General features: G+C 46.3%; 2 protein-coding genes and 1 pseudogene across 5 annotated transcripts; 2 read left to right on the plus strand and 1 right to left on the minus strand.

The window, feature by feature from the left end:
* Window positions 1-806: 806 nt before the first annotated feature.
* Window positions 807-22,997, plus strand: ZNF606 (zinc finger protein 606). 4 transcript variants are annotated; one of them, XM_043435874.1, is made up of 7 exons: window positions 807-876; window positions 2,269-2,378; window positions 3,128-3,184; window positions 3,671-3,759; window positions 14,148-14,274; window positions 14,517-14,615; window positions 19,024-22,997. In XM_043435874.1, exons 2-7 carry the CDS (start codon window positions 2,348-2,350, stop codon window positions 21,009-21,011), a joined length of 2,391 nt encoding a protein of 796 aa, XP_043291809.1. In that variant the 5' UTR covers window positions 807-876; window positions 2,269-2,347; the 3' UTR covers window positions 21,012-22,997. The 4 variants fall into 4 exon arrangements, with proteins under 4 accessions (XP_043291809.1, XP_043291808.1, XP_043291807.1 ...); XM_043435873.1 differs by having other exon boundaries at window positions 831-935; XM_043435872.1 differs by lacking the exon at window positions 807-876 and adding an exon at window positions 1,107-1,239.
* On the plus strand, window positions 15,989-39,700 carry C18H19orf18 (chromosome 18 C19orf18 homolog). Its single transcript, XM_043436094.1, has 8 exons — window positions 15,989-16,007; window positions 27,626-27,734; window positions 29,737-29,835; window positions 30,402-30,440; window positions 33,361-33,444; window positions 34,294-34,396; window positions 38,448-38,614; window positions 39,355-39,700. Exons 4-8 carry the CDS (start codon window positions 30,419-30,421, stop codon window positions 39,471-39,473), a joined length of 495 nt encoding a protein of 164 aa, XP_043292029.1. The 5' UTR covers window positions 15,989-16,007; window positions 27,626-27,734; window positions 29,737-29,835; window positions 30,402-30,418; the 3' UTR covers window positions 39,474-39,700.
* Window positions 39,701-44,406: 4,706 nt separating this feature from the next.
* LOC122420499 lies at window positions 44,407-45,856 on the minus strand (annotated as a pseudogene).
* Between the last annotated feature and the right edge of the window lie 24,802 nt (window positions 45,857-70,658).

Raw genomic sequence — 70,658 nt, forward strand, 5'->3', positions numbered from 1 at the left:
CCTAAAAATACTAACCGGTCCACAATCTGACCACTGATCCCCACCCACCTTGATTACTGCATTGGTTCAAAAGTCATCAAGGTCCTTCCCTCACCCTCTTGAGCCTATTCTCACAAAAGCCAGAGTGAGTGATCCTTTGATGCGGCCAGGGCCTATGGCTGCTCTGCTCAGACCCATGCCCTGGCTCACAGCAGAGCCATTCTGATGCCCCCAGGCTCTCTCCAGCCCGCCACTCACTCTGACCATCTTACTGTTGTTACAACTAAACAATATAAACGTGGGTAGACAAATTAACAGGTGAGGGGAATGAGGAGTAAAGAGTAGGGGCCAGGAAGGCCAGAATCCTCTGGGCAAGGGGCCCTCCCAACTCCTTTCCTGGGAAGGAGGCCTCGGTTCAGCAGCCTCAAATTCGATTGGTAACAAGGGGTAGGGCTTCATATATGAGGCGAAGCTCAAAATTAGGTTCCTCGTCCGAAAACGGTACATAACATCCCCTTCTTTACAACCCTTTAACTACTGAATGAAAAGGAAAGCACTTCAACAGACTTCAATAAAGTTCCTACAAAGTGCGGCTACCGTGAGCTGCCATTTTAGGGACAGGCAAACTGAGGCTCGCCGGGCGGCGACTTACCAAGCCCACCCCCTAGCCGGCGCGGTCCGCGTCTAGGACAGTATTGCCCACCTCGCCAAGGCCTCGGACACTGCTGTCCCTCTAAGTCCATAAGAGGCGGAACTAGGGACAAGTGCCGCTTGGGGAATTTGCCAAGGAGGCGCTTCCGGCACCGGAAGCGCGTCCCTAGAACTACCACTCCCAGTAGCCCGCGCGACGCGTCCCCGTCGACACCGGGGGAGAGGCCGCCATTGTCCGCGGCTGAGGTGAAGCGGTCGCCGGGGCGGTGGGATTATTACTGTTGCCGCTGCCGCTGGCCCGGAGGGTAGGGAGAACGGGCGGGGAGAGGTGGCGCCTACACCTGCGGCTGGCTCGCCGCCAGGGCAGGTCCCTTGGCCCACCTCTGCCTTCGCGGAGGCGCTGGGTCGGCTGGGCGGGCCCGGATGAGCCCGGCGCGTCGGGCCTTTGTCCCCCGGGCGGGAACCCCAAGCTCACGGCCGAGCCGGGCCGAATGTGAGCGCAACAAAAGCCGAACGCCCTCGGCGAAGCGAGCACGAGCTTGTCTAGCTGCCCGCGGAGAGCAGGGGTCACCGGCCAGCAGGGGTGGGAGGCCGGCGGCTGCGAACCAGGTGAGGTCCGCCGTTCCCAGGACGGGCTGTGAGCATCGCACCCGCGGCGGGAGTGCGGAGGAAGTCTGGGGTGAGAGGGCAGAAGGCAGGTGACGAGGACGCCTCCGAGGCTGTCCCTAGGAGTCCACCTTGTCTTTTCCGACGGGCGTTTCTCGTGAGAACCCGTTCTCATCTGTCACAGAGGAAAGTCAAAAGTGACCTGGGAACAACCCGGGGCTCCTTTAAAGGTGCAGTGACCGGATGACTTTGTCAAGTTGCAAACAAGCCTGCAGAATATTTAGTGTGCCAACTTGGAGTTTGGGCGCAGATCCCGGTGCTCCCGGTGCCCATTGGGCGTTCCAGTGCTTTATACACGTTCCCAGGAATCCGCAGAGCTCTGCCAGTTGGCGTTGGTGCCCTCCGAGAGGTCGCGGAACTTGCATAAAGTTCTAGAATTTAGGGTTGGTCTGGCCTCCAAATTTGGTTTTCTGTTGGTCCCTGCACCAAGAGACACATTTTTGTTTTCCTACATTAGTTTTACATAACTTAAAATTAACTATTTTAGCGTACAAGTCCGTGGTTTTCTTGTGCGTTCAGAGCGTTTTGCAGTTATCACCACTATATAATTCCAGAACATTTTCATCATCTCTCAACGCACCCCCCCCCCGCCCCCCAGAAAAAACCACCCTGAACCATTAAGCTGCCACTCGCCCGTTCTTCCCTCCCCTCAGCTCTAGGCAACTACTTACATACGAAGGTTGTAGGTAGATTTTACAACGATTTTTGTTAAATCATTAGAAAAGCTAACGTCGTCGTTATCAGTACCCGTCTCATGAGAACTGTTGACAAATTTCTCCCTCCTCATCCTGGACCATGCCCTTTTGACAGCTAACCTGAGTCACTCTTCATTTTTCTTCAGAAATTTGTGTTTGACTTGTAAATTGTTTTCTTACAGTGCTCTGTAGAAGTCTTTCATTGTTTCTGTGGATGTGTTCTTATTCCCACTGTCTTTGAGAAAAACCATTTGTCTTTTCCTACTTTTGTTACTAGGTGGGTTTTGCAGTTGGTTTTCAATAATCACCCAAGTCCACTGCTCCTGGGCAAGCTTCTGGTGGATTAATCCTGCGAGATGGCTGCCATCAACCCGTGGGGTTCATGGGGTGAGTTCAAATCCTGTTTCTTCTGGGCCTCCCTAGTGGTGACCTGCTGTAGCTAGGGGTCAGAGCTGTAGAGGGGCTAAGGGTTTTGGGGATTGGAGGGGGTTTCTTTATTTTGGTACAGAATTAGAACTAAGTGAGGTTGTTTTGTTTTTTAATTGGTTGTTTGTATAAAAGGTAATGTAATTTTCGTGCATTTTATAGTTCTCTCCTGAGAAGTCTCTTTAGTTCTAAGATATTTTTCTGGTGATTTGTGGAATTTCTTGGAAGACAGTCATCTACAACCAAAATTTCTCTACCATCCCCATGTTTTTTACTTGTATTATTTTCACTGTATAGCGTTGGTTTATAATTTAAGAACATCATTAAATGGTGTCAGTAGTGTGTTTTATGTTTAAGTGAAGTTTCATGTATCTGTCATTAAAGACATCAAAAGACTAGTAATGTTTCCTAAAAGTTAAATGATGTTCAGTTGTCAGATACTTCTCCAGCCACTTAAGGAGTTCTGTTCTTAATTGCTCAGTAGCTGTATCATATCAATAAATTTCCTGAAAGTGACCCACTTGTGCATTTTTGCTGTAAATCTAGCTTATGTTGTTTTTTTTTTCCCATATGTCCTTGGGCTCTATTTATGGAATTTTGTTGTGCACATTAGTGAGACAGGTCTCCTTTTCCATCTTGTTGCCTTTAGTCACTAGGATCAGTGTCACAGTCCTTTCCTTTACTTGTCCTAACCTGACCCTCTGGTGTAGGTATCTATATGGACCAGTCCTGGGGGATGACGACTGTTGACCCATGGGCCTCCTGGGGTGAGTCAAGACCCTGTTTCCTCATCAGACACATTGGTTACCATATTGTGGTCTCTCCCATCAGTAACCTACCATTGCTGGAAATCAGAGCTGGTGGGGAGAGAGGAGGGGGACTGGTCCAGATCTGTCTCTTAGCAGAGCTGGAACAGGGAAGGATCTGAACACATTACTGGGGGATCTAGTGATGAAATCTCCAGAACAGGATGCATGAGAATGCATGTGTGGCCATTTAGGGCTCAGACCCAGAAAGGCTGTGAACAGGCACTTTCTTTACGACAGTGCCTCAGGACAACAGGGGATGGGTCATGTGTTTAGATTTATTGTTTAACTTCTCTGGATCCCTTCATATAACTGCCTTCATCTGTAATGTGAGGAAGTGAATCTTTTCCCTTGCCCAAAAGGGAGGGACAGGGTCTGGAAGTAGTACTCAGGTGGGCCACTTCTGGCAGGGAGAGCTGCCTCTGTGACTTCATTTTCCTCCCCCAGCTCTGTGCCCTCAGGACTCTACCTGGCAAGTGGAGGAGACCGCCGAGGAGAGAAGGAGGGTCCCAGGGCTCCCAACAGCCCAGGCCCAGGTGAGATGGGGCTTCTGCTTTTATCTGATGGGTTGCCCTCTTCCTAAGGTGTTGAGGGTGTCCCTGACCATCCCAGTTGATATGGCTCCTCAGTTTACCACAGCCAAGGTTTGGATAGAGAAGGAATCAGCCAGAAGTTTATTGATTTCTGAGCATAGATAGGGAGAATTCAGTTTTCCATGACTTGGAACCTCACTGTCAACCAGCCTATTCAGAGTCCTTGAGCCCCAATGTGCTGTGGGCTGTTTGGTAGATAAGGGTCAGTCCCTTTTGGCAAGCAGTCCCCTCCCCTTTTTCCCTCCCATATATTCAGTGCCTGACTCACATTGGTCCTGTTTGCTGAGCTCTGTGCTTAGAGAGGGGAACAAGGTCAGTTGTGAGCCCCCATCCTTAGGAGCTCCCAGGCCCCTTTCCAGGGTGGTTTAGTCAGCTCCTGAGGCCTCACCATTTGCCTGGTGCTGTACATGTGATTCAGAACACAGGCCTGAGGTGCTCAGAAAGGCCCTGAGCCCTGGAGGAGCTGAGCACAACGGATGCCTTGGAGGTGGGACAGAATCTGCGTAGAGGCCATGTGCCGCAGCTGGGGTCCTTTTGCTGTGGAGAGGGAGGCTGCCTGGGAGATAGGATGCTCCTGAGCCAAGAGGTGAAAGGGACACATCAGCCGGATGGGCATAGCCTGGTGAGAGGAATCTGCCTTCTCTAGCACCATGGGGACACACTGCATGACCAGCATCTGGATGAAGGCTGAACGTAATTTGATTTTAGGCCAAGAAAGCCAGGAAAAACCCTGCTGCATCCTGAATGCCTGCCACAGAGTTGGGGCTCCATCCTGGTTGTAGTAAGGAGCCACAGGAGTGTTGGGAGCGAGAAGCACCAGGGTCTAAAATGTAGCTGGAAGGATGCTCCTGGCAGGGGAGCGAAAAGAAGGGGATTGGAAGGCAGGCTGGCGAATCAGGCTTCAGTCTGATTGGCACCTGGAAGCAAGATCTGATACGTGTAAGGGAGTTGAAGCAGGAGGACTTTGTGATTGTTTGGGCAGAAGATTGGCTCCCTAGAGAAACAGAGCAGCAGAGTTGATGATGTTGGAGAGGTGTCATCCCGCTCCTCCCCTCTTTTGCCAAGCCTCCTTACTGGAGGCAGCCACTTAAGAATTTTTTTTATAACTGTTTTATGAAAATATTATTCACATACCATAAAGGTCAACCTTTTAAAGTACGTAGTTCAGTGGATTTTTAGTATATTCACAGAACTGCAGCCATCACCAGTATCTAGAATTTTCTTCACTCCAAAAAGAAACCTTATACACATTAGTAGTTACTCCCTGTTTCCCCAACTCCCAGCTCCTGGTAACCACTAATTTACTTCTCTCTGTGTTTGCCCATCGTGGACATTTCATATAAAGGGACCCAAATAATATATGGCCTTTTGTGTCTGCTTCTGTCACTTAGCATGTTTTGACAGGTTATCGATGTGATATCATTTATCAGTTTTTTTCTTGTTTACGACACAGAAATAGCCATTTTTAACTTACTGTTTCAGTTTTTTAGAAGTGTGTTAGTTGCTCAGTTGTGTCTAACTCTTTGCAACCCCATGGACTGTAGCCTGCCAGGGTCCTCTGTCCCTGGAATTCTCCACGAAATAATACTGGAGTGGTTAGCCATTCCCTTCTCCAGAGGATTTTCCCAATCCAGGGATCAAACCCAGGTCTCTGGCACTGCAGAGACAAATTCTTTACTGTCTCAGCCATGAGAGAAGGGTTCCTTCTAAATGAGAGATTTTTATCCTAATTCGTTGAATTTAGGTGTATCCTAATGATTATCTGCTATGAAAGACAAAAATTGTTCCATTACTATATTTAGGTTTTTCATTTCTAAGTTACAATAATGAGTCAAGCAAATGGGAGATACTGTGATTTAAAAATGTTAATAGTATCTTTGCCTAGCTTTGTGTCTCCCACCAAGTTAAAAAAAATCAACAAAACCTCCCACAGTTTAAGAGCTGACTGGTGAAGCTTGTCGTAAGTGTGCTGTCCCCACATGGCAGCGCTGCTGTCTCTGGGAGGCAAGGCCTGAATCACGTGCAGGGTGGTGGTTGTCTGGCATCAAAAGTTGAGTGACTGATGTTTGCTGCTGTTACAGTGTGCAGTCATTTTTAGATTCTGTAACATAGTCAGTAGTGAACCTTGACTAGGTTGAAAGATGGGCCCTGATCAGTTGCTTGGGAATAGAAGTTAGCTGCAGTGAAATGCTATGAAGTTCTAATAATAACCATTGTGCTGCACTTAGCTGGCAATATTTGTGAGGGTTTCTGAGAATTATTAGAGTTAATACCAAGAAAATAAAATGGAGAATTCAAATAACACCACCGTCCAGTGTCTGAAGAGTCTGAAGAGTGTCTGAAGAGTATGAGCACATACTCCTGGCCCTCTCTCCACACTCACTTTGGATCTTTCCCTCTGGGAAACTCAAGCCTTGAATATGTGAGTTTTGTATTAAGTGAGGTTTTCAGAAACACAGACAAGAGCCCCTTATGCCTTTGTTGTTCCCTCCAAATTAATATTTATTGAAATAAAGCATTCACCTGGTGAAAACATCAAATGGCTGTCATCCCTTGTTATCGGTATAGTCTGATTTTAGAAACATGTTGATTAGTGAAGTTTCAGCTAGTGGGAGTCCATTGTTTTGATGAATAGGGAAAATAATAATATTCCAGCCCATTAAAAAATCCCAGCCAGCCACTCCAAATGTGGAAACTCTTAAACCCCTCCTTAACAATCCACGGAAGTTTTCTGCACAATAAATGTTCATATAAGACATCAGTTAATGGAATACTCTGCCCCATCCTTGATTGTCTCAAGGATGAACACATTCTAGTTACATTTTCGTTCTCTGCAAAGAGCTTGCCCTAAAATAGTAATAAATCATGAAGTTCTGAAGATGCCAAAGAGTCCATCTGAATTTTGCTAGGTTCCATGAAGGGGCCGGTGGTCAGAGAATTCAGGTAATGCAGGAGCAGTCAGATGAGATACTGTCAGGCAAACGGCTGAGACCCAGCTCATCACCCTCTGGGTCCTCCCATGGTTTATGTGTGGCTGGTGTATCAGATTTCATAAAGTGCCTTAGAATGTGTAGATAAATGCTTATATGTGTATGCAAAGCCATCTGTCCAAAAATGTTTACCAAAATTTGGGTGAAATATCTTTGCAGTTCATCATGGCAGATAATAATTTGGAAGATGAGAATTCAGGTAAGGGTTACCTGAGAATTGGAAGGGCTCACTCCTACCTAGAGGTGGGCCCTTCTCTGCCCTGCCGCCTTGCTCCTGAGCATTGGGTAACAGTGACACTCCTCTCCCAGCTCCACCTCTTCGCTCCACAGCTGGTGAGACTAGGTGCCTCTCTCCTGCCATCTCTTCCTTCTGTTTCATCACCAGCCTCAGTTTTGGGCCCTGATGTTGGGGCATGTTCTGCTCGGGGTCTTTTTTTGTTTCTATTTGGTAGATCATGGATCCTTCAATTTTGATGACATCTCTCAACTCTGGAAATATGTTTTATTTAGATTTTTATTTTGACAAATTCTATAACTGTAGAAAAATATAAAAAGTGATAAGCTAGACAGGGTGCCTCCCATCATTCCAAAAGAACAGTTGTTAATGTTTTGCTGTATTTGCTTTGCTTTCTTTTTTAGTCCCCAATTACATTCTTCTCCTACCCTTCCTGAGAACAGCCACTTAAAATACATATACAGTGAGTCCATTTTCATACTATATAGATAGTATGATACATGTAGATAATAAACTGTAGATATAAGGTAATAAATAATCTTACAGTTTTTAACAATGCTTTGTACATGCTTTCTTTGCACCTTTTAAGGTCAATTTTGAGGTCCCACCATGTGATAGTAAAGATCAGGTACATTTCTTTTTGCCCCATCAAAGACATGCGCTGTATATTCATCTTTTCTGTGAATAGGCTTATAAGTCCTCCCTCCCTCTACCTCCCATTTTTCCTATTTCAAACAAAGCTGTGTGGACATTACAGTTTTACTTGTGTGCACATGTAAGTTTATCTTGGCATACTCCTGGAAGCAGAATTTTGCTAAGTTTTAGGGTATATGTGTTGTCAGTATGACCAGTGCTGCCATGTGGCTCTGAAAGAGCAAAGCCCCTTCTCAGTCTCCCCACTCTGAGGGAAGGTGTCTATTTCCATATTTGCTGCCACTTGACAGTATTAATATTGGGTCTTTTAATTTTTGCTTACCTGGAGACCAAGAAAGTGTATTACTTTAATTTGCATGTCCTTGATTGCTTGTGGGGTTGAATATCTTTGCATGTAGTTATTGGTCATCTGTATTGCCTTCTCTCTGTCTCACTCCCATCTCTAGATTTCTGTAGACTCTGTTGATACATAAGCATTTCATGCTTTCTGGATCCTGAATCTTTGCTGTATACGGATTATCTTCTCCCAGTCTGTAGCTTGTCTTAACTTTCAGTTCAGTTCAGTCTCTCAGTCGTGTCCAACTCCTTGCGACCCCATGAACCTCAGCACACCAGGCCTCCCTGTCGATCACCAACTCCCTGAGTTTACCTAACTCATGTCCATAGAGTCAGTGATGCCATCTAACCATCTCATCCTCTGTCATCCCCTTCTCCTCCTGCCCTCAATCTTTCCCAGCGTCAGGGTCTTTTCAGATGAGTCAGCTCTTCACATCAGGTGGCCAAAGTATTGGAGTTTCAGCTTCAACATCAGTCCTTCCAATGAACACCCAGGACTGATCTCTTTTAGGATGGACTGGTTGGATCTCCTTGCAGTCCAAGGGACTCTCAAGAGTCTTCTCCAACACCACAGTTGAAAAGAATCAATCCTTCGGCGCTCAGCTTTGTTTATAGTCCAACTCTCACATCCATACATGACTACTGGAAAAACCATAGCCTTGACTAGACGGACCTTTGTTGGCAAAGTAATGTCTCTGCCTTTTAATGTGCTGTCTAGGTTGGTCATAACTTTCCTTCCAAGGAGTAACTGTCTTTTAGTTTCATGGCTGTAGTCACCATCTGCAGTGATTTTGGAGCCCGAAAAAATAAAGTCAAAGTCAGCCGCTGTTTCCACTGTTTCCCCATCTATTTGCCACGAAGTGATGGGACTGGATGCCATGATCTTAGTTTTCTGAATGTTGAGCTTTAAGCCAACTTTTTCCCTCTCCTCTTTAACTTTATGGTGTCTTTTGTCAGGGAAATGTTTTTTGGTATATTTTTGTCAAATGTATCTGTTTTTGCTTATGGCTAGCATTTTATGTAAAGAAGTCCTTTATTTTAAAACAAAATCCCTTCCTGTCCTTTTCCTTTATATTGTTTTTCTGAGGTTATTTATATGACCTTCTGACCTGATTGCTGTGTTTTCTGTCTCTTCGTATTCTGTTGGTTCTTGTACTCCAAGCCTCTTGTATCATCCTGTCCTGTTTTATACTGAAACTTTCCAGTCTGGGGATTACAATTTCAGATCATTGAAAGTTCTATGTGACTGCAGCCTGGGTTCTCTGTCCCCTTGGCTGCTAAGTTCAGTCTCCACCTGTGCAGGTGTTTCTCCTGTGTTCAGGGGCCCTCCTATCTGTCTGTGTTTACCAGAGAACTTTGTGGCTCTCTGCAGCTGAGCGGCTTTGGTTTCTGAGCTCACTCCCTCCTTGTCTCTTTTTCTGTCTCTCCTGACAAGTCTCATGCTAAACTGCATGGGCCTGGGTGGGCCATGATCACCAGATCAGTTCTGCTTGCAGTTTCCTGGGTATACAGCTGACTGTCAGGTCATCCACAGACCCGTCCTCTCTCCCTGTTTTGGGCTGAAGGGGGTCTCAACTTCAAGGCGGTCACTCACCTGGGCAACCTGAGAACCTCTTACACACTTTCCCATCAGGTAGAGTGGCTGGCAGGGAGGAGGGGCAAGTGGCAAAGGTGTCCTGAGTACAGGCCTTTAAGCCTGATTTTCACTCCTGACTTCAGTGGCATTTAAACCCAGAGCCCAGAGCCCCTCCTCGGGTGCTGCGTCCACTGCAGCCCCTTCCCACGTGCAGGGGGGGGTCTCTGGTGTTTCACTGTTCAGCCACACTTTCCTCTGCTCCCCATCTGACAGGAATGTGTGGACCACCACGTGCTGATGGCTTCTTTTCTTTAGCTGACTGGCTTTTCTTTAAAACTAGGTGGTTTTGGGGACTCTGGCTAGGTGGTCCAGTGGCTGAGACTGTGCTCCCAATGCCGGGGTCCCAGGTTCAATCCCTGGTCAGGGAACTAGATCCCACATGCTTCAACTGAGACCTGGCACAGTCAAATAAATAAAAATAAATATTAAAAAAAAGCCAGGTAATTTTTAAACCTATTAGTTTCCTGTGGTGCTATAGCGGATTACCAGAAACAGTGACTTAGAGCAACATGAATTTATTCTCTTGTTCTGGAGCTCCAGGTCTAGAATGGGACTACAGGGCTCTTATCTTCCTGGAGGCTCAGGGGAGAATTGGCTCCCTTGCTTTTACTCAGTTCTGGAGGCATCTGCATTTCTTGGCTCGTGGGCCTTTCCTCCAGTGTGCATCACTCTGAACTCTGCTTCCTTTGTCTCGTTTTCTCTGATGTGGACGCTCTTGCCTCCTTCACTTGTAAGCACCATTGTGATTACATTGAGCCCACCTGGATAATCCAAGATAAATCTCCCCATCTCAGCATCCTTAATGTAATCTCATTGCTGTAACTGTGACATCTTTTGTCATGTTGAGGGAACGGTCATTAGGATGTGGACGTCCTTGGCAGGACCATGATTCAGCTGACCACAGATATCCACGTTAATCAAACTTAGCAAACAAATGTCACCTTTCAGCTTTCTACCTTTGTGTCTATTTGGATACCTTAAAAAAAAAAAAAGCTAGATCCTATGATAGGCCATAATGGAAAAGAGTTTTTTTTAAATGTATATATATGTATAACCTGGAGAAGGAAACGGCAACCCACTCCAGTACTCTTGCCTGGAAAGTCCCATGGATGGAGGCGCCTGGTAGGCTGCAGTCCATGGGGTTGCAAAAGTCGGACATGACTGAGCAGCTTCACTTTATATGTATAACCGAATCAATTTGCTGTACAACTTATAAACAACATTGGAAATCAAGTATATGTCAATAAGTTTTTTTTAAAATTTATTTTTATTGACATATAGTTGATTTCCAATGGGGGATCAGGATGGGGAATACATGTAAATCCATGGCTGATTCATGTCAATGTATGGCAAAAACTACTACAATATTGTGAAGTGATTAGCCGCCAACTAATAAAAATAAATGGAAAAAATAAAGAAATAAATAAGTTTTTTTTTTAAAGTCAAATATTAGGGAAAAAAAGTATTTTATAGCAAAGCTCAGATATTACATTGTTTCATCATCCATATATGTATCTGAGGCATACACACCTTTTAGGAAATGAACACAATACCTTTATCACACCCAACAAAATTAACAGTAATTCTTTAGCATTACTTAGTACCAAGCCTGCATTTAGTTTTCCCCACTTGTCCCCAAGATATCTTTTGCAGTTGGTTTACTCAGATCAGGATCCAAGCGAGGATGGCACATTGCTTGTATTTCATATGCTGATGAAACCAGGTCGCCTCTCGTTGTTTGCCTAATTTTGCCCTTGTGATGTCCTTGGATGAGTTCCTTCATCCTGCTGTCTCCTGTAGGTGGGTAATTGAGCTAGAGGCTAGAGCAGTTAGAGGCTTTGTATTTTGGGCGAGAGTCCTTGATAGGTGGTGCTGAGTCCCTCCTGTGCTGCATGCATGGGCACAAGTTGTCTGTTGTCTCATTTCCAGATGATGTGATTGATTAGTGGGTGCAGGTATAGTCAGCCTGATCTCCATCATAAATTTCCCTGTCTGCTTTTCACCTGTAGTTTAGCAGTCATTGCTGATCATTGCAAGAGTGCCAGGGTCCACTGTTTTATTAGGGGTTGCAGATTCTTTCTAGTGATTTTTTTCGTTCTGTCTCTGTTAAAGGTGGTTGTTCCTTTTTAAGTATTTGTGTGGGGATCCGTTGGGCTCTTTGGAGGAGTGGGAGGTGAACTTGTGGCTTATTCCACCTGCTTGACTGCTGCCAGGGTGTGGGCTTGGATATTGTTAACTGTTGAACTTTGAAGCCATGTAAGTAGGTGCCACCTTCCAGGGAGATAGCATCCTAAGAGCACCCTGGGCAGGAAGCATGGCCTCCTGCCTGGGGTTTTGCCAAAAGCTTTCACTTTCGTATCAGGTTTAAAGGATTTGTTAACAAAATAAGCCACTCGCTATATACAAATAAATAATACAAATATTTGTCAGAGAATTATCTACCTTACTTTCAATATACTAGCATTAAAAGAGAAATAGAGCAGAGGATACATCACCAAATTGTGTTTTGACCAACATCCAGACTTAAACAGTGCTGGGAAGTCCCAAGTCACAGCACATCTGGAGTCTCAACTGGGAAAGGGTCCCAGACAGCGCATCCACTCTGTGGGTGAGACTTCAGAGATTGCAGTTCAGGTTCCTGCTCAGTTCCAGAATGGCGGCAGACTGATATCATCATCAATCTGTGACCAAACTGCAAGCCTGGTTTCATGTTAATGCTGTTTGTTTTGTCTTGTAAAACTTGGAATGTTGCTGGGGCCTGGGGTTTGGTTGGGGCTTGGTTGGCCCGGCCCCCTTCAGGGGCTCAAGGACCTCAAGATTCCTCCCTCATCTTATCTAAGGTGCTGCAAGTCCTAGACTCAGTACACAGTTACTCCCAGTCTGGGCACCATCCACACAGGTTAGAAGCAAGGTCAGAGGCCTGTTCTGCTTTGTCTCTGAAGCCTAAACAAGACTGTTTTTTTTAAAAATTTCCCTAACACCCCTGAGTGTATCACTCTGGAAGTACAGTGAGTTTATGCTTTGTGCACACTTAGGTTTTGTGCACTTCTCTACCTGAATGTCACATTTAAGTAAAAATGTTTATGTTACCCAAAAATGTAGAGGCAGCTACCATTAAGAAAACTGGCGCCTGGGCAGGTCTTCAAGAGGAAAACCCGTTGTCATTGAGGAGTCTGAGTTTTGGGAGGGTTTCACCATAGGAGGTTGTAATCAGCCGTTGTAAATGTTTTTTGGAGTAAGAGAATCACGGGAGCAGAAGCAATTCTGTGTTTCAAGCCAGTTGTGTGAAGGGGGTGAGGGGAGCAGTTCAGACCAGCAGAGAAATCTACTCTGAAGACCCAGCAGAGAAATCTACTCTGAGGACCCAGCTGGCCCTCATCAGAGGTGACAGGCTTGGTTTATGAGCCATGACCCACAGGGACGGAAGAAAGGTGGCCGTATGTGGTTGGAAGAGAAGTGTTTAACAGGCTTTGTAGAGGTTCACCAGATGCTATGAGGGGAAGCGCACTGCACACGTGTCCATTCAGTGGGTGTTTGTCCTGAGAGAGTTCTGTGCAGACCTGGAGGAGAGGACCATTGTGGATAGACAGGCCAAGAGAGAGGCCTCAAAAGGAGCAGGGGCTGTGGGGTTTGTAGCATACCTCCCACAACACACAGCTCACTCCCCACTGCCCTCATGAGGGAAGACATGCCCCTGCCCCACCCTAGAAGTGCCCAGATACCTGAAACTCACTTTGATGGCTTCAAAGGACTGTACAGGATGCATTTGTTGCAAAAATCAGACATCCCTTAATTTTTCTAGTGGGTATTCCTGGTTCATTTTCTTAAGAACGTCAGTTTGAACTTTTTAGAACTCAAAGTGCTTTGATAGCAACTGTAAGTGGTTCTCCTTGGCTTGGTCAGTTCTGCTCAGTCCTGGCCCACCCCACCTCCAGTCCTTGGGAGGCTGTCCTCAGAAATAATCTGGGAGTGGAAACTTCTCTCTGTGCCCAGGAAGGCAGCCTCTGAATGTTTAGAGAACCGTTGCAGGTCCTGGATCCACTTATAGAGCAGATGTCAGCCCCAGGTTCTCTGCTCTGTGGATCAGGGTTCATGTTCTGTGTCCATCTTGGTCCTGGTCCTGGTATTGGTCTCATTAAGTGTCTGCAGCTCTGGAGAAGCAGGAAGAACTGCCCAGATACTACCCAGTGTTACTAGAACTGAGCAAGACTTGGGAGAGAGCTGCTCATTTTTATTGTGGTTACTGTGAGCCCAGGTATCCACTTTCCTAAGAGTACATCCCAAATGCAGGGCCCTCGCTGGCTCCCAGTGAGACCTTACCCACATCAGTCAGAATATTGAATACATTCAGGGCAATTCCTCTATGTCCTGTTTCCTCTCCAACGCTGTCAGCCCTACTCCCTCTCCAGAAAACACTAGATGGAGGAGGGGGCAGGGAGAGGTGTCTCCCGGTTGAAGAGGAACATGTCTGGTCTTTTAGGAACCAGTGACCTTCAATGATGTGGCTGTGGACTTCACACAAGAGGAGTGGGGGCAGCTGGACCTTGTTCAGAGGACCCTGTACCGTGATGTAATGCTGGAGACCTATGGGCACCTGCTGTCTGTAGGTAAGCTGGTGGCTGACTGAATGAATACCGAATGAATAATGAAGCTGTCCTTGCAATACCCTCTGCTACTCCCTGTTTACCATCTTATATGAGCCTCAGGAGGGCCAAGGTGATCATGAGCCCTGAGGTTCAAGGATGGAGTCCCTACTGATCATAAAGTATGAATTGAAGTCACTCATGAAAAGAGTAGGGGAAGGAAGGTTATGTGACTATACAAGTCTGTGTTTTTCTTCTTCATGTAGGGAATCAGATCACCAAGCCTGAGGTCATCTCCCTGTTGGAGCAAGGAGAAGAGCCATGGTCAATGGAATCAGCATATCCTCTTCAAGGCACTTGTCCAGGTGAGAGCAGGCCCCAGGTGGGAGAGAGGAACCTTCCTCCAAGCCCTACTTTTTGAGAAAAGGGCTGAGGCCATGAGGAGTTCAGTTCCTCAGATAGCATCACAGTTCCTTCCAAGGAGCTTCATCCCTTGTACTATTTTCAGAGCAAAGATTCCCACTTTCTTAACAAGGTAGCAATTTTTGTATGCTGCAGTTTCCCTCCTTACTTCTCATAGTATCTGCTGTCCCTTTTGTCTAAAAAGACTTCTCATTCATTTACTTGCTTTTTAATTTTTTATTGCAAAACTTGTATCCTGTAGTCACAGACTCTTCTTTCCAAAAAAAAAAAACAACAGCAAAAGTGATTGTTTAATACAGATAATGTATTCACATGATTTAAAAACTCAAAGCTATATAAAATGGGTAAGTGAAAGAAAGTTTCATTTATACTTATTCACACTATTGTTATCCTCCAGAGAGGCACACAGAAACACACACAGGTAACCCCTTTCCTTTTACTATAAATTTTGGGGTTATTTTATTAGTGGTTGTTCTGGGAATTATAATTAACATCTTAATTTGCAGCAGTTTAGTTTGGATTTTATGTAATTGTCTTTTAAATCAGATAGGAAACAAAATAAAAATGCATTTATACAGTCTTGTATTTACCTATACAGTTACCTTTACTGGTGGTCTGTATTTTGAGTTATTGTCTTTCATTTCAGTCTGAAGAACTCCTTTTAGCATTTCTCATAGGGCAGCTTTACTAGCAAACTCTTACCTTTTGTTTTATCAGGGAAGGTCTTGATTTTTCTATTTTTGAATGGTAGTTTTGCCAAGTATAGAATTCGTGGTTGCCACATTTTTTCTTTCTGTCCTCCCTGGTTTCTAATGAGAAATAAGCTGTTAATCTTGTTGAGGATCCCTTGTGTGTGATGACTTGCTTCTCTCTCTTTGCTTTCTGGATTCTTTCTTTGACTTTTGAAAATTTAAGTGTAGTGTGTATGCACAGGGCCTTCTAGATTCCCAGGAATATGTTAGAACTTTTCAAAGCTCCTGGACATATCTCACTCCTCAGCTTTTCCTTTCATTTTTTGGTTTGTATATTGTTTGCCCCAACCATTTTCCATCATCTTGGACAGTAATTTAAAATAAAAAAAGGCTTCTTAAAACTTTGCCTGGAAATGTTTGACAGATCCCTACTTTCTGGAAACTTTTGGCACTGTGCAAGTTCCCACAAGCCTTTCAAGTGGGATCTTTCTGGGAACCACCAAACAGCTCAGATAGTGACTATTCTTTGGGAGTGAGGCTTTGAAAAAGCTCTAGCTTTGTTCTGTTTCCTCCAGCACCAGAAATATGGGATGTTATTTTCCAAGGCTACTGCTGAGTTGAGGAGTCAGAGATGGGATTAGGGTAAGTTAAAATGCTACAAATCTGTTACTATCGAAATTAACTATTCTCCTTGAATAAACTCTCTCTGGGTCACTGCACAGCTTTGGTTAAGCATATAGGCACACATAGTTACTTTTCACCTTACCAAAGGTAAAATACAGTACGCATTGTTCTGTATTTTGTTATTTTTAATTTAACAATGTACTGTGCTCTCTCTCGAGTCCTAAAGGTGGACGTCTTCCTGTCTACTCTAACAAAGTGGGCTTTTGTGGAGTCTTTCCTGTTGCCCCCATCTGGATCTGAAACCCTGTACCAAGGAGTCAATTTCCAGTAGCTTTTATGTGCTGACCTTTCTGAGTAATCATCCTGAGCCCTGTGGTTCCACCAGCTTCAGCCTTACACTTCTGCCTTCTTGCAGATCATCTCAGCTGTCTCCTTGATACTGATAGAACCAGGAGTCTCAGCTTTCCCTTCCGGCTGGTATGCCCATCTTCCTGATGTGTATTCCTTGTGCCAGCCTTCTGTGAGTCCCCAGAGCTGGAAGTGGGGAAGTCATCCTGACTCCCTGCTCTTTCCTCTCTAAGAAGTAATCTCTCTTCTCATCCAGCTCAAATTGCTGAGTAAATTTTTATTTGTTATGAGCCTCTCAAGTGGTATTTCTAGATTTACATCCCTGAAGTCTTTCATTATGAGGTCTCTGCCAATAAGCTTACAATGACTTGCATTACCTTTTAAATAACTGACTTGATTTCAAGACCTTCCAATTTTCTCTGTTTTCTTTTTCTCTCATTGTTTCCTGCCTAATTCCTGGAATTTACTCAGCTGGCATCCTTAAGGATGTGTGATGCCTTTGCTCATCAGCTTGCCTCTGCTCGTGCTATTCTGGCAGTCTGTACTTGAGCCATGCTCAAAGGCTGAGCTCATGTCGTTTCTTGTGGGTGAAACCTTCCTGGATGGCTTCTGTCATGCTGATCTCCTTTTCTGGCCTCTCACCTGCTTAGCATCTACAGCCCCACAATCACAGTGTTTCAATTGTCCTCTCGTCACAGAGATAATAACTTACAGGTGGAAGATAGGCTCAGGCCACAAGTACTGATTGTAAAACTGGTCAGAAATTGGTCAGTGACTTGATCAGCTACCATTTTAAAAAGTTTTTTACTGGGAAAATTCAAAAGCTATTTGAAGATCATTCCCAGACTTCTGGGACTTCCCTGGTGGCTCAGCAGGTAAAGAACCTGCCTGCTAATGCAGGAGATGCGAGTTTGATCCCTGAGTCAGGAAGATCCCCTGGAGGTGGAAATGCAACCCACTCCAGTATACTTGCCTGGGAAATCCCATGGACAGAGGAGCCTGGTAGACTACAGTCCATGGGGTCACAAAGAGTTGGACACAACTGAGCACAAAGCAGGACTCCCTAGCTTCTAGGAGCTAAGCTTAAAATTGATAATAAATGCCAGTTCTTCAGCAGAGTAGAATCTCTCTCTGTTGTAATGGACTTGGGTAGTAAAAGGGGAAAATATTATATAGTGAAGAAAGCAGGAAAAACCTGAAGAAAACCAGGATCTAGGTCCTTATTGGGTCCCTGTAGCTTTTAGACACTGTGGTATGCTGAATAATGATACCCTCCTCCCCCCACAAAATGTCCACATCTGAAGCTGAATATGGTGCTTTATGTGGCAAAAGTGGCTTTTCAGATGTGAATTAAACTAGGAATCTTTGAGATGCAGAGATTATCTTGGATTGTCTGGATGGGCCCATCGTAATCATGAGTTCCTTATAAGAGTGAGCGTCAGAGACACCGATATGATTGACAGAAGCAGAGATAGGAATGATATACTTTGAAGATAGAAAGAGGAGCTACAAGTCAAAGAATGCAAGCAGCTTTTAAAGCTGGGAAAAGCAGGGATATGGATTCTCCCCTAGAGCTTCTGAAGGAAAGCTATTTTGATTTTAGCCCAGTGAAAGCCGTTGATAACCTCTGACTTTCAGACTGTGAGATGGGTGATTTGTTATAGCAACAATTGGAAACTAGTAAAGACCTTTCCATTGTTGGAGGACTAATACCTCAGCCGTGATAATAGGTGGCTTCCACATATTGAATTTGTCAGACATTATGTTGGTTTTACAATCTCATTTAATCTTCAGAAAACTCACCTAAGGGGCGTGGCAGAGCCAGTAATTAAATACAGATTATCAGACTATAACTCCTGTATCTTTTTCTTTGCAGTATGCTGTCTTTCAAGTCTGTCTCTTCTGCCATCACTCTACAAATTATTCTGCAGTGTTACAAGAACTTTAGAAGTATCCTTAAACTATGTGATTTTTGCCCTTTGGGCAGATGATTTTGTGTTACTGAGTGAACTCTGTGGAATAGGAAATAAGGCTTGAAGCCTTGTTGGTGATACTTTGACTTAACACCCCTCCTTTTTTTGGTAGGTGTCCAAATAGGAGAGCAATAGGACATTATAACATAGAAATGAATTGACATGCTTTAATAATTTAAATATTAGTTGCTGAGGGGCTGGTTGTTCGTCTGTCTTTTGCTAAACCAGTTATTATTTTTTCACGTTAGTAGTATTAAATGTGCCAGGATCCTCCAGACAACCCCTCCAAGTTCAGTGGTTCACTGGAAGTACACACTGAACTCAGAAGGCATTACACTCAGTGTAATGGATTGTTACAGTGAAGGGATGCAGAGCAGCATCAGCAGAGGGTAAGGTGTGTGGAGCTAAGTCCAGAGGAAGCCAAGTGCAGGCTTTCAGTAGCCCCTTACTCTAGTCCTCCTTTACATGGGGAAATGTTCCTAAATGGGTTTTATTCATATTGAGTACACATTTTGTATTCTGGTTAACTACTTATGTTCACTCTTTACTATTTTCCTCTTTCCTGTTATGATCTTTCTCTGGGTTACCAGTCTATTTGGAAACAGGTTCACACTTGCCTTTTCAATAACATGGGCAATGAATCTTACCTTGTCCACCCTACTCTTAGAATTTGTTTTCTCTATACTCTCATGGACTTTTTCTATTTATTTCAGAATGGATGAAAAATCTTGAAAGCAAAGCATTGATCCCAACACAGAGCATACTTGAGGAGGAACAGTCCCATAGCATGAAGTTGGAGAGATACATATGGGATGATCCTTGGTTCTCCAGGTTAGAAGTTTTGGGATGTAAAGACCAATTAGAAATGTATCACGTGAACCAGAGTACAGCTATGAGGCAGATGGTCTTCATGCAAAAGCAGATACTATCTCAAAGAGGCTCTGAGTTCTGTGAACTTGGAGCAGGGTGTAGCCAGAGCTTAAGCATTGTTCCATCTCAGAAAGTTTCTCAAATAGAACATTTCTATAAGCCTGATGTAAATGCTGAAAGTTGGAGATGTAACTCAGCCATAATGTATACTGATAAGATTACCTGTGAAAACAATGAGTATGACAAAGCCTTCTACCAGTCCATGCAGCCTGTTCACCCTGCAAGTGTACAAACTGGAGATAATCTTTTAAAATGTACTGATGCTGTTAAATCTTTCAATCACATACTGCATTTTGGTGATCATATGGGAATGCATACAGGAGAAAAACTCTATGAATATAAGGAATGCCATCAAATCTTTAACCAGAGCCCATCATTTAGTGAACATCCAGGAATTCATATTGGAGGAAACCAGTATGATTACAAAGAATATGAAAACATCTTTTATTTTTCATCCTTTATGGAACATCAAAAAATTGGTACTGTAGAGAAAGCATATAAATACAACGAATGGGAGAAAGTCTTTGGGTATGACTCCTTCCTTACACAACATACAAGTACTTACGCTACAGAGAAACCTTATGAATATAATGAATGTGGAACATCTTTCATCTGGAGTTCTTACCTTATCCAACATAAGAAAACTCATACTGGAGAGAAACCCTATGAATGTGATAAATGTGGAAAGGTTTTTAGGAATCGTTCAGCCCTTACTAAACATGAACGGACTCACACTGGAATAAAACCTTATGAATGTAATAAATGTGGAAAAGCCTTCAGCTGGAATTCTCATCTTATTGTACATAAGAGAATTCATACAGGAGAGAAACCTTATGTATGTAATGAATGTGGGAAGTCTTTCAACTGGAACTCCCATCTTATTGGACATCAGAGAACTCATACTGGAGAGAAGCCTTTTGAATGTACTGAATGTGGGAAATCTTTCAGCTGGAGCTCGCATCTTATTGCCCATATGAGAATGCATACTGGAGAGAAGCCCTTTAAATGTGATGAATGTGAAAAAGCATTTAGGGATTACTCAGCCCTTAGTAAACATGAAAGAACTCACTCTGGAGCAAAACCATATAAATGTACTGAATGTGGAAAATCCTTCAGCTGGAGCTCCCACCTTATTGCCCATCAGAGAACTCACACGGGAGAGAAACCCTATAACTGTCAGGAATGTGGCAAAGCATTCAGAGAACGTTCAGCCCTCACTAAACATGAAATAATTCATTCTGGGATTAAGCCCTATGAATGTAATAAATGTGGAAAATCCTGTAGCCAAATGGCTCACCTTGTTAGACATCAAAGAACTCATACTGGAGAAAAGCCCTATGAATGCAATAAATGTGGAAAATCCTTCAGCCAGAGCTGTCACCTTGTTGCTCATCGGAGAATCCACACCGGTGAGAAACCCTACAAATGTAATCAATGTGAAAGATCCTTTAACTGTAGCTCTCATCTTATTGCTCACCGGAGAACTCATACTGGAGAGAAACCATATAGATGTAATGAGTGTGGAAAAGCATTTAATGAGAGTTCTTCCCTTATTGTACATCTGAGAAACCATACTGGAGAAAAACCGTACAAATGTAATCATTGTGAGAAAGCTTTCTGTAAGAATTCATCTCTTATTATTCATCAGAGAATGCATAGTGGAGAGAAACGCTTTATATGCAACAACTGCGGAAAAGCCTTTAGTGGTCACTCAACCCTTCTCCAACATCAGAGAATTCATAGTGAAGAGAAACTCTGTGAATTGAATTGATGAGGTTTTTATTTTATTGTACACTTGATAACACACTGAAAAAACCCTATAAGTATAATCAAGTGGGGAAATTTTAATAAGAGTTTAGTAAGACTTCTCCCCCTATTAATCAGTAGAAATTATCTTTGTAGAAGAAACCTGTGAATGAAAAGAATAAGTAAAAGCCTTCCACAGTTATGTAGCCCTTGTTTAAAATCAAATAAGTACAGTGAAGAGAACTCCAGACTCCCCTCATGGTTCACGAGGAATCCTACTTGAGCAACATGAACATAGGGAATGAAACGTCTTTTAGTAAGAGATCTCTACTGTTTGTGGCTCAGAGTGCATTGTTATGGGAAAAACTATCCTAGAAAAGTATTTTCAACTGGAAATACACTCTTTTGCATCAAGCTGGAGTATTGAATGGAAGCTTTACAATAACATTTGTGTATCATGGAAACACAGATTGTGCTATTGTAAGAGGAGGGTCCGGGTGCCCTTTAAGAATAGAATATGGAATACTAAACCTGAATTTAAGAAAAAAAATAGTATTGAATGGGATATTTACTTTAATCAGGATTAGCCTTAGAGTAGTAAATGAGATTACTAATGACGGAAAGGTTATTGCGCGGAAGTATGAGACTGATGTTCTTGGAACAAAAGGTGATACTTAATAACCCAGTGTGTCAGTGTCCGTGGTTTACTCATTACTGCAGTTGGACAATTAGTTTGTAATCTGTTTTAGGCCATCACGTAAGTTATAATTATGGACACTGAGTCAGAATGCATAGCATAAAGGAATAAAAAGGACATAGAACTGTATGTATATATCCACTGGAACATCTGAAAAGTGTATTTGCATAAGGACTCGAAATACTCATGGGTAAATTAACCTAATTAAGATTTTAAGTTTTACAAACACATACAGCACTTACCATGTACTAGACTTTTTAAAAAATGCTTTTCAGATATTAACTTATTCAATCCCCTTCATTCTATAAGATAGGAACTATTATTATCTTAATTTTACAAGTGGGGAAACTGAGGCAGAGATCATAAGAAACCTACCTAAGGACACACAACTAGTTAGGAGTAGAGAGATTGACTCCAGAGTTCATGTTTATAACCACTGTGTTACGCTGCCTCTGCAGTGATTTTTTTTTTTTCCCCTTAATGTGTTTTTAAAAATTTTCTTCACTGTTTTTATAGTAGATATTTGATAATAAAAATCAAATTCCTAAACAATGAGAAATAAAGTTACCTGGCTCTTTGCCTGTGGAATTTCTGGTAATATGAGAGCAAAGCTCCCTTTGAAATATGAAGTCTGGATTGGACAGTGAAAATCACTGCATTTTCTGGGTTCTGGTTTCCCAAGAATTTCACCACCTCCATCCCTGAAGATTATAGTCAACCAGGAGCTGGAGGACTCACTGGAGGTTTGGGCAAGTCAGAGGCATGCCCCTTGATGGGTTTAGAATTACCCTTCATGAGGCAGAGGACAAGAAACACCTCTGCACAGGAGATCCCCGTTTCTCAAGGTCTCCCTGGGATGCAGTGTTTCCTTATCTTCTCTAGATGAAAAGATTGCTTGATAGTAGGGAGGACTCAGAAGGGAAGAGATACCATCAATCATCTCATAAAGTGAGGCAGTTTCTCTTGAGTGCTCAGAGTGGAAAGGGGGGGTAAGATGAATAGGAGGACTTGGATGGTGTTTCTTTGGTTCACAAATATTTCCTGTGTTTCCCTAAAGTTGGGCTATAATTTGGGACCAACAATCCTTCCTGGATAGGTTTCAAGGTTATTGGTTAGAAATCCAGGGTACAGAAGGCTCATCTAGTTCTCTAGGGGTCCATGATGCTCCAGGGGGTGAGAAGCAGTCGCCTGCCGGTATTGTGGGATGCTGTGTTCACTATCTGATACCTGTAGCTGGTGCTTATATAGGTGTGTAACATCTGATCCCGACCTTAATGTATAGTTAACCCAATAAATGTTGCAGGGGTAAATTAATTGGATTTCTCATGTGATTTGTGCAAAGATCGTGGAAGAGTCTAGGGTTATCAGCGTTATCTCTGTAAGAGAAAGCAATCTAATGTATCAAGAGTCATACTGACAATATATGGGAATTGTATTCTAATACCCAAAGGAATACACTTTGAGTGAACCCAGATTCTCTTGATTTAGTGACTCCAGAGGGTTTTGGAAGTCATATACAATATTCCACATATTCCACAAGCATCCTGGTAAGTTCTTCTGTAACTATATTACCAAGCTTAGTATTTTTTTAAAAGTATTTCTCTTTAAAAAATCTTATTTATTCATTTGGCTGCAGCAGGTCTTAGTCGCAGCATGCAGGATCTTGTTTAGTTGTGACATGTGAGAGCTAGTTCCCTGACCAGGGATCGAAGCCAGGCCTCCTGCATTGAGAGCATAGAGTCTTAGCCACTGGACCACTGGACCACTTTAGGAAGTCCCCAAAAAATATTTCTAAAAGGGCCTCCTGGACTTCTAAAGCGTCCTTCTAAAAGGATCCCAGTCTCGTGTTTCCTCCTAGGAGGATTTCCTATCTCCCTACCACCTATTATACAAGCTTGTGTGTCCAGGACTCCGAGGTCCCCTCTTACCTCCCTTGTTCTCACCTATACATGGCTCAGTTCATTGCCCTTTTAATAGCCCTACTTCACTCTGCCCCAACTCTGAAACCTTCTGGGCCCGGTTGGAAGTCTCCATTCATCCATCATCTGCTGAAACATGAGTCTCCTCTTTGCGCAGCGCCTCTTAAGACCCTTGCAGGGAGTGGCTGCTTTCTGTCCTACTTTTCTTCACTCGTTGCTTCTAGATTGTTCTCCCTCCCTTTTATCTAAAACAGTTCTGACTCTTGGAACATCAGACTGTCATTATCACTCCTGCTTCTTTGTTGCAGTCATCTTATGAATGGTTCACTTGTCTGCAAAGATTTCTACTCTTGCAGTACTGCATCTAAAACCACCCCATCATACTCCCAGTCCCATTATCCGTGTAGACAACCTTCCCGTGTCCTGACCTCACAGCTTTTCGACCTCTCTGCTAGTGGTTTTGCCTCCCACCCAGCCTGCAACAGACACTGCCATTGTCATCCCTAGGACCATTCCATTACCAGCGACTAGGACCTGCCCACCATCCGTTTCAAGTATCTTTTCCTAAGCTAGTTGGCTGTTTAGTACCAAGATTCCAACAATCCCTTGCCTGAAGCTTCCCTCCGGGTTGCTCCCAGCAGATGACTTTGCTCCTTGTTTCCTGAGTGAATAGGGGCCACCAGCAGAGGCTTCCATCGTAGGTCTCCACCTCCTCTACCCACTTTTGGTAACATCCGTGCCTTCCCACTGTTGCCTTTATACAAATGGACTGGGTTGGTGCCAGAGCCTGTTCCATGTCCACTGCCTCAGGACATTGTTCCTGCGTTTCCCTTATCTGTTGTATCATCAGGTTTTCTATATATACTGGGTTATCCCCATCTATGCGCAAACATACTTTAAAAAAGGAAAAGAAAACCCTCTAGCTCCTGTATCATTCTCTGCTTTGTTACAGAAAGCCGAATTTCTCAAAGGTGGTCTCTTGCTGTCTTCATTTCCCTTCCATTCTTTCTTCTGCTCAGCCATTCAGTTGTGTCTGTCTCTTTGTGAACGCATGGACTGTTGCCCACCAGGCTCCTCTGTCCATGGAATTTCCCAGGCAAGAGTACTAGAGTAGGTTGTCATTTCCTCTTCCAGGGGATCTTCCCGACCCAGGGATTGAACTGACATCTCCTGGGTCACCTGCATTGGCAGGCAGATTCTTTACCACTGAGGCCCTGGGGAAGCCGTTCTTTCTTGAACCCACTCCAAAACCTACCTTGCTGCCAGATGTCTTCCACATTGCTAAATCCAGTGGTCAGTTCTGTTTTCTTCCTTGACTTTAGCAGCAGCATCTCAAATTCTCAGGTGATGGGTCATTTCCTTCCTGAAATACATTCACCTGGCTTTCGGGGCTCAACCCCTGCCCCTCTGGCCTGCATTTCAGGTCCCCTTTGCTGTTTCCTCCCCACTTTCCGTCTGCTCACGCTACCTTGACTTCATCCAGTCTTGAGGCTCTATAAATACCACAGGTATGCTGTTGAATCTCCCTTTACGTCTGCAGTTTGGTGAGTTTTGAAAAAAATGTCCATATCCTTGTAACCACCACTACAGTAAAACTAGAGAATTTTTTCCCCTCTCCAAAAAGTTCCCCATGTCTCTTCACAGTTAATCCCCACCACAACCCTAAGACCTGAGCAGTCACATGTCTGTTTTGTGAATACACATTAGAATTGTCTCTTAGAGTTTTATACAGATAGAATTGTACAGTGTTCTGCTCGTATCCTACATTTTGTATCCAGATACTTGTGCTCAGCATGATTCTGAAGGCTCCTCCACGTTGTACTGTGTGTCAGTAGCTTACTTTGCGTTGCATGGATGAGCCACAGGCAGTCATCCTGTTCACCTGTAGATGGACGTTACCTTGAGCCCAGCTCTGGGCTAGTGTAAATACAGCTGCTATGGATGTTCCTTTTCAGTGCTTTTTGTGTGTGCAGGTTTTCATTTATCTTGGGTAAAAACCTAGCAGTGGAATAGCTGAGTTGTATGGTAAGTATATGTGTAACTTCATAAGCTACTTCTATGGGCCTTTTCATCTGATGTCTTTATTCTGTTTTACATTCTGGGAAATTTATCTCTTCTTTTTTTAAGATTTCATCTATATATTTAAAATTTTTCTCTTTTTAAGACACCTATTATTAATACTTAGATGTTAGCATGTCTGTGTCTGTTGTCAGTATGTCTTACCTTTGCTTTCATGTTCTCTAATTCCTTTTTCTTTCTTTCCTCTGGACATTTCCTGTTTCCTATGCCAGTTTGCTAATTTGTTTCTCAGCTGTCTATTTGCTACTTATTTCCTCTAATGTATCTTCATTTCAATAACTGTTTTACATATCTAATATTTCTTCTTGGTTCTCTTTTATATGTTACTAGTTTCATTCCCTACTGCTAATGTCATGCCTTATCTCTCTAAATGTATGTGACTACTTTAAAATTTTGGTCCATCTGTTCTAATATATGTGCCTCTGATAGAATCTGTAATCCGGTGTGCTGTTTTTCTTCTGGAAATAAGTATGCTTAGAAAATTGCTTATTTCCTTGGCCAGTGACCACATTTATTTCTCTTGTTTTCATCAGCTACTTGTTTTTATGCACACATGGGATGGGATCAGATCCTGGTCCCTGTGAACCCCAGTGAGTTCAGGGTTGGGAGGACGGATCCTAGGATGGGGAGGTGAAGGCACCAGAAAGCTAGTCAGTGACTTCTTACCTCCCAAGGTAACTGAGTCAGTGGCTTCTTACCTCCCAAGGCAACTGTGAATCAGTGACTTCTCACCTCCCAAGGTAACTCTGAGTCAGTGACTCCTTACCTCCCAAGGTAACTGAGTCAGTGACTCCTTACCTCCCAAGGTAACTGAATCAGTGACTTCTCACCTCCCAAGGTAACTGTGAATCAGTGACTTCTCACCTCCCAAGGTAACTGAGTCAGTAGCTTCTTACCTCCCAAGGTAACTCTGAATCAGTGACTTCTCACCTCCCAAGGTAACTGAGTCAGTGACTCCTTACCTCCCAAGGTAACTGAGTCAGTGACTTCTCACCTCCCAAGGTAACTGTGAATCAGTGACTTCTCACCTCCCAAGGTAACTCTGAAGTGTGATCCACCAGCCCAGGGCTTTGTAGAGTCAGGGTGGAAAAACCTGTGCCTGGTGTCATGGAGTCTCTGCCTGTTTCTCATCTACTCCCAAGCACGGGTTACTGCCCAGCCTTGACTCCACCCCTCAGCAACCTGGACCAGGGGCTGTTCATGGCCGTGTTGATGCTGGACCATCCAACCAGCACGCCTTCCTCACTTCCCACTTCACCGCCCTCTCTTCACTTGCTTCATTGCATGCGTCACTACTTGGCATCGGCTCGTACATTTTCTCCTTTCTTACTGTCCACTCTGTCTCCCAATGCCACACACCAGGCTCTGTGCTCCAGGGAGTGGGAACCTCATTGGTCCTGGTCTGCCATGTCTGTGGTGCCCAGCATGGCACTGTGGCTCCGGAAGTGCTTGGGACACCAGCAGGTTGTCGGTTGTGCTTCTCAACCTCCTCATCTGGATCTCCTGACCGCGGAGATGTGGGGGGACTTGAGGGGATGCGGCACGGGGAGAAGGGCTCTGCAGTCTCAGCAGATGGTCATGAAGCCCTGTATGTGGGAGAAGGACTGGTCAGAAGGCTCAGCCATATGATGGGGTCTGGGGGTGGATATCAAGGAGACAGTTACAGGAATTGGTCAGAATCAGCATTATCCTTTTAAATGTGCGGGAACTGAATGACACTTTGAAGACAATGGCCATTATCAAAATGTGTCATTTCTTAATTTGAAGAATAAGTGTTTAAATGCTAAAAAAAAAAAAAAAAAAGCAATTAACTCAGAAGCAACAAGGCAGCCTTGCCTTGTGGACAGAGGAGAGAAGGGCCCGGGAATGTGGGTAGTGCTGGGCGCTCCCAGCAACACAGTCTTCAGTCAGGAGAGCCAGAGCTCACGCCAGCCTCCCCTGCAGAAGCTGTTCTTTCTGCCTGGACACTGCCCTCCGTTGTGTGACATCACAAAGACGAAACGCCTCGGCAGGTGGAGCAAGTGTGGCGCTTACGGGCAGCACCCTGCTCAAGGTGGGTCCTCACGGTGGGAGGAACCGGTGAAGGGTCTGAAGAAGTACTTGTGCCCCAAAGAGGGAGTGTCCCGGTGGAGAAATGGGGACCCTGACGAGATTTTCCAGCCAGAAGCCACTAAGTTTGGTCTTGTTCCCCAAACTTCTTATCCTGAAAGTTACTTGGGGGCATCTTAAAAATACAGGCCCCTCCCCCTGGCCCCAGAAATGTATTTTCAACCAGGGCTCTGGAGGTTCTTATCATCCTGGGAGCAGACGTCTAGTGGGACATGACACGGTTTATACCCCACAAGGGAGGAAGCAGCTTGGCTTGAGGTCACTGTGGGTCCACTTTGGGCAGGACCCAAGCAAAGTGCTGGGGACTCGTAACTTGGCCCCATGCAGCGATTACAGCATGGAGGAGGGTGGTGGCCTAGGCTTCATGGGCCTAGAGGGGCCACCTGAAGGGCTCCAGGATACAGAGGGGGTGGAACCTGGAGATGTGGGGTGACGGTGTGGAATTTTACCTCCAGGCTCCTGGAAAACACACAGTTAATTCTGTCCAACCTTTTGTGTTCCAGGAAACCTGGACTAGGAGCCCGGTGTTCACAGACCCAGGGGGAAGGACTGGGCAAGGCAGCAGTGAGCACAGGGACCTTGACAGTCCTAAGTCCAGTCTAAACAGTGCCCACAGGCAGGCCAATAGGAAGCTCAAAAGAGATGGGTTTGATCAGAGGCAGTTGTGAGACTGTGGGATTTAGAAAGCATGGAAGCCGCATCCTTACCAGGCTCGTCCCGGGGGCACAGCAGGATGGGGGGAAGACAGGTTGGGTGTTGAAAGAACAGAGCAAGGCCCTCTTGACTGTCCACAGCGGGAGGAAGTCTTGGGGTGGGGGCAGGTCCTAGTCTTGTCATCCCCCAGACATTTAGGAGGGGCAGCTGCCCTCTGGGCTGCAGCACAGGTGGAGTTGGCTTCTGGTCCTCGGGGCTGTATAAGCACCAAGAGGTGTCCGGTCTGTCCTTATTACCATTGGTAGGAGGGATGAAAGCCTATTTTGTGTATCATGTGAACTACTGGCTGGGCAGAGGACAAATCCAGGAGACAGCCTTCTACACCATCTCATTGTTCAATCCCCTTTCTACAAGCTGAGATGATTCAATTAATCTCTCCCTTAAAGAAACTTTTGGAGACAGCCACTTGGGTCTAGGCTTCTGGATGGTACCCCAGAGGTTGGAGGCGTACCAAACTGCTTTTTTTCAAAGATTACACACTCACATTTTACATCCAGAACTAACTCACTCTCAGTGCCCACCCTGTTTTTGAGCTTTGTGTGGATTGCATTATTGAGCCATCACTGTAACCCTGTGAAGTGGGTGTTCTTTCCTCCGCCTATTTTACTGATGAGGAAACTGAAGCTCAGAGAGGTTAAGTAACTTGATGAAGCTCAAACATCCAGGAAGCCAGAGGTAAGCATTAGAATGGGCCTACAGAGCCCTGCTGTCTCCTCTGTCTGCTTCTTGTGAGGTGTCACATTGAATTATAATTGATTCCCTTCTGTCTCCTCAAGAGTCTGGGCACTGAGGGTCTTACTCACTCCCAGCACACCCTCTCATTCTGTTAGTCTCCCCATTGGCTGACTTGGTTCCATCAAAAAATTCCATGTAGCAATGTGAGCTGACCTCACACTGGTGGCTCCCAGTCAGAACATTCTGTAGGGAGAAGAGCTACTTAGTTTTTCAGAGAAATACAGGGCAGATGGTGGACATAGCTAAATACTTCCTTTCACCCACACGATAACAAACTAGCAGTTTTGGAATGATGGACAAGGTTCAAAGTTCTTTTGCTGTTTTATTTTTGTTTTTAATGGAATACCCACTTCATCTGTGTGTGCCTTATGCAGGTGAGTTCAAACCAGTCAGACAAACAACAGGCTGAATGGGTTGCCTCAACCGTTGCTTTCACTCATTTCAGGGGAAGTAAGAGGGGGTGATTGCACCTCACTGCTGTAGGTTTTCTTTTCCAGATTATTTTCCCTTAGAAAGACAGCCAAATGTCACCAAACAACCCATACAGTTCGGTAAGCAATTTCGTTTGGTCCATGGAGCTATCCCAAGACCCAGAGGTGAGTCGTCATTACTACTCGGTCAGTGGAATGGGAACTGTACTCTGTGGTCCTCCTAGCTGCTATTCAATGTGTCTTTTCTTTGTTAGTAGCGTGATCCATAAAATAATAAGATTAGATAGACGTTGCTTGGAAACTAGATCCTGTGTTCTCTCTGTGTGAGCTGGGTGATGGCAGGGCTGTCACTGCCTCCCGGCACCACCTCTCTGAGCTGGTGACAGCACCGCGCCCTTTAGCTCCACGCCAAGTTTCTCTAGGTCCTCTGCTTGGGAGGAGGGTTCCCAGCTTGCGTGACTGCAGAAGCAGGCCACACCCAGATGCACTGTGAACTGTCCATGTGCGTCAGAGGAAACACTGGCTGCGAGCAGAGCACCGCTCTTCTGCAGACTAAGCCCTGTGCATCTGCTCGGCACTGGAGTAAACTTGCTAAGAACATTTACCATCTCAGCAATTAATATTTGGAAACCGTGTCATGCCCTGTCGTCTAATACCAAGTTATGTTGTAATTTTCCTAAATGTATCCTAAACCTTTCTCTTCTCTCTGATCCCCCTCAATGGCCATCTAGCTCCAAGTACCACGCCCATGCAGCCCCCAGCAAGCACTGGTAAGTCGGGATCTGGGAGTGCACGTGGGATCCATGAATATCTGCAAAGCTCTTGTGTCGTATGGCTCCTCCAGGAGGGCGTCCCGTGATGCTCATAACTAACCTGTACAGCTCCCCCCTACTCTGTGCAAATTAGAAAAAGGCACGCCTTGCCCCCCCATGGCTGGGTTAGTAACCATGCTGCTAGGGACAGATTAGAAAATAGCACAGATGTCAAGGTGTCAGGAAATATAGAAAAAAAAAATCACAGTTAATACATCTGTCCATCCCAAAGACATTCTTTATTACTCTTCCTAAAGCTTAGCTATGGGCTTCCCAGGTGGCTCAGTGTAAAGAACCTGTAAGCGATGCACATTTGATCCCTGGGTTGGGGAGATCCTCTGAGGGCATGGCAACCCACTCCAGTATTCTTCACTAGAGAATCCCATGGACAGAGGAGCCTGGCTGGCTGCAGTCCATGGGGTCACAAAGAGTTAGACACGACTGAGCAACTGAGCGTGCACAGACAAAGCTCAGCTATAGTATTTCATTTCCCCATTCACTTCACCACCACCAAAGTCCAGAAAAGGAAGCTGGGTCAAAGTGTTAGAAGGCCCACATTCTAGTCTATCTTGACACTAACTATCAACACTAACCTCTTGTGAGGTGGCCCTAGAGGTTCGCTGAGTCCTCTGCCATCCCTGAGCTTTCAGTCCCAAGTGTAATTTATGATACAGACATAGAAGACAAAATTGTTTGTCGAGTTGGATCACTGGAAGACTCCAATTTGCTCTTGTAACTCTCAGCTCTCAGTTACATGGAAAGATGCCTACCTCATAAAAAGGAAAATACACCTTGAAAATACATTCTAATTCCAGTTTTGAGCTATGTTGAAAGTGGGCAAAATATCTCAAACTGTACCGGCAAAGGAGTAGGGAAAGTTAATCTGTCTTGTGTGTAAGCCAGGAACAAGTGCAGTTTCTTCAGAGGGCAATTTGGGAGTTCTTATAAGAAGAATGCATTCACTCTTTGACCCACAGTTTTGAAATACACCCAGGATTTGGTTTAATCAGGTATAAGACCCACAGACTCAGAAATGATCATTGTGAAGGAGGAAGGTTATACACACAGAATCCTAGAAACAGCAGGCAGGGCACACCATGCCAAGCCATGTGGGGAAGGACCAGCCTTGTCAGGAGGCAGGGGGCAGAAAGAGGGGAGCATGACCCAGAGCTTCTGTTGACTGTCTGGGGAAAGGAATGGGTGAGGCAGGGTAGGTACATGGAGTAAGCTTAGTGCTGCATTTGTTGTTATTGTTGCCGTTCAGTCTCTAAGTCGTGTCTGACTCTCTGTGATTCCATGGACTGCAGCACACCAGGCTTCCCTGTCCTTCACTATCTCCCAGAGTTGGCTCAAACTCATGTCCATTGAGTCAGTGATGCCATCCAATCATCTCATACTCTGTCACCCCCTTCTCCTCCTGCCTTCAATCTTTCCCAGCATCAGGGTCTTCTCCAGTGAGTCAGCTCTTTCCATCAGGTGACCAGAGTATTGGAACTTCAGCTTCAGCATCAGTCCTTCCAATGAGTATTCAGGGTTGATTTCCTTTAGGATTGACTAGTGTTGCATAGTTTGAATAATTTTGGTGGGCTCTGGGGTACAGGAGTGGCTATAAAAAAAATAGTGTACCCAGCCATTCTGTTTCTAGGAAATTTTATTTAAAGTATGCTGGTCTATTTTCCTAATCCAGTTACCCTTCCTCTTTGTTTGGTGACTTTCTCCTCTGTTTTTCTCGTTCACAAACACCCCCACCATATCTACCCCAGCCTTGATCTTACAGAATGACCTTGTTCCCACCATCACTGACAAAACACAAGCACTTGAGCGAGCATCTGCATCTCCCTGACTAGCAGTTGAATAACACTTTCTCATCTTTCCTCCCGGCCAGGTCAAGGCTGACCCTTCCCCTTTGCACCAACTTCCATCCCTTTGGGACACTGGTCAATTCTTTCTCCCTTTCCAGTAGCATCACAATTTAAAGTGTTGTCCCTGTGCACATGAGATCATGATGTCAGTTTTTCTGTATTAAAAAGCAAAACCTGTCTCCTGATCCCTCAGCCCCTTCTGGGAGATGCCTTCATTTCTCTTCCTGCCATGACAGCAAAATTCTTCAGAAAATTTTCAAAACTCTTCCTCTCTGTAATCCCTTTCCTTCTATTCTCTCATGAACTTCTGTCAGTCATGCACATGGGTAATAGCACTTTTGACTAGGTCTCCAATGACCTTCCCATTGCCAAGTCCAACAACCAGTTTTCAGTAGTCACGGTTTTGAAACCATCTGTAACCCTTGTCCTCCACATCAGTATTTCATTATGAAAACCTGAAAATGTACAGAAAAATCAAGAGAATCTTAAATGAACATCTACATATTCATTGGAAGGACTGATCCACCTGATGTGAAGAACTGACTCATTTAAAAAGACCCTGATGCTGGGAAAGATTGAGGGCAGGAGGAGAAGGGGACGACAGAGGATGAGATGGTTGGATGGCATCACCGACTCAATGGGCATGAGTTTGAGTAAGCTCCGGGAGTTGGTGATGGACAGGGAATCCTGGCGTGCTGCGGTCCATGGGGTTGCAAAGACTCGGACACGACTGAGCGTCTGAACTGAACTGAACTGAAAACTTAAGCATTTAATCTTTGAGCATTTTCATAGTCCAGGTTCTTTTCTTCATGTCAAGCTGACTTCACATTGAGGTGCCAGTCTCAAAGAGTTTCTCAGCTCAGTTGTTGAGCCAGAGAAGGGAAAGAAAGTGAGGGAGTGTTCCGTGTGAGACAAGGAGGAGGCACCTCAGTTTGTCAGATTTTACAAATGGTTGAGTAATGTACTTAGTCAATTGTTCAGTTTGTACCTATAGTAGCTCTTTATTTTCATTTCAGATGATGAGAAGAGTGAGCCTGCAAGGACCACCCTTGGTTTTATAGGATATTCAATGGGCCTAAACACCAACCCCTGGAATGCAGGTTTGTGGGATTAGATCTCAAATTGCCCTGTAATATCCTGTTTTATTTAAAAACAGCACTGTACAACCTAAGACCATCTGGCAGCACTTGAGTTGTAAAACCACTTGAGTGTAAGGCCACTCTCCTTTCAGCTATATCAGTGGCAGCTTCTGCCATACATCAGGGACCGGTCTCATAAGAAAGGGCTTTGGCCAAAGACAGGAGACAGATGGAAAAAGGAGTCAGGGTTTAGGTGGGAATTCAAATTATACTTGCTCACACAGGCTGTGCAATCTAGCTTGCGTGGTTTTCTTGTAAATTAAGAATTTTATTTTTAATGTTATTTCTGATTTTCTCTCCCATTCCCCTAAAACAATATGATTAACAAATATATTAACTGATACATGTGTGTGTGCTAAGTCACTTCAGTCGTGTCTAATTCTGTGTGACCCTGTGGACTGTAGCCTGCCAGGCTTCTCTGTCCATGAGATTCTCCAGGCAAGAATATTGGAGTGGGTTGTCATGCCCTCCTCCAGGGGATCTTCCCGATCCAAGGATTGAGCCCGAATTTCTTTATGTCTCCTACATTACCAGGTGAGCGCTTTACCACTAGCGCCACCTACAAAAGTCGCTCAGTCGTGTCTGACTCTTTGCAACCCATGGACTATACAGTCCGTGGAATTCTCCAGGCCAGAATACTGGAGTGGGTAGCCTTTCCCTTCTCCAGGGGATCTTCCCAACCCAGGAATTGAACCTGGGTCTCCTGTATTGCAGGTGGATTTTTTACCAGCTGAGCTATCGGGGAAGCCCTAATTGATAGTCACAGCTAAAATGGGATTTTATGAAAACTTCTTTTCCTTCTATTTTTAGCATGGATTCCTCATAGACCTGCTCTTGTTAAAGTAATTACAGTTGCATGTATAGCCCTCACTATTGCCCTGATATTTGGGACCATTATTTCCTACGTGATATAGTAAGTCTATGCTAAATAATCTTTACTGTCCTTTAATAAGACATAAAGTAACTAGATTATTTCATGGTAGTAATGTTAATAATGGTGATGATGTTGGTAATTCTTATAATCACTGAATAATTACAGTCATTATAAATTTTCAGTGTTTTTCAGAATATGGCCTATATTCATGGTGGATCATGACATAAGTGAAAAATATAAAAAGAAACATGACAAAAAATTAAAAAAAAATAAAAAGTATGAATAAATAACAAAAAAGAAACAGGACAGAATAAATACAATTTAGTAGAATAGAAATGCTGTTTTTCAACTTTTCAGACTTAAGATTGTGAAGTAAAAGTTCTCTCTTACTGTGGCTCATGATCAAAAATGTTCTGAGATGCTGGCATCTTCTAACAATGTGATTTTCTAGAGTGAACTTGATGCTTTGGAAAGAAATCTTAATAGCGCAAAGCAGAAAAGTAACCACTGTCTCTTTCACTAGAAATTTATCATCATTGTGGTTGGGGTGATAGTAGCATTTAGGGAAGACACTCCATCTTGTTCACACAAATAAAGCTTGTGGCAAAGCTTTATATATATACTTGCTCACACAGGCTGTGAGCAATTTGAAATTATTTTGTGTGATCATTTTGAAATTAGTATCAGACAAAAGCGAGCCACACTGTGACGTCATGTGACTGTGATCAGGAGCAGCACGTCGATTCCTATTCTAGGATTTACTTCCAGGATTCCATTATATCCCATCAGAAACATCTTGAAGAAGTACTAAATTCTTTCTTAGGATTAAGTGTGCACATGGGAAATACATGGCCATGTATGGAATATCTTTTAAGGTAACCATTTTAGGACTAGCTTGAAGTATATCAAATGAAGGTAAAATTAAAGGTGAAATTGAAGAGACTTTGCTAATGAGTGAGTGTCACCAGCATGTTTGGTTCTGGATTTTCTAATCTGACGATCTCCTTTGACTCAATTTATGGAACTTCAATTTCAGTTTATTTCATTAGTATAAATAAAGATGTTAACAGATACGAAGATTCCTAAAATAACTCACTAAAACATTTCATCCTGAACTCTTAGTGAGCAATTAAGTTACTGAGCTAATGTCAACATTTATAGCTTTTAAGTTTGTGTTACCCATAGTGACATTTTAAAACCTGAGGCAAAAGGAAAAATATATGCCCCAGAGCACGTTTTTATGTAATTTTTAGGCATTAATTTTTTCCAGAAGTATATTTTGGATATATATCAATGAGGGACTTCCCTGGTGGTCCAGAGGTTAAGACTTTGTGCTCCCAATGCAGGGGACCTGAGTTCGATCCCTAGTCAGGGAACTAGATCCCACAAGCCACAACTAAGAGTTCACATGCCACATCTAAACGTCCTGCATGCCACAACGAAGATCCAGTGCAGCCAAATTAAATAAATAAATATAAAAAATGAAAATATATTCAGTTCAGTTCAGTCGCTCAGTTGTGTCCGACTCTTTGTGACCCCATGAACCACAGCACGCCAGGCCTCCCTGTCCATCACCAACTCCCAGAGTCCACCCAAACCCATGTCCATCGAGTCAGTGATGCCACCCAACCATCTCATCCTCTGTCGTCCCCTTCTCCTCCTGCCCTCAATCTTTCCCAGCATCAGGGTCTTTTCCAATGAGTCAGCTCTTCACATCAGGTGGCCAAAGTATTGGAGTTTCAGCTTCAGCATCAGTCCTTCCAATGAACACCCAGGACTGATCTCCTTTAGGATGGACTGGTTGGATCCCCTTGCAGTCCAAGGGACTCTCAAGAGTCTTCTCCAGCACCACAGTTCAAAAGCATCAATTCTTCGGTGCTCTGTTTTCTTTATAATCCAACTCTCACATCCATATATTGGGAAAACCATAGCCTCAGCTAGACAGACCTTTGTTGGCAAAGTAATGTCTCTGCTTTTTAATATGCTGTCTAGGTTAGTCATAACTTTCCTTCCAAGGAGTAAGCGTCTTTTAATTTCATGGCTGCAGTCACCATCTGCAGTTATTTTGGAGCCCAGAAAAATAGTCAGCCACTGTTTCTACTGTTTCCCCATCTATTTGCCATGAAGTGATGGGACCGGATGCCATGATCTTAGTTTTCTGAATGTTGAGCTTTAAGCCAACTTTTTCACTCCTCTTTCACTTATATCAAGAGGCTTTTTAGTTCCTCTTCACTTTCTGCCATAAGGGTAGTGTAAATCTGCATATCTGAGATTATTGATATTTCTCCCGGCAATCTTGATTCCAGCTTGTGCTTCCTCCAGCCCAGCGTTTCTCATGATGTACTCTGCATATAAGTTAAATAAGCAGAGTGACAATATACAGCCTTGATGTACTCCTTTTCCTATTTGGAACCAGTCTGTTGTTCCATGTCCAATTCTAACTGTTGCTTCCTGACCTGCATACAGGTTTCTCAAGAGGCAGGTCAGGTGGTCTGGTATTCCCATCTCTTTCAGAATTTTCCACAGTTTATTGTGATCCACACAGTCATATTAGTGAGTTTTATTTCATTTAAACCAGGAAAGTAAAATTATAATAAATTTTGTTTCTGATATAAAGTATTTAAACTTAAAATAATGCCGTGAGTTTTGATATAGAACTTTTCAATTTTTAAAATATATCCTCAACTACTTTAATGTTTTAGAAAAGAAGAACCATAAAGTAATACATAAAAGCGTGTATATAGGGACTCAATATTTTCCCTTTTGACTCAGGCTCTCATGCAGTTCATCACAGTGCTGATGGATCCTGCTTTTTAAATTTTGATATTTGGTTTATTGTGTATTTTTCCAGTTTTTTTTCCTTTTTTTACCCACACTGCATTGCTTGTGGGATCTTAGTTCCCCAACCAGGGATTGAACCTGGGCCGTTGGCAGTGGAAACACCGAGTCCCAACCACTGGACGGCCAGGGAATTCACTCATTTCAGTTTTTAAAAATATTTATCATCATTACTGAGTTTTTTGGTACCCCCTTAAATTTTTCACATGAAGTGAGCACCTCATTCTCCTCACCCAAATCCTGTCCCTGTCCCAGTTTTCTGATTATCTGCAGCAGTTTTTACAGTCAAATCAGTTCTTCTGCTGCACAGCATGATTCTGGAATGTTACCCCTACACCCCTTCCTCCATCTCAGCTCCTTAGAACACAATTAAGCTAACCCTAAAATGATTTATTATTACATGTAGTGTTAGTTGCTCAGTTGTGTCCAACTTTGCAACCCCATGGACTGTAGCCTGCAGGGCTCCTCTGTCCATGGAATTCTCCAGGCAAGAATACTGGAGTGTGTAGCCATTCTCTTCTCTAGGGGATCTTCCTGACCCATGGATCTAACCCAGGTCTCCTACGTTACAGGCAGATTCTTTGCCATCTGAGCCACCCCAGAAGCCCATTATTACATAAGTCAAACATAATTAAGAAGGTACATATGTTAGAAAAAATTAAACACTGTATTATCCATTTCCACTTCACACAGAAATATCTGGTCAATGAGCCACTTCCAAGTTTAGATCTAGGTGAGGTGAACAAGGCACTCACTTCAGGTGCAAAATTTAAGGCAGTGCCAAAAACTTGGTAGTCAAGATAAATAATAATACAGTATTTTTTTAATCTAAATTAGTGCATTCACAGCCCCATGATGAACATTTTAAATACAGGATCAGTAACAGTGCCAGGCCAAAAAATATTGGAGACTGAGGAAAAGGAAAAACCAACAGTACCTATGCTATCTTTATATAAAATGTTGACACTTTGTTCAAAGTCTATTTCTGCCTCCCTCCGCATGTACTAGTACCACCATGCACTAGTGACTGCTTTTTAGTCAGAAAATCACAGCACTAAGGATTAAGACCTGATGATTTAGTGTGAAAATTATGCTTTCGAATTTCTCTATTTTGGGAATTCTTTTGGTGGTCCAGTGGTTGAGACTCTGCACGCCCATTGCACAGGGCACAGTTTGATCCCTGGTCAGGAACTAAGATTCTGCAAGCCATAGGGCACAGCCTTCCCCCGAAATTATGTATTTTGTTCTCCAGTCGACTGGTAGAGGCTGAGGAAAAACAACAACTTGCATCACTTTATAAAAATATCAAGATCCCATCGTTAGGAGATGAAGAGGAATTCTTTGAGGATGAGAGCCAGGACGAGTCCACGTACCTGCTTCCAGAGAATGAGAAGGAACTGGAAAATTTCATTCATTCAGGTAGGTGGTCAACCAGTTTATCTTGTCAGATCCAAAACTGCAGGAAAGCTGAGCTGACAATGAGGGTTTGGTTTTCTCAAAAGCAAAGCTAAGTGGGAGGTAAGAAAGACGAACATCTCTAGCCACGCCTGCGAGAGTAAACCATCCTCCGTTACACAGAGGGGCAAACAGCTGTGTGGTTCCTTGGTTCCTTTTGCAAGGCAATTCCAAGGATTGAAAAGAGAGTTCAGGAGACAAAACCTTCCCTGGACTAAACATTTCCCTTACACATACTTATAATGTTGTGTTATTCTCGAGTTTTGAATGACAGGCAGATGCCTTCCTGCACCGTCTGCCTCAGCCTGATGTGGAAATGGGATCCAAGCCCACAAAACAGGTTACTATCCCCGGGTCAGAGACCCCTGCTGAGAGTCGCCCACCACCCCTGCCACTTCTTGTGAGGAGATAACAACATATATGCTCATGTGGGGGGCATGCTAAGTTGCTTAAGTTTTAAAAACATGTATAGTTGATTTACAATATTATACATTTTTAAAACTGGAAATTTACAAAGCTTGAGTACAGAAAGTGGGGAAATAATTTCAAAGTGCAATTTTCCTTATCAGGCAAATAGCATTCAGTATAGCCTAAAAATTCCATTGTTCCTTCCTTTATTTTTCCATATCTTTCCTCACTTCTTTTGTCTCCATTTATAATTCCTCATTTATTAGTATCTCAGCAACATGATGTCTACATTTTAGTTATTAGATCGAAAAGAAGAAAGCATTTTGAAAAGAAGAGATGGAATGCAGCACAGAACTTGGTAAAGGAAGTGGAAGTAAAGGATCCTGCACAACCTGCCAAAGTGGGGCGTTTGTGAAAGCAGGTGACCGAGACGCAGGACTGGCAGCCAGTGCGGAACGACAACTGCGGGAGGACGTAGGCTGAGAGCGCGGGCCTGACTTTCTTCTGGAGGACCTTGTACAGGAGCACCCTGAATGATGACGACTAGACTTGAAAGCAGAAAATAAATTCATGTGATGTGGCAGTTCCTGCTTCCTAGCTCTCATAGTTTTATGAATAAATATAACTTAATTGGAAGAGAAATCTGACTTTGTAAGTGTGAAAGAGAAATTGTCGGGATTTTCTTTTCTCACTCCTAACCAGTAATTTCTTTGGGCAAGTCTCCCAGACCATGCCAGGGAACCACTTTCATAAAATAAAGCTTCCCCAGTGACATTATCTGTCAATTCCAGTAGCTTGCTTCCATTTTACTACGAGGAGAGTGAGAATGTCAAAATGAATATGACACTAGATTAAGATACAGTAACCTTTGTTTTTAAGGATCTGGGACCTGGTGAGGGAAATAAACCTGCAGGCAGAGAGCTGAAAACATTGCCAGATGTATTGTAAGCTAGGAGTCACTGAGAGCTGTGGGAAACATGAAAAGAGGCAAGATGTTCAGAACAGGGCTGTTGATTTGGGAAACAGTCTGATGGTTCCTCCAGAAGTTAAATATAGAGTCACTCCATGACCCAGCACCTCCTAGGTATATATCTGAAAGAATTGAAAATATATGTACCTGCACACAAGAGAAAGCTGTCCACAAACATTCATAGCAGCGTTATTCATAAGAGCAGAAAGGAAGAAACACCACTTCTGTCCATCAACTGATAAACAGGTGAACAAAATGTGGTCTCCCTGTACTGTGGGGTGTTGTTAAGCCGGACAAAAGGAGTACCCACACATGCTCCAACACAGATGATCCTTGAAAACATTATGCGTAAGTAAAAGAGATTAGACACAAAAGGTCACACATCATATGACCCTGTTTATATGAAATACCCAGACTAGGCAAATCAATAGAGGGTGAAAGTAGATAAGTGGTTTTAGGTGCTGGGGTGGGGAGAAAATGGAAAAATGGTTTGTGGGTATGAGTATTCTTTTGAGGGCAATGAAAATTTTTACCAGAAAAATTTAGTGTAACTGGACAAGGCTGGCACCAAGCCCAAGTTCAGCTGCTCACTGCTGCAAAGGCCAATACTCAAGACACAAGTATTATATTTGATTTACAATATTATACTAATTTCTACTGTACAGCAAAGTGACTCAGATAATATGGATTTAAGTCGGGCCACTGCATTCAAAGTGCTGAGTCCTAAACACTGGACCACCAGGGAAATCCCTGGACTACTTTTTATCAGGTATCAAGGATATGAGAAGAGCATAAATCATCCCAGGCAGACATGTCTTAGCAAAAACCAGGGTGGCAGGCAGAATTCTGAGACGGCCCCTGAAAATCCTGCTCCCTGGTGTACACAGCTGTGTGTACACACCTGCCATTGAGTGTGGGTCTTTGAATATGACAAATGTCAGTCTTGTGATTAGGCAAAGGTGATGGGATTGTCACTCTTAATTGTTACATTAAACCATCTCTCCCAAGTCTTTATGGACTTTATTATTTAGCCCACCACTCCTCTGTTTATGGAATTCTCCAGGCTGGGGTGGGTGGCCATTTCTTTCTCCAGGGGATCTTCCCTGGAGATCTTTCCTGATCCAGGGACTGAACCGCATCTCTTACGTCTCCTGGACTGGCAGGCAGGTTCTTTACCACTAGGGCTATCTGGGAAGCCACAACCCATGCAGGGAAAGACCTTTGCTAATCAACCCTTTCTCAGATTTTTTCTGGACATGCATCTTCCCTGTTGTGTAGGTGAGTATTTTCTCCCAATTCTGCCATATGCAGGATGCTGCATTAAATGTCTTAATTTCCCTAAAGTCTTACTCCCCCACACCTGATTTTTCTCAGGGCATTTAACAGTCTATCAAATTCCTCTGCCCTAGTCTTTTTATCCCCAGACATAGCAGGACTGCCATCTCCCTGCTGCTCTCCCGAGGTTTGGAGTCTACCAGGGGGCTTACTGGCCTCCATCCTGACTTGCAGACTATCGCCACCATTGTCAGCGGCCCTGAGGTAAGTGATGCAGAAACCAGACTGTTGGTCAGCCTTCGGACAAACCAGAATATTGCAGTTAAGTGCCAAGCTTTTCCTTCCTTTCCCGAAGTAGAATTGAGAATAGGCAGCTTCCACCTCACTCTGCTGTGCCTGGGAGGAGGGCATGGAACCGTTGAAAATGCCCTCAAATTTATCTTTTTTTTCCATTATATTTTTGGACTCATGGCATATGGCATCTTAGTTCCCTTACAGAGATCAAACCTGTGTCCCCTGCACTGGAAGCGCAAAGTCTTAGCACTGGACTTCTGGGACATTCCCCAAATTTATCATTTTGATTTGTGAAATTTTTTTGGTTAGGGTGCTTGCTTAGTTTCTGCAGATCCTTCACTGGTTTTTACAGTATTTCAAAAACTATTTTGACCAGCATGATGTTGTTTATCTAGAGTTTTTAGGGGGAACAAGGACCTATAATTTCCTACTCCGCCATTTACTGATGCCCCTCTGATTCAAGTTTGACTTTTTTTTTTTTAGAACTCTTTTCCTTTTTAATAGTTAGTTTTATTTATATATTTGGCTGCTCTAGGTCTTAGTTGCAGCATGTGGGATCTTTGATCTTTGTTGTGGCATGCAGACCATATTTAAATGTTTACATTTCTCACTGCTATCTGGTGCCACTCTACCCATAAATCCAGGATCAAAATATACACATGCCTTTAAATGTTCTTCATAATCTGTCCTGTTACATTTTTTAATAATATAGGCCTTTTAAAAACATTTATTTTTTACTGGGCTGGGTCTTCATTACTGCACACAGGCTTTCTGTAATTGGACTGAGCAGGGGCTACTCTCCCTTGCAGTGTGAGGGCTTCTCATTGCTGTGGTCTCTTGTGGAGCATGGGTTCTAGGTGCGTGGGCTTCTCAGTAGTGGTGGCACAGAGGCCCAGGTGCTCCTCAGCAAGTGAAATCTTCCCTGAACAGGTATCAAACCTGTGTTCCCTGCATTGGCAAGCGAATTCTTAACTACTGTACCACCAGGGGAGTCTGTTCTGTTAGGTTTGTGACTTAAGTTTTGTGTCTCTATACCAACGTCACACTGTTTGTTTTTGTTGACTTAAAAAAATGCACAACGTGAAAGTTGTGCATCAAGTTTTATTTGGGGCAAAATGAGGACTATAACCTGGGAGACAGCATTTCAGATAGTGCTAAGAAACTGCTCCAAAGAGGCAGAGGAGAAGGTCAGTATATATGTAATTTTGGTGAAGGGGGAGTACATGCCATCAAGCACATTTTTTGCAAAAGGTTTCTGCTAGTCTCATCAAGGTTAGCACTAATCACAAGGAGCAGTCATCACAGTGAAGGGTTTTAGTGCTTTTCTAGATATGAGGAGATACAAGAATGGGGTTCATAAAATTGGCTCCTGAAAATGTCTATCTGAATACCTATTCTGCTAATTTTCCCCGAGCAGAGTGCCTCATTTCTGCTCTGCACCTTGAACTCCTTTCGGGGAGATGTTGAAAGTCAGCAGCTGCAGAGCACATGAGTTAATCCTCATAGAGGTAGATAAGTAAGTAAGTAAGTAAAGTCGCTCAGTCATGTCTGACTCTCTGCAACCCCATGGACTGTAGCCTACCAGGCTCCTCTGTCCATGGGATTTTTCAGGCAAGAGTACTGGAGTGGGTTGCCATTTCCTTCTCCAGGGGATCTTCCCGACCCAGGGATCGAACCCGGGTCTCCAGCATTGCAATCGATGCTCTACCGTCTGAGCCACCAACTGCCAATTTGTAATTGGCATTTTTTACTCTAGATTTATGTCTCAATTTCTTTCAGAGCAATTACTCTAAATTTACATAAATTACTTTTGTCAATTTATGATCATTGTCATACGATTGTTAAAGATAATTTCTTGAATTTCAAAAGATGGTTGAATTTTTATAATTTTGACGCTTGAATTGCACATGATATTTATGAGTTTTCTCTACTAGTGGACACACCTTTTGTGATTCTATGGAGGACAGGTGCATTATATCTGTAGCTTCTGTGAGAATGCTGAACTTCCTGGAGTCCAAACTAATAAATAGGTCGCCAAACACCTAAGAGTTTTCAGTTGCAGACAGGACACTCCAGTAATCTGAGTACAACCTCTTTAAGAAGGAGCGAAGTCCTGCCTCTGCCTGGAAACCCAGAGGCACCATTTCCCATAGGAGCTTTGCCTCCTTTACTAGAGGATGGTTCAGTTCAGTTCAGTCACTCAGTTGTGTCCGACCCTTTGTGACCCCATGAACCACAGCATGCCAGGCCTCCCTGTCCTTCACCAGCTCCTGGAGTTTACTCAAACTCATGTCCATTGAGTCGGTGATGGCATCCAACCATCTCATCCTCTGTCGTCCCCTTCTCCTCCTGCCTTCAATCTTTCCCAGCATCAGAGTCTTTTCAAATGAGTCACTACTTCGAATCAGGTGGCCAAAGTATTGGGGTTTCAGCTTCAACATCAGTCCTTCCAATGAACACCCAGGACTGATCTCCTTTAGGATGGATTGTTTGGATCTCCTTGCAGTCCAAGGGACTCTCAAGAGTCTTCTCCAACACCACAGTTCAAAAGCATCAATTCTTCTGCGCTCCGTTTTCTTTATGGTCCAGCTCTCACATCCATACATGACTACTGGAAAAACCATAGCCTTGACTAGATGGACCTTTGTTGGAAAAGTAATGTCTCTGCTTTTTAATATGCTGCCTAGGTTGGTCATAACTTTCCTTCCAAGGAGCAAGCGTCTTAGGACCAATTCACAGGGGCGGGACTTCTTGTTTCCCTCTAGTGGCTGAGGTTATAACTGCCTTAGGCCTGTTTGGGCACCAGTGCCTAAGGCTTTGGACAGACGTGAGGGACCCAGAAGGTCTGTGAAGAGGCGTTGTCCCCACTGCACAGAGGCGGGTCTGAGGCTCCGACGTGGTCCAGGGTCCCCCTCGCCAGGCCCGGGATGGGGATTGCTGCACCGAGTCCCCCCGCTGCTCCGCGCTTAACGAACTCCGATGGCAGCCGGCGCCACGGGACCATCTTGGGTAAAGGCACGTCCCGCGGACCCGCGCCGTCCTCGCCCCACCGGACACTGAAGTCCAGAGCACGGGGCGCCTGCTCGGTGCCTGCAGCCCGGCCCCGGTTGTCGTAGGTGTGATGCCGAAGGCGCAGCCTCTGCAGAGGTGCGGGATGGGACCTCGGAGCTCCAGTCTTCCACGAAGCAGAGAAGACTGTCTGTACTGCTTTTCGCGGCGAAGGGAGACACAGTGGTCACGTGCCCTGAAACACAGTGCGTCCCAACCCCCGGGGCTGTCAGTGAGGACTTACTGGGTTCAAGGGAGGAGTTAGGACCAGGGCATGTGTGCCCGGCCCTGTTCTTCAATCTGGCCTCATTGGCCTCCTGGCAATCTTGATTCCAGCTTGTGCTTAATACTCCTTTTAGAATACTACCACCAGCTACACCCCCCTTAAGGTCATCAACTTCACAGCCAGGTTTGTTGACATCAAAGGATCTAATAACAATAAGTCTGGGTTCTGAAGTAAAGTCTCTTGGGGGTACTGGAATTTTCTTTAGGTACTCACAGACAACTTCAGTATTGTATTTTAGCTGAGCAGAAATTGGGATAATAAAAGCGCCTTCTGCTACTGTACCTTGAACAAATGCAAGGATCTGTTCATACTGTTCTTTAGCCTGGCTTTCTTTTACCAAATCAATTTTATTTTGTAGAATCAAAATATGCTTCAGTTTCATGATTTCTATAGCAGCCAAGTGTTCAGATGTCTGAGGCTGAGGACAAGACTTGTTACCAGCTATCAACAGAAGAGTGGCATCCATCACTGCGGCACCGTTCAGCATAGTAGCCATCAGAATATCGTGGCCAGGACAGTCAACAAAGGAAACATGCCTGACTAATGTGAAGTTCCCTTTGGTCCCTGGAATGTCTGTAGGAAACTCATCAGGTGTCCTACTTCCACAGGATCTATAACATTCTGGCCAAGGACAACTTGGGTCATCAAGTTTATAAATCTTAGCATTAGCATAGCCAAGTTTGATTGTAATATTTCTTTCCAGTTCATTTTTTGAAATGGACAGTGTGGACTCCAGAAATAGCTTTTACAACTGTAGATTTCCCATGAACTATGTGACCAATTGTACCTATATTAATTGTGGCTTGTCTGCTGATAACTTCATGTGAAAGTGGCGTCAACTTGGAAACATCCAAAGTAGCGAGATCTTGCTGAGAAAGGTGCGGCTGCCCTAAAGTCACACCAGCCTTGCCCCCCGCCATCTTGCCCGGAGAGCTAGTCCCTTAAATCTATTTTTCACTTCCACTGTATAGTCATAAGGGATTTGATTTAGGTCATACCTGAATGGTCTAGTGGTTGTCCCTACTTTCTTCAGTTTAAGTCTGAATTTGGCAATAAGGAGTTCATGATCTGAGCCACAGTCAGCTCCCGGTCTTGTTTTTGCTGACTGTATAGGGCCTCTCCATCTTTGGCTGCAAAGAATATAATCAATCTGATTTCGGTGTCAACCATCTGGTAATGTCCACGTGTAGAGTCTTCTCTTGTGTTGTTGGAAGAGGGTGTTGACTATGACCAGTGCGTTCTCTTGGCAAAACTCTATTAGCCTTTGCCCTGCTTCATTCCATACTCCAAGGCCAAATTTGCCTGTTACTCCAGGTGTTTCTTGACTTCCTACTTTTGCATTCCAGTCCCCTAATAATGAAAAGGACATCTTTTTGGGGTGTTAGTTCTAAAAGGTCTTGTAGGTCTTCATAGAACCATTCAACTTCAGCTTCTTCAGCGTTACTGGTTGGGGCATAGGCTTGGATTACCATGATATTGAATGGTTTGCCTTGGAAACAAACAGAGAGCATTCTGTTGTTTTGGGGATTGCATCCAAGTACTGCATTTCGGACTCTTGTTGACCATGATAGCTACTCCATTTCTTCTAAGGGGTTCCTGCCCACAGTAGTAGATATAATGGTCATCTGAGTTAAATTCACCCATTCCAGTCCATTTTAGTTGGCTGATTCCTAGAATGTCAACATTCACTCTTGCCATCTCCTGTTTGACCACTTCCAATTTACCTTGATTCATGGACCTAACATTCCAGGTTCCTATGCAATATTGCGCTTACAACATCGGACCTTGCTTCTATCACCAGTCATATCCACAACTGGGTATTGTTTTTGCTTTGGCTCCATCCCTTCATTCTTTCTGCAGTTATTTCTCCACTGATCTCCATTAGCATATTGGGCACCTACCGACCTGGGGAGTTCCTCTTTCAGTATCCTACCATTTTGCCTTTTCATACTGTTCATGGGGTTCTCAAGGCATGAATTCTGAAGTGGTTTGCCATTCCCTTCTCCAGTGGACCACATTCTGTCAGACCTCTCCACCATGACCCGATGTCTTGGGTGGCCCCACACGACATGGCTTAGTTTCACTGAGTTAGACAAGGCTGTGGTCCTGTGATCAGATTGGCTAGTTTTCTGTGATTATGGTTTTAGTGTGTCTGCCCTCTGATGCCCTCTTGCAACACCTACCGTCTTACTTGGGTTTCTCTTACCCTGGACGTGGGGTATCTCTTCACGGCTGCTCCAGCAAAGCGCAGCCGCTGCTCCTTACCTTGGATGAGGGGTATCTGCTCACGGCCGCCCCTCCCGACCTTGAATGTGGAGTAGCTCCTCTCAGCCCTCCTGCGCCGCTCCTTGCTGGTGGGGTAGCTCCTCTCGGCTGCTGCCCCTGACCTCGGACATGGGGAATCCATCCAAGTGATGATCTGGTCCCATCACTTCATGGCAAATAGATGAGGAAACAGTGGAAACAGTGTCAGGCTTTATTTTTTTGGACTTCAAAATCACTGCAGATGGTGATTGCAGCCATGAAATTAAAAGATGCTTGCTTGCTCCTTGGAAGGAAAGTTATGACCAACCTAGACAGCATTTTAAAAAGCAGAGACATTACTTTGCCAACAAAGGTCTGTCTAGTCAAGGCTATGGTTTCTCCAGTGGTCATGTATGGATGTGAGAGTGGGACCGTAAAGAAAGCTGAGTGTTGATGAATTGATGCTTTTGAACTGTGGTGTTGGAGAAGACTCTTGAGAGTCCCTTGGACTGCAAGGAGATCCAACCAGTCCATCCTAAAGGAGGTCAGTCCTGGGTGTTCATTGGAAGGACTGATGATGAAGCTGAGACTCCAATACTTTGGCCACCTCATGCAAAGTGTTGACTCATTGGAAAAGACCCTGATGCTGGGAGGGATTGAGGGCAGGCAGGAGGAGAAGGGGACGACAGAGGATGAGATGATTGAATGGCATCACCAACTCGATGGACATGGGTTTGGGTAGACTCTGGGAGTTGGTGATGGACAGGGAGGCCTGGCATGCTGCGGTTCATGGGGTCGCAAAGAGTCAGACATGACTGAGCAGCTGAACTGAACTAAACGGAAAACACTTTACGTCAGTCTGTATAATCCTGATTAACAAAATCTGAGAGCTGCAAGAAAATAGTGTGCCAATTTCTGTACAATCTATAAAACTCCCACTGCTGATCAGGGACCAGGCGCCACCAGGGAGAATGTTCGGGGCAGCGCAGGGTTGGTACAGTGTTCTGCAAATGGCACAAAAGGTCCCTCGGGAAACCAGCTTGGTTCTGTTCAAAGCGTCTCCGAGAACCCTCCCTCCGCAGTCCCACACGTGGGGCCCAGGTCAGTGGCCCACAGCGCCTGCCATTTTCCTCTGCAAACTGAGGGGCCTTGGCGGGCATCTGTGCCTCTCCTGCCACCAGGCCAGGTCTGACCACCACCTTCCTCTCCCCCTCTGCCACCCCTGTTCCTAAAGCCCGCAGCCTGCGTGCACCTGGGAGGGCCGGGATGGACACATGTTCCGTCAGGGTCTCCCTCCCGATTCCAAACAAGCCCTCCACCCCCGGCAGCCACCCCCACCAAACTGGGCCGGAAATAGTGCATATTCTAGACCACACAAGTGTGTGTGTGTGCAGGTATGAATGACTGTGTTGTCCCAAGAGTTAAAGTCATGCAGAGTCATGCTATTCTGTCTGAATAACTTAGAGGGCGGCTTCAGGCTGGGAGGAGCTGTGGGCTCTGCAGTGCAGGCAGCCGCCTGGGTCGGTAAGATTCACAGGACAGAGCCCGGCAGCCATGAGGCAGGACGTCCTCCTGGAGATCAGGGAGAGGGCATTTCGAGGGAGCTGGCCCTGGTGGAGAGGGGACCCCACGGCCACCTCCACCCAGCTCTCCTGGAGGGCCCTGACCACCGCTGTACAGCACGTTGCTGTGGGAACCACACCTGGATGATGACACCAGTCAGCAAAGCCTGGCAGAGAAGAGGCAGGTACCAAAGGCAAGAGAGGTGATCTGATGTCGAAGCAAAGCTGGATTGGGGGAAGCTGGGGCAAGGGGGACAGTCAGGCTCCAGAGAGCAGGGCGGGGCTGGGTGGGAGGCTGTGGGCCGGGTACGCTGCAGCCGGGCCACACCCTCAGCACACAGGGAGCTCAGCGCCCTTGGGGGGCGGCACAGCAGACCAGCCTGGGGGGCTGACAGCTGCTGCCGCCTGCTGCGGCCGGGGTCTGCTGGGTGGGGCCTCACCCCAGAGGCTCTCACACACGTAGTTTTTTTAACAGTCATTGAACACCAGCCACTCTGTTGCGGTTGCATTTTATTGGGCCTAAACTCACTATTCTACATAACACATCTATGTCAGCAAATGCCCAGGTCTCCTGAGAGTTGTCTCCAGAGGAAGATGTAGACCCTTCCTGTCGCACAGTGGCGGTGTATTTAACCTCCTGAGTCCACCTCTGATCTGTGATCTTTAGAGGCCCAATGCTGCTAAGCAGACCATTCTCAACCTATCCCCAAGTCTTTAGTCCACAGAACAATCCCACTGATTGTTCCTGGGTATGTCCCCCACACACTTTTCTACAGGTTACCCTGTCTCACCTGAGTCAACATGCACTTCACCAGCATTTCTTTCTTTCAGGTTGTTGGTGTGAAGCATCTGAGCAGAGCGTTTCTGCCGATGTAATGCCACAGGACAGGACCCTCAAAGCAGGTCCGTTTCCCCAGAAGGCACACGTGTGTGAGGTGTGTGGGCCCACGTTGAGAGACAGTTTGCACTTGGCTGAACAGCAGGAAACAGCACAGGCAGAAGCTGACATGTGTAGGGCATGTGGGAATCGAGTTCATCTCACTGCAAACCTCTTATCAGCAGCACGAGCAGCATGTTGGAGAGAAACACTGCAAAAACAGCATCAACAGAGCCTTGTTTTTGAAGAGCTGCAAATTCCAAGTGTCAGGGAACTCTTTTACCTTTCAGGAGGCCGGGAAGGACTTCCTGGGCAGCTCAGGACATCTTCAGCAGCAGGCCCCTCACACCAGGGAGAAGCCAAACAGCAGAGCCGAGTGTGCGGTGGCCTTCCACACTGTAAAAAGTCACTGACTCGAGCGCGTGAAAGCTTGGAGCCCCAAACACAGACTTGTTCAGCACCAGGGAGTCCTCACGAGGGAAAAATCTTACATGTGCAGTAAAAAAAACTCTATCTTCAGGGAGTATTTGAGAGTTCACACTAGAGAAAAGCCTTATGTGTGTAGGGAATGTGGAAAATCCTTTAGACAAAGCTCTGGCCTCTTTCAACCCCAGGAAGTTCACACTGGAGTAAGAGCTCGTGAGTGTGATGAATGTAGAAAATTATTTAGCAATCATTATGCATCAAAAAGTTCCTACTGGTTAAAAGCCATATGATTGCAGTGAATGGGGGAAATTCTTTAGCTATAAGTCTGACTTTATTACTCACCAGAGAATTCTTACTAGAACAAGGCCTTATGAAAGCATGGAATGTGGGAAGTCTTTTAGCCAGAGCTCTCACGTCATTAAATGGCAAAGAGTTCACACTGAAGAAAGGCCTTATGAGTGCAGTGAATGGGAAATTCTTTATTTCCTTCAGCCACCTGTTCCAACACCACAGAGTTCACACTTCTTTAAGGTCTCATGTGATGAATGTGGAAAATAGTTTACCAGCTCATCCAACCTCATTAAACACCAGAGAGTTCACACTGGAGATAGGCCATTTGAGTGTAGTCAATATGAAAAATCCTTTAGCTGCAAATCTTACGTCATTTCACACTGTAGAATTCACATGGGGCAAAGCCTTATGATTGTGGGCAATGTGGGAAATCATTTAGCTATAGCTTGACACTCTTTCAGCACTGGAGAATTCACACTAGAGAAAGGCCTTGTGAGTGCAGTGACTGCAGGAAATCTGTTCGCCACAGCTCTAGTTTCATTAGACACCAAAGAAGTCACACTGGAGAAAGGACTTAGGAGTGTAGTGAGTGTCAGATCTTCAGTGACAGTTCTAACCTCATTAAGCATTGAAGAGGTCACACTGGAGAAAGGCCTATGGATGTAGTGAGTGTGGGAAGTCTTTTAGCCAGAGCTCTAACCTCATTAATCACCGGAAAGTTCACGTTAGAGAAAGACCTTAGAGGTTAGCTAATGGAAGTCCTTTACCTTTAACCCTAGTCTGCTAAAGTACCAGAATGTACAAGGAATAAAGACAATTATATAATATTGGTCAGTTTGTTATAGACTGAATTGTGTCCCTGAAAATTTGTAAGTTCAAGCACTAATACCCAATGGAAATTTTTAGGTGTCACCTATAAGGAGATAGATGATTAAGGACAAATTAGGTCATAAGGATGGCCTCTTAGTGTGACTTGTGTCCTAATAAGAAGACCACACACCAGAAGGTGCTCACTTGCTCTCTGTAGTTTTGAACAGAGGAAAGGCCATTTAATGACACAGCAATCCTGACTGCACCTTGGCCTTAGACTTCCAACCTCTAGAAATATGAGAATGTACACCCCTTGAAGCCACCTAGTCAGGGATTTTGTTGTGGCAACCTGAGAAGAGAGAAATGCAGAGAAGGTACCGCATTAAATTATGTCGACTCCGTAATGCTACAGTAGACATGGATAATTTCAAGAACATATATATAATAGTAAAGTGTAGTAAATTAGAAAGTTACAAATTTTAAGAGTTTGTTTGAAAAAAAAAAAACCAGCTTTATTGAAGTACAATCAGTTGTCATTCACAATAGTCATTTTCTGTAATTCACTGAGTTAATCGATGCACAACCATTGTTTCTAGGGGAAATAACAGAATTAATTTCCTGAGAGCCTCTGGTCACAGAATTGTCCACCAGTCAGTAAATAACACTGTTTTCCTGTTTTTTTTTTTTTTTTTTAATAAGCAACTCATTTACTATATACTGTTGATTTGTTAACATTGAAATCATGGCCAACAACACTGGTTCAGGACTGAACAATGCTAACCTATTATGTATTTTCTTTAAGGCACATTCTTTGTGCTTAGGAACATTAGGTGGCATGTAGGCACCAGGTTTGGAGGCCTGTTTGGACCACAAAATAACCAAGAGAAAGCATAAATGAGGTACAAAAGACATCATGGGAAGAATGCTTATTTCCAGTATGAGAGCTGAAATGAGAAGGCAGAGCATCACTGGGTGACTCAGATTTTTGTGTGTCTCTACATCTGTGAGAGGCCTCCCCTGTGGTTGAGTGATAAGAATTTGCCTGCAATGGCAAGAGACGTGGGTTCGATCATGGATCAGGAAGATCCCCTGGAGAAGGAAATGGAAGCCGACTCCAGTATTGTTGCCTGGGAAATCCCACAGACAGAGGAGCCTGGCCTGGGAAATCCCATGGACAGAGGCGCCTGGTGGGCTACAGCTGATGGAGTCACAAAGAGTCAGACACAGCTGAGCAACTAAACAATGAAATATCTGTGAACGAATGTAAAAATGTAAGTATTGATTTGGGGGTTTCCACAGTTTTGGCAAGTAGGCAAGCTTACAAATACTGAATCTGTGAAAAGATGAGGATTAACTAATTGTGTTACCATAAATTATGCATATTTAAAGACATACTCAGGCTGAAACTTGGAATTCACCATTTTGAGGACTCACCAAGATTTTGTGAGGATTTTGCCAGAGTCTCGGGTGTTTCATTTGGCCGAGTGCATGTGATCAGGGGCAAATTCAGTCCTTTGTGGAAGTCACCAGACCTGGGGTGGGTTGTCGGTGTTGCTGGGCTTTGGGTGATGGTTGGATGAACAGAGGAAGGTTGTAATTTCTGAGGGCACAGCAAGTGTAGGAAAAGCAGGACGATGGGTGTCTGAGATCACACTCGGTTCTCTGTGACTGAGCATATAGAGTGATTTGAGGCTGCCATCACTGAGGGGAACTGTGGGAAGTCTGTGGTCATCCTGGCTCCTGTGAGATTTGTTAGTGATATTCTGGCTGCTGTCTGCCAAGTTGTAAGTTTTCAAATGAAGGCTGATAGAAATGGTGCCCCGACATCTGGTGAAACAAGGATGCCCTCCAGTGGCTGTAGTGCATTTTCCTCCACAGTCTTCTCACAGGTGATATCTCCTAACCTTACAACCCTTTTCATCAAAGGGAACAGGCGCAGCTCCTGCTTGTCTGTTTGTAGTGAGTTTTGGTTCCCTACAGACACGCAGAGTCATTTAAGCAAGCCAGTCACGTCCTCCGGCAAGCGGGGCATCCAACCCTGTTGACCCCACAAAGACTGCATCCCACACCCCGCGGTGGTCGCTCTCCAGAGGGCAGCCTGCTGGTGGCCTTGTGCGCAGTCTCCCACATGCTAACATGGGATCAGTACGTGGCTGGTGGCTGCATCCGGCCACTGCCAGGGGTCACGTGCCTGGTCACATGCTGAGGGAACTGCACTGTCACCAGTGGGGTTACGAGCAAGTGACTGAAACACCAGTGCCGGGAGGGCAGGAGACGTCAGTGGGCGGGGGCATGGGTCGTAGTGGCCCTGGGTGCGGGGCCTGGCGCACGTCTGCTGATCTGCCTTGAGGGTTACATGGCCGTGGCCATACCGCGGTTCTGTCCTATGGAAGTGGCACTTCCTCCTCTCTCCACCCAGAGCGTAGATGCTTCCTGCTGCCGAGGGCTTTACGCAGCGAGGAGACAGGGGCACCGGACCTGGTTTTCCTCTGCGTTGAGGAGCATGGGAAGAGGATGGGGTCGAAGTTGGGGGTGGGGTGGAGAGTGGATCGTGGCTGTGTGGGAGTGTGGCTTTTGTGGTTTCGTCTGTCACCATCAGAGCAGGATGGCATGACCTTTGAAGATGTGGCCATACATTTTTCCCGGAGGAGTGTGGTCTCCTTGAGAGGCTCAGGGATGCCGGTCCTGTGATGTGACGCTGGAGAACTCGGCACTCCCGCCTCCCTGGGTGAGAACTTCGGGTCCACTGTGTCTCCCCCTTCCCCAGTGGCAGCATGGTCCTCACGTCAGCCACGAGGGAAGGCACAGGGCCTCCGCCTCATTTACTGCTCCCAGGTCTGTGTGCGTCTTCTATTCCCTGTTTGGCCTAACAGCTGGCAGAAGTGGGTGCGGCATGGAGGCCCTGGCACGCTGGTCAGCATGTGCCTGCGCTTCGGTCCAGGTGCTTTCCTCTCCTTGAGTACAGCAGGTAGGACTACTGGGACATCCTTCCAGGTTAAATCAGAGGCCAGAGTCAGGCGTAAAAGCTTTCAGCAGACTTACTAGGTTCCTTAGAAGATCAGCTTAATCTATGTGTTGGGCTCTGTTGGTTAGAGAGAAGGGCACATGTGCTCTGATCGCCCTTCGCCATTTGTCACCTTCCCTGATCCTGGACGAGTGAAAGCTCCCCTAGTAGGGAGGGACTGGCTTGCCCTCCTTGGGTAATGGAGGGTATGAAAGTCTCCAGGGAAGTAGGATTTGGGGTCAGTCGGAGGGGTCCGGAGGAATAGGTGGCTCTGGAAAGGCTGCTGGCTCCTGAGGAACAGGGGAGGCCGGTTTCCCCATTGAGGGTTGGGGGGGGGTTTAGAAGGGGATCACCTTAGATGTCAGGAGTGTTTTCTGATTCCCCAGGGCTCTAATTACAAAAGCCATGTAGGGAGAAAAAAAAAAAAGCCACATAGGGTGGGACTTGGGGAAAGGATCTTGAAGACTTGAACACAGGGAACCTCGGTCCATTTTCGCCTCTTGTGACGGTAAAGACCCAATTGCAAGGTGATATTGTAATTTAGAGACCCATTTTCAGGCCATTTCCTCTCCATCCTCCCAGCTTCCATAAAGGACAGGCACTGTTACAATATACTTTAAGTGTTTCCTTTCTTAGCCCAACTATTTTTAAGAACTTCCAGTTCTTAAGGATACACTCCAGAGGTATTTCTTCTGGCTTAGGAGGGGATCCTCCCATATTGAACAACCTGCAACTGGACTTTCGTAGAAATGGAATCCAGCATCCGGGAAACATTTACCAGGAGGCTTTAACTTGAAGGGGTCAGAGCATCGTCCGAATTCCCTTTGAACATAATGGGTTTTTAAATTTTATTTATTTATTTATTTTTGGTTGCGCTTGGTCTTTGTTGCTGTGCGAGGGTTTTTCTGTAGTTGCAGAGAGTGAAGGCTTCTCCTTAGCTGTGGTGTGCAGGCTTCTTGTTGTAGTGCCTTCTCTTTTTGGGGAGCACACTGGGGTGCGTGGGCTTCTGTAGTTGTGGCACATGGCCCCTGTAGTTGAGGCGCATGGGCTTAGTTGCTCCGCAGCACGTGGAATCTTCCCGGACCAGGGATCGAACCTGTGTCTCCTGCATTGGCTGGTGGATTCTTAACCACCGGACCACCTGGGAAGTACCCCCAGTGGGATTTTGAGCATCCTCTGCTCTCCCGTTGCCTAACGAGATGTCTCTGGTTGACCCAGGCCTTTCACACGGGTCCCCAGTGGGTGGGGACAGGGGCATTTGCACACTGCCGGTGCATTGCCAGGACTCTCCCTGAGGGGAATCTGTTGTGCATAAAGCGTAGAGCCAACAGCAAGTTTCCTTACCCTGGGGTGTATTCCTTGCGATTGAGCATCTATAAAGATTATAACATGGGCAGTGGCCAGTCCAGGAGACTGGAGTGAAAGGCACTCAACTGATGCAGAGAGGAACCCCTGGAGAAAGTAGAGTTAGGCACTCTGGAAGGCAGCATGGGGTTCAAGACCCGAAGGCCAGGAAATGAAGAAGTTCTTTAGATTTCTTGGACACTGTGTGAGGTGAGAGACTAGACAGAAGGAGACAGCCTGAATCCTTTCCCCTGTTTGGCGGCTGTGATAAAATTGGGGAGAGCCTCATGATTCCTTCTGACACAAGCAACGGCAAGTTTGGACAGTGTTTCCCATGCACTGTAACCCTCCAAATGAACCTAATTAGTTTAGGGTCTCTCTTTGAGATGCTCCAGGGCCCTTTGAAGCACCCCAAAGTCAGCTGGAGTTCAGAAGAACTTTAAATAGAATCTGATATTTGGGAAGTCTGTCCAATGTTTTTTAAAAAGTTTTAAAACACCCGGTCAGAGAGAATCATACCCAAAAGATTGAAAGCAGGGCCTGGAACAGATGTGGGTACACATCCACCTTCTGAGCACCGTGAATTGGAACAATACGAAGCGGCGGAAACCACCCGAGTGCTCGTCGATGGATGAGTGGATGGACCATGTGTGGTTTACACACAAAGGAGAGCCATTTAGCCTTCACAAGTAAGGAAATGCTGATGCTCGCTGTAGCATACACAAACCTCAAAGGCATGCTCAGTGAAATAGCCCTGTCACAAGAGGACGAACATGGTAAGTCTCCACGTACAGGAGGCATCCAGAGAAGTGCAGTTCAAAGGCACAAAGTAGACAGAGTATAGCGTTTCACCAGTGAAAATGGAAAAGATTTGGACGTGGATGCTGAGGATGTTTATACAACAATGTGCGTGTGGTTGATGCCATAGGACTGTGTACATAAAATGGTTCAGATGGGAAGTGCAATATCTGTTTAGTCACAGTGAACGAAGCACTGATCCCTGTTACCGTAAGAAAGGGCCACCTAGATCTCGCTCATCTGGTGCACTTTCAGTCCATCAGGGTTGTGACAAGGAGGGCAAGTATCTGTTTATGGTCCCAGAGAAAGAAACATGGCTCAGAATGGGAAAGATATTTCTCTAGAATCGGGGCAACTGGTGGAAGTGGACATGGGCCTGTGGATCAGATTATAATGTAGAAACCAAAATAAAGTCCTCTCTTGGAGGTCACATGCCACTTCCCCGGCAGAGGGTTTCTACTTTGTGTAAAACAGGGCTGAATTCTGTGTGAGATGGCAAGTGGGAGCCCATTCTACTGCTGTGGACAATTTTCTAGAGTTCGGAAGTTACCTACGTTTCTTTTCAAAACAACCATGTCAACGAAGAGCCGGAAATTAGAGAAGACATCAAAACTTGTTTCAAAGGCCAAGCCCCACCCAGGCCGCTCCCCCAAAGTGATTCGCAGTTTACCACTGTAGAATGGTGTAGGTTCGAAGGGCATGGTGTGTCTTCATGTTCTGGATGACCTGGCTGTTCTAGAAACTGGTGTTCTAATTGTAGTTTTCAATGTGCAACTACCAAAAAACACCAGTACTATGTGAAGCTGCATGATACAAAAATCAGTACACAAATATCAGTTGTGTTCCTACACACTAATTAGCATCAGAGAGAAAGAAAATCATCTCACAGTAAGGTCAAGAGGACTTCAGTCTTGGGAATAAATGTAACCCAAGAAGGAAATGACTTGCCCAGAGAGGACAGAGGGCCTCTCCTGCTGGCTGGGGGAGGTCGGCTCACATCCGACGGCAGTGCCCGTGCCATGTGGGCCTCACTGCTCACTTTGCGCTGGTCGGTGCTGATGCAGACTCTGGCTTTTGTGAATTGCCTCAGGGGGTGGGGGAAGGGGTGATCAGGGGCTGGTGGTGGCAGAGTTGAGGAGAGCGGGAAAACCACCCTCCTCGTGACCTAAAGCTCCCCGCCCTGAGGGGCGGCCCCCTGCACCACTGCACGCCATGTGGTCCTTACTGAGCTCCCCTTCTGGGGCCTGGCGTTTTGGAGGGGGAGGGTGGACACCACGTGACTAGCTCCACTTGGGGGTCAAGTCTCTAATGAGTTTTCCTGGGAAATTACCCTCCGTCACTGGGAGGGGAGATGTTCTGAGACCCTTGAGGAAAGGAGGGGTCGCGAGGAAGCTGGAGGAGCCCCCCCCCCCCGTGCCTCCCTACTGCACAACCTGACCCGTCCTAGCCTCGCGCACAGCGTGCGCTGAGTCCGGTGAGCCTCCTAGAAGGTCGCCGAGAATGAGGGTGGCCCAGCGGGCCCACACTTCCTTCCATGTCTGGCAGGTGGAAGAACCACCTCTTGCCATTCTGGAAGCACATCTCAGGTTTTGGGGACTGAGCCCCTGTCCCCCAATTCTGCTCAAGAGCCACCAGAACAACCTGCTACCCTGTTGCCTGCACTCCCCCCCCAATACTCAGCAAAGAATTCAGGGGTGTCCACAGCACCGTCTGCTGGCAGGTCGCCATCTGCGGATGCCTCCCCCGGCCCCGAGAGGCAGCATCACCCCGCCTTTCCTCACCTTTCTCTCCCAGGGGGTCCCTCCCAGAAGGTCCTAAGGAAACCTAGCCACCCACTGCGTGGACAAAGCCCTGCATTTTCCCGAAGCCAAAGCACTGGCCGGCCCTGAGGAGGAGACCTAATGCCTGTCAGCTGCGCCCTGGGCCAAGCCTGTGACCAGAACACACAGTCTGCCCTGGGAAGAGAGGCGGCTTGTCGCCCTCTGCGGGCCAACTGGGAGAATGCAGGCCGCGCCCGCTCCCACCGCAGAGCAGGCGGAGGTCTCTCCTGTCCATCCTGCTCAAGGCACAACACTCTGGAAATAAACCGGTCCAGGCCACTATCCCAGGACTTATGCAACCCTAACTACAGAGCAATTAGGAACCACAAAATAAATGTAGGAACAGACTTCACTCCAAGTTGTCTAAAGGCAAATTTAAAATATAAAACTTTAAAAATTAAAGAAGACAATCGACTGTGGCTTTTTTCATGTAGATCACAAGCTTTTATTTCTAACATATCACATGAAAATCCAAAGAAAAGGGGAAAAAATAACAAATTTTCTAAAATTGAAAATTGTACTGGTGAAATAACTTATCCAGAAAGTCAGAAGCCAGGCCAGAAATGAAGAAAAAATACTTGCAAAATACATATGTGATAAAGAACTTGTACTTGCATAATATAAAGTGCTATGAAACAAGCAGCTACGTTAAAAACGGGTACCAGGGCAGCTTATTTAACTAATATGCAGAGTACGTCATGTAAAATGCTGGGCTGGATGAAATTCAAGCCGGAATCAAGATTGCCAGAAGAAAATAACCTCTTAAGCAGATGACACCACCCTTATGGCAGAAAGCAAAGAGGAACTAAAGAGCCTCTTGATGAAGGTACAAGAGGAGAGTGAAAATGCTGGCTTAAAACTCAGCATTCAGAAAGTTAAGATCATGTCATCTGGTCCCATCACTTCATGGCAAATAGATGGGGAAACATTGGAAACATTGACAGACTTTGTTTTCTTGGGCTCCAAAATCACCGCGGATGGTGACTGCAGACATGACTTAAAAGATGCTTGTTCCTTGGAAGAAAAGCTATGACTAACCTAGACAACCTGTTAAAAAGCAGAGACATCTGCTGACAAAGGTCGGTATAGTCAAAGCTGTGGCTTTTCCAGTAGTCATGTATGGATGTGAGAGTTGGACCACAAGGAAGGCTGAATTGGTGCTTTCAAACTGTGGTGCTGAAGAAGACTCTTGAGAGTCCCTTGGACTACAAGGAGATCCAACCAGTCCATCCTAAAGGAAATCAGTCCTGAATATTCATTGGAAGGACTGATGCTGAAGCTCCAATATTTTGGCCACCTGATGCGAGGAGCTGACTCATTTGAAAGGACCCTGATGCTGGGAAAGTCATTGAGGGCGGGAGGAGAAGGGGACGACAGAGGATGAGATGGTTGGATGGCATCACCGACTCAATGGAGATGAGTTTGAGTAAGCTCCGGGAGTTGGTGAGGGACAGGGAGGCCTGGCGTGCTGCAGCCCAGGGGGTCGCAGAGTTGGACACGACTGAGCGACTGAACAGCAGCAGGTGCCACCGCCATCGCCTCCTCCGGGCCGCCTTGCTCTGGATGTGCCCAGGCGGCTTCGGGAGCCCAGTGTCTCCTGGCTCTCACCTCACCCCAGCGCTGCCCAGGGCTGTTCGTCAGAAACTGTGCTGGTCGCAAAGAGAAGATGCTCCTTCCCCACGGCCCCAGGGCAAGGGGCACTTTTAAACAGGCACTTCCAGGATGTGAAGCCACCTGGGCAGGTGCCTTCCAGAACCTGAGACTCGCCTGGGCAGCCCATGGGGCTTATCTGACCTCCCTGCACCAGGCCTCCACATCTCCCCTCCTCTCCCTCACTCCTGCGCTCCTCTCCAAGGGAGAGGTCTTTTCTTTTCTTAAGATTCATTCATTTATTTTACTTTTTGGCTGTGGTAGGTCTTTATCACTGCACACAAGCCTCCTCTCTGGTTGTCGGGAGTGGGGGCTCCTCTTCGCTGAGGTCAGCGGGCTTCCCATCACGGTGCCTTCTCCTGCCTGGAGTACAGGCTCCAGACGGGCTGACTTCAGCAGTTGCAGCGCGTGGGTCCCAGAGCACAGGCTCAGCAGCTGGGGTGCAGCCTCACTCTCTCCAAGGCATGTGGGATCGCCCTGGACTAGTGATCACCAGAGATCAAACCGGTGTCCCTTGCTTTACAAGGTAGATTAATAACCACTGGACCACCAGGGACGCCCAGCAGGTCTTCTTGAAATTGTTCCCACTTGTAGGCCAGTTAAAATACTTAGAAGACAGACCAGAGCTGCAGCCCCACATCCATCCTGACCCTCAGGACACAGCTGGTCCTTGGACTTGGGACAGCAGGGCCCATTTTCTGTAACTGAGCCCCTGGTGGGTGAAGACTGGCTGACCCGAGCAGCATGACCCAGCTGGCCAGCCCTTCCCGGGTGTGCCTGCTTGAGGCCCTGCTTCCAGGCAGGAGGGCCCCTGCAGCGGTACCAGACGCCCTCTTCTCTGCTGTCAGAGGCTATGGGGCTGGGCTGGCGAGGGGGACTCAGGGGCTGTGGCGTGTCAGGGGGTCCGGCCTGCGTGGGGCTCTGCTGGGCCTTCTGCAGGAGGTGCTAGGCTGCCGCTTGAAAAGGAAGAGCCTGTGTCGCTGGTATCTGCTGTTGGAAGTCTTCCCAGGCAGAGGTGAGGAAGTGAAAACACAGGCAGTGAGAGCAGGACAGAGGAGTAACTTAGGTAGCCGCTTCTCGAGCGGCCGCATCAGCAGCACGGTTGCCTCGCGCCTTAGGGTCGTCTCCCTTCTGGTGACCGGGGACATGTACCATAGCTACTGCCCGGGGTAGTTGGACAGCTTCCAGGAGCCTGCAAATCTCAGGCAGATTTTTTACCTCTTTTCCCTCAGCTGTCCGAAATCCCCTTTCTTGGTATATGGGACCTTGAATACGGGCAGTGCTGAAAGCATATCGGCTGTCAGTAAAAATGGTGACTCTCTTCCCTTTGGCTTGCTCCAGAGCCTGTATTAGGGCAATCAATTCTGCTTTTTGTGCAGAAGTGTTTGGGGGTAGTGTCTCAGCCCATATCGTCTGCCCTGAATCATCAACTATGGCGGCTCCTGCCTTCCTTTGCCCATTTTTTACATAGCTGCTCCCATCAGTGAACCATACTAGCTCACTGTTGTCTAGGGGTACATCAGTTAAGTCTTTTCGTGCCGCCAGGGCCTCAGCCAGTATCTCACTGCAATCATGGAGAGGGCTGTCCTTCTCTGGGTTGGGTAGGAGCGTGGCCAGATTTAGGAAGCAAGGGGTCTGAAAACGCGCCCGTGGGGCATCGAGCAGCAAGGCCTGGTAGTGTGTCAAGCGGGCATTGGAATCTACTTACCTGGCGGCTGCTTTAAAACCCCTTCTATGACGTGGGGGGTGTAAACCGAGAGTTGCTGTCCATATGTCAACTTGTCAGCATCGCGGACGAGGAGCGCTGTAGCTGCAATGATGCGAAGGCAAGGGGGCCACCCAGCGGCCACCGGGTCTAATCGCTTCGAAAGGTATGCTACCGGCCGCTTCCATGGTCCCCATTGTTGAGTCAAGACCCCCTTTCCTATTCCTTGCTTTTCATCTACAAACAGCTGGAATGGCTTATTTGGGTTAGGCAGGGCAAGGGCTGGGGCTTCTAGTAGGGCCCGTCTGAGTGTCTGGAAAGCCTGTTTCATTGGCTCAGTCCAAGTCCAGTTTGGGGTCTCTTTACTTCCCTCATATAAGGGCCGGGCCTTCTCAGCAAACCCCATAATCCACAGTCTGCAATATCCAACAGTCCCCAGAAACTCTCTCAACTGGCGGGGGTTTTTGGGCTCTGGTATCTGCAATATTGTTTCTTTCATGGGCTGGGTTAGCCACCTTTGCCCCTGCCTGATCTTATACCCCAAATAGGTGACCTCTTGCCGGGCTATTTGTGCCTTCTTTGCGCTAGCGCGATACCCCAAGATGCCTAGGGTCTGTAATAGGTCCCCGGTGGCACGGCTGCAAGCTTCCTCTGTGGTTCCAGCCAACATAAGGTCATCTACATATTGTAGCAGAATGACCTCTGGGTGGCAAGCCCGATATTCGTAGAGGTCCTCACTCAGAGCCTCATTAAACAAGGTAGGGGAGTTCTTGAACCCCTGTGGGAGGCGGGTCCAAATTAATTGTACTATCGGTTGGCCTTCCCCCTCAGTCCACTCAAAGGCAAATATCTCCTGGCTCTGGACTGCCAGGGGTAGGCTGAAAAAGGCACCCTTCAAGTCCAGCACAGTGTACCAAGTGTACTCAGGCAGTAAACTGCTCAGGAGGGTATACGGGTTAGGGACAGTTGGGTTTATGTCACTCACCCGTTTGTTGACTTCTCGCAGGTCTTGGACAGGTCTGTAATCTGTCCCCCCTGGCTTCTTCACCGGCAGTAAGGGGGTGTTCCAAGGGGATTGGCATCGCCTGAGAATTCCGGCCTCCATGAGCCGTCGAATGTGGGGAGTGATCCCCCGCCGAGCTTCCTGGCTCATAGGGTACTGTCTCACCCTCACAGGAACTGCCTCGGCCTTTAGCTCGATGACGACCGGATGTCTCTGTTTGGCTAGTCCCATTCCTGCTGTTTCTGCCCAGGCCAGTGGGTATTTATGGACCCACGGTTGTACATCTAGTGCTATGGTCTCTGAGGGCTTAGGCGCAAAAAGTCTGTATTCATCTCTTAAGGCTAGGGACAAGACATGTATCGGTTGTCCAAGTCCATCCGTGACTGACATTCCCCCGGGGTCAAAATGGATCTGAGCATTAACTTTAGACAACAAGTCTCTTCCAAGTAGAGGGGCTGGGCATTCTGGTATCACCAAAAATGAATGGGACACCTGGTGGGTCCCCAGATTTACTTTCCGTTCTGTGGTCCAACAATATCTTTTTGTCCCCGTGGCTCCTTGCACTAAGCTGGTTTTCTTAGACATTGGTCCCAGTTTTTTATTTAAAACAGAGTGTTGGGCGCCAGTATCTACCATGAAGCCAACGGGTTTCCCCTCCACATGTATGGTTACCCAGGACTCGGGGAGGGGTGCTGAGTCTCGACTCCCCTAGTCACTGTCTTCCCCCGCATATAGAACTCGAGTTCCGGGGGGGATTTTCTCTCTCTGGGTCATTCCTCTCCTTGAGTCCCTCTTAGGGCACTCGTTTTTCTAGTATCCCTGTTCTTTGCAGTAGGCACACTGATCCTTCTTTAGGGCCTGCCTTTTTGGTTTTTCTTTTTCTCCCGTCCGGGGGTCTCGAGGTTCCCTCAATTCTGTTCCGGCCTTTATCCCCGCAAAAAGAATCTGGGCTAGCTCCTTCTGGTTCTTCCGGTTTTCCCTCGCCCTATGTTCCCTATCTTCTTTCCTGATCTTCTCAGCTAATTCCCTTTCCTCCCTTCGAATTCGCTCTTCCCTTTCTTCTGGGGTCTCCCTATTATTAAATACCTTTTCAGCTACTTTCAGTAAATCCTGTATTGTCTGTTCTCCCAATCCCTCTACCTTTTGTAATTTCTTCCTAATATCTGGGGCTGCCTGATTCACAAACGCTAACAAAACTGCAGCGCGTGACTCCTCAGCCTGGGGGTCCATAGGTGTATATTGCCTGAAAGCTTCCATCAGCCTCTCTAGGAAGGCTGCCGGGCTTTCAGTGGGCTCTTGCCTTACTAAATTTACCTTTGCCAGATTTGTCGGCTTTCTTGCTGCAGCCCGCAGGCCAGCCATTAGAGTCTGGCGGTACACTCGGAGACGCTCCCTACCTTCCACCCGCTCAAAATCCCAGTTAGGCCGCAACAGAGGAAACCCCTCGTCCACAAGATGAGGCTGGGCGGTTGGCCTCCCGTCGACCCCTGGGACCCGTTTCCGCGCCTCTGCCAGGATTCGCTCCCGTTCTTCTGTGGTGAAGAGCACCTGCAACAGCTGCTGACAATCATCCCAGGTGGGATTATGAGTGAACAAAATGGAATCTAAGAGGTCAATGAGGCCTTGGGGTTTCTCTGAGAAAGGAGGGTTTTGGGTCTTCCAATTGTACAGGTCACTCATGGAAAAGGGCCAGTACTGATAGGTTCGCTCTCCATCCGGGTTAGTTGGTCCCACTCGGACGGGGAGCGCCTGAACAGTGGATGAAGGTAACTCTGGGTCCCCAGGGTCTTGCTTACCCCTATCTCCCTTAGTTTTCCCCCTTGTCCCCAATGCTGGTCCCCCCTCATGGTCGGTTCCCGTTGGCCCTCTTAATCCTCTCGGTTCACCTGTGGGAGCTTCTCTCCTCGGAGGGGATTGCAAGGAGGGCACATATGGCAGAGGCCTTATCTCCGTTTCTAGATCTATCAGGTTTGGATAAGATGATTCCTGAAGGACTGGTTTTGGGTCCTCTTTCTTTTTGGTTTCCTCCGGGGGGGTCTCCATCACCAGGACCTGTGAATTGGGGGAACTAGGAAGTTTGTGAACAAAAGGTTTTAACCATTTGGGCGGATTTTCCACTAGATCCTGCCAGACCATGACATAGGGGACCTGACTCGGATGGCCCCAGGGATCAGGAGCCATAATCTTCTCCTTCACAGCCTGTATGATGGACGGTTGAAAGGTGCCTTCCGGAGGCCATCCAACCTGAAAGGTGGGCCACTCTGCAGAACAAAAAGTTATTAATTTACTTTTCTTGACTAGCAAAGACAAGTTATGGGCCCTGGCCCTGACATCCGAAAAATGGTCAGTCATGAGAGAAAGTGGGGTAGATTCTCCCTGCCCCATGGTCAAAGAATAAATGGTAAGGAAGAGAGAGAGGAAGTCACTGAGAACGACCACCAAAAATCCTACCGGGAGTGGTGGCGGCCAAGAGGTTGGGCTTATGGTATGCTTTTGGAACTGTTTATGTGCCTGCGTCATTGCACGGAAGTTTTCTTGCTGGGGGCGGGCACCCTAGGGGTTTCTAGCCCGTTCCGTGACCCCCTTATCCTCTCACGGGAGTCTTCAAGTGGCAGGTGCCCTAATGGCCTTTAAGTGCCTGACCCGTGCCCACAAGAAGAATTTTAGGCCACGTCCTCAGTTAGGGATGTTAAAGGAGAGTTTCACCCGGTCGGGCTCTAGTTACTGAGGCTCACTTATTGTAGGGCCTTCAGAGTCTGCCAGAGTGTAGCCCTGGCCAGGACTCATCAATTGCCCCCACAACTGTTTGCCTGTTCACTGAAACTCCCAAAAAGAAAAGGAGTTGAGGGCAGATCAGAGAAGAAGAGAAGGAGAATAAGTCAGAAGTGAGAAAGAACGATGCACCAGAAGAGAACGAGACTAGAGACAATGCCGGCACACACAAAAACACGGAGAGCCAAAGACAAACACACGGACAAACAAACGTCGGCCGACGACACAGCGCTGGGTTTTCGGGCCCCCTGAATTTTCTTGCCTCCCGGTAGCAGATTCACCTTACCGAATGGCGTCCGCTGTTCACCAGACTCGGGGTCGGGAGAGGAACTTTCCTTCCCGCGGAGTCGGCTGCCTCCCAGCGAGTCCGCTGGCCTCGGCCTTACGCCGGCTGGCCCCCCCTTTATAGAAAGCCTTCCCCCGGAGTCGGCTGCCTCCCAGCGCGTCCGCTGGCCTCGGCCTTACGCCGGCTGGCCCCCCTTTATAGAAAGCCTTCCTTCTGCTCCAGATACCTTCCTGCTTCCGAGCAGGGCCTTGGATTTACTCTGGACTTTCCTGAGCACCGGTGTTATTATTTATCCTACCCCTTTGTCCTGTAAGCGTTCCCTTCTCCCGGTCAAGGGATCCCGGACGAGCCCCCAAATGTTATGCCCGATGTCCGAATCTCCGAGCGGGAAGAGAGAGAAGGCTTCCAAGACAATGCAACTCGCAAAAAAGGGAAGTTTATTACTGTCTCGAGCCAGGGCTTTCTGCCACAAACATCACAGTGGTGCAGGGTCAGAAAGCGCCGAGCTCAAGCTTGTTACACAAATTTATAAGATATGCAAAAGCGGTTAGTAGCTGGCTTAAGCGGATTGGTTACATGTTTGCAAAGCAATTCTATTGGTACAGACTTTCGCAGGCTTTTTTCAAACCTGGGTGTTCGCGGGCTTTTCAGCTCTCCCTTTGTTCTTACTGGGCGCATATTGATTGGCTGGCTCCAGGTTACCTGATGGGGGTAGGGAATCTTACCATTTCGGGGGAAGCTAAAACTTAGGTCCAGGCCGCCCGTCATGGTGTTAACCCTGGCAGCCTCACAGCTACTAATATACTCTTCCCACAGTGCCTTTTTATACTGTGTGGGCTTCTACAAGGGCAATTAGCATCACCACTTTGGGTGAATTTGAATTGGGTAAGTCAGTCTTGGCCTCTATTAGCAGTGTTTGATGTCGTCTCTGATTTTCTGGCATGTTCCTGACATGGTTGTATTGAAAAGTAATTTATTTTCTAGTCAGTTTCAAATATTTAAATTTTAAATAGCAGTACAAAGTTTGCTACATTCATACCAGCTACTACAGTGTCTTTTACCCAAAACAGGGCCTCTCTCCCAGCACATAACTCCAAAATGAGGGATAATTATGCTTTCCACATTGCAATCCTATCCACAAGACCACTTCAACTTTCACCAGGTGCCCCAACTTTGTGCAAAGGTTTTTCTCCATTCTAATGCAATTTTCTTTTTTTGGAACCATCCCTGGGGTTTTCCCTCATGTTAAAAGTCTTCATGGATTTAAAGTCTATAAGATGAATATGATCTGGGTGGCTTTCTCTGTATGGCTTTTTTCACTGAGGATAATTTCAGTGTTTTCCCTTGTAACATATATCAGTAGCTTTTCATTGTGATTAAGACATATAACATTTATCATTTGAATCATATTAAGTATACATTTCTATACCATTAATTACATTCACATTGTTGTAAACATATTGTTGCCATTCATCTCCAGAATCTTCATTTTCCTGAAGTGAAACTGTAACCATTAAACAAACACCACCCTCAACCCCTGGCAACCTTATTCTACTTTGTGTTTGAATTGGGCTTATCTGGATGTCTCATACTAGTGGAATGATAACCTTTGTCCTTTTGTATCTGGTTTGTTTCAGTTAGGATATTGACTTCAGGTTTACCCACATTGTAGCCTGTGTGAGAATTACTTTAAAGGTTGAATTGTATTCCATTTTGTATATACTACATTATGTTTATCCATTCATCTGCTGAAGGACACTTGTTTTGATTCCACCTTTTGGCTACTATGAATATGGGGTACAAATACCTGTTCCAGTCCTTGCTTTTAAATATTTGCGGGTATAGCCTGGAGTGGAATTGAGGGATTCTCCCATCCAAGTACTAACCAGGCCAGACCCTGCTTAGCTTAGGGGGTCAGTTGAGATCAGGCGTGATCAGGGAGGCATGGCCGTAGGCAAATCCAGGAGTTCTATGTTAATTTTATGTTTTAGTGTTTGAGGACCCCACCTACTGATTTCTACAGATACTGCCCCATTTTATTATTTTCCTTTATATGGTAAAATAGCATGTCTTATGGATCTACCCTATTTTCCTTATCCAATAACCCAATGATGGACATTTTAGTTATTTTTTCAGAGGGCCTCTGAGAACAGTGCTGCTGTGAATATTGGTATACAACTTTTATTTCAACACTTATTTAAAATTCTTTGGGTATGTTTGTAAGAGTGGACTTTTTGAAACTGATGATAACTGCATTTTTATATTTTTGATAAGATGCCAAAGTTTTACATAAGTAGATTGTGCCATATCACATTTCAACAACTAACATTTAAAAGTTCCAATTTCTATACATTGTTGCCAAAAATTATCTTCATTTATTTTTAATATAACAATTTAAAAATATGTGAAGGTTGTGGTTTTAAGTTCCATACCTATGGAGACTTGTTATAGTCAGGTCTGAGAGACGAGCAGAATCGGGTCAGAATGAGGACCAGAGCTGGGAATCAGTGAGGAACAGAGCCAGGCCATACAGATGAGTGGAGCAGGGCCTCAGGGAAGAACAGCCGGGCCTCTCTGGGGAGTGGAGACTTGCCTCAGAGAAGCAAAGTTAGGCCTCAAGGAGGAGAGCGGAACCTCAGTGAGAAGCAAGCCTGCCCTCTGTAAGGCCCAGAGCCTCAGTGCTGAGTGAGGTGGGTCCCAGTGAGGAGCAGATAAGAGCCTCAGTGGGGAGCGGAGTGGGTCTTCAGTGCCTAGAGGAGCCAGGCCTCAGAGAAGTAAATTCAGGCCTCAGGGAGAGGAGAACAGAACCTCAGTGAGAAGTGTGCCAGGCTCTGTGTGGACCCAAACCTGACCTCCTGGGGCCCGGAGCCAAACCTCAGTGAGGAGCGGAGCTGGGCTTCACTGAGGACCATAGCCAGGCCCCAATGCAGGGCAGAGAGGAGCCGGGTCTTACTGAGGACTGGGGCCCGGCCTCTGTGTGGAGTGTAGCCGGGCCTCAGTGCAGAATGGAGCCTTGCCTCAGAGAAGCAAAGTCTGGCATCAAGGAGGACCAGAGCTGGGCCTCAGAGGAGCAAAGTCAGGTCTCAGGGAGGATCAGAGCTGAACTGCAGTGAGAAGCAAGCCTGGCCTCTGTGAGGACGGGAGCCGGGCCTCAGGGAAGACTGGCGCCAGGTCTCAGTGAGGAGCAGAGCTGGGCCTTGTTGAGGAGCGGAGCCGGTGTTAGGGTCCACAAGGGGCTCATAGCTATAGTTAAAATATGGCCCACTGTGGTGACCCGACAAACAAGGGATGAAGTCATGGCGGCCACATTGCCCTGTGGGCATCCTGTTTTTCCCTGCTGTGCCAGTTTCTCAAGACTACATCACCATGAGACCATGAGACCCCTTCGACTACATGACCACCCAACCGTGAGCCCCCTCAACTACGTGACCACAAGACCCCAGCTGCAGGCTAAAGACAAACTGAGGCCCCCTCCCTCCGGGGCACAATTTCCCATCGATATGGTATAAGAAGGGTTGGCTGTAAAAAGAGAGCACTGGTTTCTCTCTAAAGCCAGTCACTTTCTTTCTTCCTATAATAAATATTTCTCTGCCTGACTGCCCGGCTCACTCTCTTTTTCTCCGTGCTTGCCTTACAGTCAGAATACAGAGTAGCAAAGTCAGGCCTCAGGAGGAGAATGGAACCTTGGTGAGAAGCAAGCCGGACCTCACTGAGGTGGTAGCCATGCCCCAGTGCGGAGCGGAGCCTGGCCTCAGTGAGGTCCGGACTTGAGCCTCAGAGTAGTCAAGTCAGTCCTCAGGGAGGGAGAGAATGGAACCTCAGTGAGAAGCGAGCTGGGCTCAGTGAGAACCCAGCCAGGCCCCAGTGCGGGTAGAGCCGGTCCTCAGTCAGAGAGAAGCTGGGTCTCACTGAGGAACAGAGCTGGACCTCAGAGAGGACCGGAGCCCAGTCTCTATGTGGAGTGTAGCCTGGCCTCAGTGCAGAAAGGAGTCTTGCCTCAGAGAAGCAAATTCCGTCCTCAAGGAGGATCAGAGCTGGGCCTCAGTGAAGAGCGGAGGTGAACCTTCACTCTCAGTGAAGGAAAGTCGGGCTTCAGTGAGGAGGGTAGCCGAACCACGGTGAGGCCCTGAGCAGGACTCAGTGCTGGAGCTGAACCTCAGTGAGGAGTGGAGCCAAACCTCAGTGGGGTGCACAGCAGGGACTCAGGACTGGAGCCAGGCCCCTGTGCGGAGCAGAGCTGGGCCTTCCTGAGGAGCAGACCCGGCCCCAGGTGAGGAGGTGAGCCTGGTCTCAGAGTAGCAAAGTCAGGCCTCATGGAGGTGAACCAAAGCTCAGTTAGAAGCAGAGCCGAATCTCTGCGAGGACCAGGGCTCACTAAGGACCGGAGGCATACCTGAGCGTGGACTGGAGCCGTGCTTCACTGAGGACAGCACTGTGGCCTCACCGAGAACAGAGCTAGGCCCCAGTGCAGGGCGGAGCTGTGCAGCAGTGCTGAGTGGAGCCAGGCCTCAGTGCAGGAGGAGCTGGGTCTCACTGAGGACCGGAGCCGAACTTCATGGGGGAGCAGAGCCTGGCCTCAGTTAGGACCCTAGCCAGGCCCCAAAGCACAGCACAGCTGGCCCAGTGCAGAGTGTGGCCGGGTCTCACTGAGGACTGGAGCAGAACCTCAGTGATGACCACACCCGGGACCCAATGAGGACAGGAGACGGGCCTCAGTGGGGACCAGAGCCAGTCCTCATTGTGGATCGGAGTTGGTTCTCAGTGGAGAGCAGAGCCAGGCCTCAGAGAAGCGAAGTCATGCCTCAAGGAGGAGCAGAGCTGAACCACAGTGAGAAGAGAGCCTGGCCTCTGTGAGGACCTTAACCAGGCCTCAGTGTGGAGCAGAGCTGGTCCTCCCTTACTGAGGAGGGAGCCGGATCTGTGAAGAGTTGAGCCTGGCCTCAGTGGTGCTCAGAGCCTCTTGTGGACAGGAGCCATGTCTCAGAGTAGACAAGTCAGTCCTCAAGGAGGAAGAGAACGGAACCTCAGTGAGAAGCAAGCCGGGTCTGGAGGCATACCTCAGTGAGGAGCGGAGTCGAGTCTCAGGACCGGAGAGAGACCTCACTGAGGACTGCAGCCAAGGCTGAGCAGAGCAG

The sequence above is a fragment of the Cervus canadensis genome, chromosome 18 (assembly GCF_019320065.1).
Source record: "Cervus canadensis isolate Bull #8, Minnesota chromosome 18, ASM1932006v1, whole genome shotgun sequence".
Lineage (NCBI taxonomy): Eukaryota > Metazoa > Chordata > Mammalia > Artiodactyla > Cervidae > Cervus > Cervus canadensis.

Coding starts and splice junctions, on each gene's coding strand:
- C18H19orf18 (XM_043436094.1), top strand. CDS start 30,419: ATGCAGCCCCCAGCAAGCACTG. Junction 33,445..34,293: donor CACCAACCCCTGGAATGCAG/GTTTGTGGGATT, acceptor TTCTATTTTTAG/CATGGATTCCTCATAGACCT. Junction 34,397..38,447: donor ATTATTTCCTACGTGATATA/GTAAGTCTATGC, acceptor TTTGTTCTCCAG/TCGACTGGTAGAGGCTGAGG.
- ZNF606 (XM_043435874.1), top strand. CDS start 2,348: ATGGCTGCCATCAACCCGTGGGGTTCATGGG. Junction 2,379..3,127: donor CAACCCGTGGGGTTCATGGG/GTGAGTTCAAAT, acceptor CCTCTGGTGTAG/GTATCTATATGGACCAGTCC. Junction 3,185..3,670: donor TGACCCATGGGCCTCCTGGG/GTGAGTCAAGAC, acceptor TTCCTCCCCCAG/CTCTGTGCCCTCAGGACTCT.